The 72,089-nt window shown below is 43.4% G+C and overlaps 2 protein-coding genes across 5 annotated transcripts; both read left to right on the top strand.

The window, feature by feature from the left end:
- Positions 1–11,956: 11,956 nt before the first annotated feature.
- LOC110533214 (zinc finger protein 638) lies at positions 11,957–55,014 on the top strand. Of its 4 annotated transcripts, none has more exons than XM_036953854.1 (22): positions 11,957–12,063; positions 31,536–33,105; positions 34,973–35,034; positions 37,432–37,461; positions 37,668–37,921; positions 38,594–38,844; positions 39,062–39,277; positions 41,164–41,259; positions 41,427–41,473; positions 41,585–41,652; positions 41,868–41,899; positions 42,517–42,612; positions 42,868–42,987; positions 43,387–43,521; positions 43,739–43,783; positions 44,073–44,216; positions 44,411–45,595; positions 46,270–46,653; positions 46,837–47,009; positions 53,308–53,438; positions 53,712–53,833; positions 54,255–55,014. In XM_036953854.1, the coding sequence occupies exons 1-22, from the start codon at positions 11,972–11,974 to the stop codon at positions 54,288–54,290; spliced, it is 5,289 nt and encodes a 1,762-aa protein (XP_036809749.1). In that variant the 5' UTR covers positions 11,957–11,971; the 3' UTR covers positions 54,291–55,014. The 4 variants fall into 4 exon arrangements, with proteins under 4 accessions (XP_036809749.1, XP_036809748.1, XP_036809750.1 ...); XM_036953853.1 differs by having other exon boundaries at positions 46,837–47,026; positions 53,310–53,438; XM_036953856.1 differs by lacking the exon at positions 11,957–12,063 and adding an exon at positions 26,887–27,032 and having other exon boundaries at positions 46,837–47,026; positions 53,310–53,438.
- Positions 55,015–58,519: 3,505 nt separating this feature from the next.
- On the top strand, positions 58,520–62,587 carry LOC118941382 (proteinase-activated receptor 3-like). Its single transcript, XM_036953875.1, has 2 exons — positions 58,520–60,523; positions 61,006–62,587. The coding sequence occupies exons 1-2, from the start codon at positions 60,479–60,481 to the stop codon at positions 61,876–61,878; spliced, it is 918 nt and encodes a 305-aa protein (XP_036809770.1). The 5' UTR covers positions 58,520–60,478; the 3' UTR covers positions 61,879–62,587.
- The last annotated feature ends 9,502 nt before the right edge of the window (positions 62,588–72,089 follow it).

Genomic DNA, 72,089 nt, shown 5'->3' with positions numbered 1-72,089 from the left:
ACCAGCCATACTCCTCGTTCTGTGCTTGATTTCCTGCAAGACAGGAATGTCAGTGTTCTGCCATGGCCAGCGAAGAGCCCGGATCGCAATCCCATTAAGCACGTCTGGGACCTGTTGGATCGGAGGGTGAGGGCTAGGGCCATTCCCCCCAGAAATGTCCGGGACCTTGCAGGTGCCTTGGTGGAAGAGTAGGGTAACATCTCTCAGCAAGAACTGGCAAATCTGGTGCAGTCCATGAGGAGGAGATGCACTGCAGTACTTAATGCAGCTGGTCCCCCTTTGTTCAGGGACACATTATTCCATTTCTGTTCGTCACGTCTGTGGAACTTGTTCAGTTTATGTCTCAGTTGTCTCAGTTGTTGAATCTTGTTATGTTCATACAAATATTTACACATGTTAAGTTTGCTGAAAATAAACACAGTTGACAGTGAGAGGAGGTTTCTTTTTTTGCTTAGTTTATATTTTTGTTATTGTTTAACATAAAGTAATACAATCTCCAGTAAATCAAATCAAAATCATTTTATTTGAGGAAATCTGTTAGCAAGTATTGCCACACATAAATAGAGAAGCATATGTGATCGTATTCCAGTGTATTCACGGTTTGAAATGATTGGCTCCATACCTGCGAAATGTTTTGAGACATCTGTCTCAAAATCTGCATAAGCCAATTAAAATCATTGATATAGCTACACGTTATAGAACACTACATCTTAGCTGTTCCCATAAAACTACCTGGCACAATTAGGCCTATGATAAAGAGCGACGTGTGTGGAAGGACCACCAGAGGGCAGGCTGGGCTCACAACTAAAAGCCCAGCCAGCCATGAGATTCAAGGTGATCAGAGGCAATTAAGCACAACTGACGGTACTAATGAGCTATGTTTGAATGGAAAGAAATCCCACAATAGAGAACTTTGTTCAATTAAGGAAACCTACTCCTGACTCGTTTATTCCACCTTTCCACTTTAGAGTAACACCAAATTACTTGGTCTGCTCACACACGATTATTTCATTTCAAGTGAATTATAAATATTCACGTAGTTGGATGTAATTCATCTTTTTTTCTGAAACGGCACCACCTGGTAATCAAAGTTACTAAATCACAAGTAACATTTCAACTGGACGAGTGCTGGACGAGTGCCTGCTCTTGCAAATCTTAGCAGTTTGCTGTAGATGCGATTTCCAGGTGAGATATGTTTTTTTCCTTTGAAACATGTATTGTGTTAGAACAGTATGTTGTAAAGGGAAGTGCAGTGCAAAGCTCTGGCTACTGGTGGTCTAGTCAGCAACATAGGCTCACTACCGCATGGAGTTGCTGCTGGAATCGCATAGGCCACCCGAGCCGGGGAGGGGGTCCCCCAGATTCCACAGTAGTGGAACGGGAATCAGGAATGACATCTGGTGTGGGCTCAGTCTCCATAGCAGACAACTGCTGAGGTCCAGTGAGGGCCGAGGTCTCAGTCGCAACCGTCCCCGACAAAGGTGCCGTGGCTGGAGCGGCAATATAGTCACACCGAATGGTCACAGTAACACCTAGCAACAGTGTCGGTGTCCAAAAGACAACTTATTGCTGCTTTTTCTCCATATGACTGTCCCATGTTTTCCACGCAACCTGTGAGGGAACCCTCACTGACAGGAGGAAGCCCAGGATCTGGACTTCTGCTGCATAATGCACCTAAGGCTCTGTATATTCTGCACAATACGTACTCCAGTGGAGTATGCTGCATATGTGATATATGCAGCGATGTTCACGGTGCTGCAACTCCCTGGTACACTAATGTAGAAGAATAATCCACACGCTGGGATGTTGGGGATGCGTTACCACCAGGTGCTGAGTAGTATCCCAAAAGTGTAGCAGAGGGACCCTAGGGTCCATCCTGCATCGTCTGCAGCCCATAGTTTACTGGGCCACAGGTGGGTAGTGTTGAAAGCAGTAGCGGTGAATGGGTAATTGGGTAATTTAGAAAAACAGAAATATCTTATATACATAAATATACAGACATTTTGCTATGAGACTCGAAATTGTTTCTACAACTTGATTGGAGGCCACCTGTGGTAAATTCAATTGATTGGCCATGATTTGGAAAGTCACACACCTTTCTATTTAATGTCCCACAGTTGGCAGTGCATGTCAGAGCAAAAGCCAAGCCATGAGGTCAAAGGATTTGTCCGTAGAGCTCCAAGAAAGGATTGTGTCAAGGCACAGATCATGGGAAGGGTACCAAAACATTTCTGCAGCATTGGAGGTCACTGAGAACACAGTGGCCTCCATAATTCTTAAATGGAAGAAGATTGGAACCACCAAGAGTCTTCCTAGAGCTGGCCACCCGGCCAAACTGAGCAAGGACAACCATCTCTGCAGCACTCCACCAATCAGCATCTTGCTGTGGGGATGTTTTCAGGAACTGGGAGACTAGTCAGGATCAAGGGAAAGATAAACAGAGCAAAGTAGAGAGAGAGATCATTGATAAAAACCTGTTCCAGAGCACTCAGGACCTCAGACTGGGTTGAAGGTTCACCTTCCAACAGGACAAGGACCCTAAGCACACAAACAACACAACGCAAAATTGGATTCGGGACAGGTCTCTGAATGTCCTTGAGTGGCCCAGTCAGAGCCCGGACTTGAACCCAATCGAACATCTCTGGAGAGACCGGAAAATAGCTGTACTCGCGGCGATCCAACATGACATGACATGACAGAGTTTGAGAGTATCTGCAGAAAAGAATGGGAGAAACTCCCCAAATACAGGTGTGCCAAACTTGTAGTGTCATACCCAATTAGATTCAAGGCTGTAATCGCTGCCAAAGGTTCTTCAAAAAAGCTGAGTAAAGGGTCTGAATACTTATATAAATGTGATATTTCAATTTTATTTTTGCAGAATTGTATAAAAACATGTTATTTATTCGTCATTATGGTGGATTGTGTGTAGAATGATTATGTGGGGAAAATATTTAATCCATTTTAGAATAAGGCCGGAACGTAACAAAATGTGGAAAAAGTCAAGGGATATGAATACTTTCCTAATGTACTGTATGTACAATGACAGACAGTTCCATGTCCTACAGCATAGTCAAGCAAGTACATTTTCCCCCCATTTTCAGACCACTAAACAACTGTTGATTTAGAACCACAGAGAGTAGTCACACGTGGCATAGAAAACAGGAGCTGCCTCCACTATTCAACCACCATTTCGACTTCACCATTTCAACACCATCAAATCACCTCTGCTTAGTCTAATACGGTGACAACTAAAAGATTTGAAAATAGTTTAGTCCAATCCACATAAGCCTAATATGATGTGGCTGTCCATGGTTCTGGTTTCTGTGTGTGTCTGGAGGGGTGCGTGCTCATTCGTGCAAGTAGAAAAACATGTTGACTCACCCTACTTGTAGAGAAACACCAATGCCATCCTCCTCTCTTGCATGTTGACGAAATGATCTATCAATCTGCCATACAGTACATGCTTTTATTTATTTTTTTGTCCTAGGCTACCTGGCTAGAATGCTTGCTCGCTAGCCTAACTTCCACTCTTGGACAACGTTAACTTGTTAACATTAGCCTATTACATTGAACTACATATTGAACTTCCATCCTCTCAGGCACAACAATGGGGCACAACAATGTATGAATTAAAGGTTGGATCAGAATCGCTCTTGTAATCATTGGCCAGTACGGAGAATTAAGTAAAACCACAAGTACATTCTCTGTTAAAATATATTACATTTCTTAACCCTTGTGTGGTGTTCGGGTCTTTGGACCCATTTTTTATAATTACTAATAGAAACATTATACAATTAATCATTTTTTCAACCTGAAAATCATTAGTCTTGGCTCATTTTCTGTGAAGAACATGTAAAAGAACACATTTTCATTGAGTGCACACTGTGCACCCTCCTACACATTTATATTACATATGTTGTGTTCGGGTCCAATGGACCTGAGGGTAATACAAGTGTGGAAAAGTGTGTAGGTGAAAACAAGCAAAAAATGAAACGAAAAGGTTTGCTGTGTGCATTCACTCTGTCTTCCTCCTCCCTGGGCCTGCTGTTTCAACATAGCACCAATAATCTGTCTGTCTCCCTGCCTTTCTCCAACTTTCCTCGCAGTCTTTACCTTTTGTAGGATGTGAAACTACACAATGTTATTACAATACATTATTTTGATACATTGTAAAAAATGTAGTATATTCCAAGTGTCACGCCCTGACCTGAGTATTCTTTGTTTTCTTTATTGTTTTGGTTAGGTCAGGGTGTGACATGGGTGATGTATGTGTTTTTTGTACTGTCTAGGGGTTTTGTAAGTTTATGGGGTTGTTTACCATCTAGGTGTTTATATATGTCTATGGTTGCCTAGATTGGTTCTCAATTAGAGGCAGGAGTTTATCGTTGTCTCTGATTGGGAACCATATTTAGGCAGCCTTCGTCTTTGGGTATTTTGTGGGTTATTGTCTATGTTATGTTGCATGTTTGCACTGAGTTTCTATAGCGGTCATGTTTGTCTTATTAGTTTGTTTGTTTTGTTTACTGTACTTCGTGTTTTTTTTCGTCAATCATTAAAGAATGGATTCACATCACGCTGCACGCTGCACGTCTGACAGTGAGTTGGAAGAAGAGGATGAGATTAACCCTCATCCAGCTCCAGGACCAGCCCGTCAACAGCCAGCCCCAGGACCAGCCCGTCAGCAGCCAGCCCCAGGACCAGCCCTTCAGCAGCCAGCCTCAGGACCAGCCCGTCAGCAGCCAGCCCCAGGACCAGCCTGTCAGCAGCCAGCCCCAGGACCAGCCCATCAGCTACCAAACTCATTTACATGAATGCTTTGGGGTTCTTATCCTTGCTGGTGTTTCCAGATCCAATGGGGAATCCACAGAATCTATGTAAGATACAGAAACTAGCAGAGAACTTTTCCACAATATTACTAGGATTATGCGCTTCGATAACCGAGACACCAGACCAGCTCGGTGGCAGAGAGACACGCTAGCTGCAATCAGGTCAGTGGGACAAGTAGAGGCAGTAGAGAAGCTCCATAACAGACTGGTTGATGGTGAAGATCTCCTGGTTCACCAGGACAGAAGGGCCGTCCTCCACCAGCCACAGATACAAGGTGTTGGTGACCATAACCAGGAGGCAGTTTAACACCTCTGTTCCCAGGTAGACTGGCAGACATCTGGGCCACACCCAGCACCAAGAGTCAAAATAGTCAAACCCCCAGTGTGGTTAAACCTGACGGGATGGGGTAAAGAGGAGTCTGGTTCCTACATTTCTACACATCCTCTGTTACTTTAGATTCTGAAGAATAGAGAGAGAGAGAGAGCGAGAGAGAGAGAGAGAGAGAGAGAGAGAGAGAGAGAGAGAGAGAGAGAGAGAGAGAGAGAGAGAGAGAGAGAGAGAGAGAGAGAGAGAGAGAGAGAGAGAGAGAGAGAGAGAGAGAGAGAGAGAGAGAGAGAGAGAGAGAGAGAGAGAGAGAGAGAGAGAGAGAGAGAGAGAGAGAGAGATAATTAGTGGATCTGGAGAGGTTTAACACTTAGTGTAAAACAAGTTTTAACATCACAGGAAGTAAGCATGGATAGACAATGTTATTATTACAAATTGATTGAAGTTATTGTGTTTTTTCATGACAAGGTAAGAAATGTAGCTGTAGTTCATTGTACCATCTGTGGTTTCTTCTAATTGGGGAAGAATGTGTGTCTATACCTCTGTCCAGGGGTTAGAATGTGGCATCCACAGTATGATTTGAAGAGTTCTCAAAACAAGATGACACTCATTTAGACTAGCATGTATTGACTTTTGAATTGACGTGCATCCGTCATTAAAATAGCTGATGCTAAAGAGAGAGTTCAGGAGGCTCTTTTTCTACTTCCTGAACATTTGTATGTTTCCTCCATCCTATTTGAAAATTGGTAGAGGTAGTTTCGCAATCCAACGCTAAGTCCTAAGTCTTTGTGGACAGCTCTCAAGCTACCTACCTACAAATTCCTTCATACTGGATGCAGATACATAACAATTGGTATCCACGGGTTCCTTTGACTCTCGATAAGTATATAAAAGGGCATCATTACCAAAATCCTGAACCATCCCTTTAACGTCGAGTGTGTCCACATTTTATTCCAGTGTGGATGGAGTCTAATGACTTTGTAGGAGTGTGCACTGTCAGGTCAAGGACCAGGTATTGCAGTGAAGCCTATTGCACTGAGATGCAGTGTCTTCGACCAGATCAACAAAATGCAGATGCTTGCACACACACACACACAGAGATGGAATTTCAACCTGCTCAGGGATTAGCATTTTGGCCTGAGCAGAAATGGAGGCATCACCACTCATATCACTCATTGTCCAAATCCTATGCCTTCCCATAGCATAACCCTACAGCCACCATGGGACACTTGTTCACAACATTGACATCAGCAAAACGCCATACACTTGGTCTGCGGTTGTGAGGTCGGTTGGACCTATTACCAAATTCTCAAAAATGACGTTAAAGGCTTATGGTATAGAAATTAGCATTAAATTATGTGGCAACAGTTCTGGTGGACATTCCTGCAGTCAGCATGCCAATTGCACTCTCCCTCAACTTGAGACGTCTTTGGCATTGTGTTGTGTTATAAAGCTGTACATTATAGAGTGGTCTTGTATTGTCCCCAGCATCACGCTGTTTAATCAGCTACTTGACCTGCCACACCTCTCAGGTGGATGGATTATCTTGATAAAGGATGCTCACTAACAGAGATGTAAACAAATGTGTGCACAACATTTGAGAGAAATAAACATTTTGTGTGTATGGAAACATGGTACCAACAATTGACATGTTGCATTTGCCTTTTTATTCAGTTGATATAGAACATCACATAGAAGTAGAGGAGCAACTGCTATACAGGATGTAATACCAGCTCAAATATGACCAAGCAAAGTGAAAATAGTAGTATATGTTATTGGGGTTACATTTTGTCAAACCAAGCAAAACAGTCAGGAATAAGTTGGAATGGTGAACATGAGTTGATAGTAAAATCTCACAATGTAACTCCCTAATTTCACCTACATTAACGGCTATACAATGACAAATACAATGAACATTTCACACCAATCAACCCCTTAGTCCTCTTCCCCACTTCTCACACTGTTTAGTTTAACCAGAAACCACTTACAACAAATGTCAAGACCTCAAAATAGCATGATTAAAAGGAATGGAACAGAGTGATAACCTGAGAAATGAAAGACAACCATGCCCCCACAGTGGCTATGCTTCTCTTTAACCCCCGATAAAGGGCAGTTTCCCAGCCCTGTGGAGGTAGAGGAGGGGCTGAGTAAAGCTACCCAACACCCTGAAGGAGAAAGTAATGGGGGTCAGAATACACCTGAATGATCTCAAATAAATATGATCCTGAAGAATAGCCCTGATGATCGTAGGAGCGTAGTTCAGCATCAAGGTCAGCAGGATGATCTAGATGGTACGGGAGGCTCTTCTCTTCATCAGGTTCCCTCCCTCCTCTTTTTTACTCTTTCTCTCCATCCCTCCATCCTCTGGACCAGTAATAATGCTAAATGAATAGGCCTAATCTCTTGTCTAACCACCCCGTCCTGATACTAATTGTATAACGAATCAAACAAACAAACATTCACAAGTGATGATGCTTTAGTTAAAGGGGCAATCTGCCTTTGGGACATCCATTCTTGGACTTTCAAATGAATGATATATTCCCATTGGATCTTGAAATATATTACTTAGAAATGCCTCATGAGCTTAGTTCAACTGTCATACCCCATCAGAACCTAAAATAAGAGCTTGTGTAACTCCTTTGTTTGTAAAATAAAAAACAACATCAATGTAAACCAACATCTAAAAACCTGATGAAAACGATCATTTTGATATCATGGCTGGTCAGTCCTGGCATCCATAGCTCTGTCTATGAATTAAAAGTTGCTTTTTACAAAAACAATGGTAGGGACTCTGACACTTTGTCGTTTGATTGCCCATTTAACAACAATTGTTAAGCTTATGCTATGTATCAAACAACACTCTATTGCTACAGGTCACCACATTAAAACAATCAAAACTATTTATCAAATGAAATAGTACACAAATCCTTCTACATCTTTGCCATGTCTTTGTATGTTTAAACTACAGTTGCAGGCACTAAGAAGTTAGGCTGCGCCACGGTATTGACAGAAGAATTTTAATTCAATGCGTATTTAACTAAATTATTTATCATCTCCTAGCAATAGTGCCCACACCTGTAAGTCTAATGTGTCTCTGTCCCTCTTCGGCATGGCAGCTTTCCCTCTCTGTAGAGGTGCATCAGGGGTGAGACCAGGACACTGAAGATGTTAACAATCACCAAAATGTTGATGACATTGCAGTCGTAGTCAAGACTGGATGAAAAGGTGGCCAAACCAACAACCACCGGGATGGAGCTCGCCAAGATGATCACCAGGTTGGTTAAGATGATCTCAAAAGCTCTCATCTTAAGTGGATCTGTTGTCCTTTGTTTCTTCTGTCCCCCTCTGCCCCCCTCTACCTCTCCTGGACCAGGCTGCTTCAGCACACGCAGGATGAAGAAGCAGCAGAGAGAAATGACGGCCACCCCAAGACAATAGACACCACTGATCACATAACCTGAGGTTTCTTCATAACCAAATAAAGAGATGATAGAACATGAAAAAGTGAGTGACATCACCCAGACCAGGGTTGAACACGCCACCCTGTACCTCCGGAGTCTGTATTTGAGGAAAGCCACAGGTTGGGCCACCGCCAGGTATCTCTCCACACAGATGCAGCTCTGGATCAGGGGCCTGCAGGTCCAGGAGAGGCCATAGAGGAAATAACCAGCCTTCTGCAACATGATGTTCTGGGTGAGGTTGTTGACCACCTCAAAGAAACCCTCCACACAGAATACCAGCTCCACTGCAAACAGGTTAATAGGGAAGACCTGGGTGGGTTTGAGACCTCCAGAGAGACTTCCACTCAGAGAGAGCCAGAGGCACCAGAGCAGGGCTGGTGTCCCCAGGAGGAAGCACATGGACTGGACAGCACCAGTAAGCACAGGCCCAACATAGCCCTTGTTAAGGCAAACATTCCAGCTGAAGTGTGTGTGGTTTCCTGAAGAGGCATTCATCCCTGTGGAACAATATCTGAGCCCACTGAGATATGAGAGAGGGGGGAGATGACAAGTTTCATGACTTTATGTTTTAATATGTTGTTGGCAATGTACTGATACAATATACTGATGTCAACATACATAAAAAATACTTAGATATACGTAGGTCTACTGTTGTTATGTCAGTCAAAGTTTTGTGCATTGTCTCAGAAAGTCTGAATGACAAAATGAGATGTAAAACGGTTAGCCGAAGGTAACATGTTATAATGCATTATAACCTACCTTAGTTGTGTAAGTAAATCAGAGCTTTCCTTGTGATATTTGTGGTTCTCTCTCCTGCAGAAGGCTGAGTCCAACCTGATGGAAGAAAAAATGCATGAGTGATTTTTGCCTAAGCCACTTGTCCTGTGTTCTTCTTAACAAGACACGTGTTATTTAAATACACACCTGTGGGCGTTCATGTATTGAGCACCGTTGAATGATTAGTTGACAGCAGGTCATTTTATTTGACTAGAAATCCTATCAAAACATATAATGAACAAAACACAGATGAACCAAAAGCCATAAGATGCACGCACCAACACACACACACACACACACACAAACACACACACACAGAGATGCAATTTCAACTCACTCAGTGATTTGCATTTCGCGGCCTGAGCAGAAATGGAAGCATCATCACTCATATCACTCAGCACCTGTCTGTTCCAGCCACAGGTTAACCCAGCCACCTGCAAGGGCTGACTCTTTCACTTTACATAATCAAATCATATGGACTTCAGACATACACAGTACTAGTCTGTTTGGATTCTGGATCGCTCTGTGATTGCATAGCGAATACAGTGTAGGTTTGTACTTACAGGTAAACCACATGTGATATATTCAATAAAAATACATACATTCTACGTTTTAACACACATCATTTCTGAAACAAGTGAAATATTTTTATGTCATGTATTTATCATTAAAAAAAGACTCTTTAAAGATAATAGTACAGTGTTAGTACTATGTAGCCTATATAGAAAGTGTTAGTACTATGTAGCCTATATAGAAAGTGTTAGTACTATGTAACATATATAGAAAGTGTTAATACTATGTAACATATATAGAAAGTGTTAATACTATGTAACATATATAGAAAGTGTTAATACTATGTAACCTATATAGAAAGTGTTAATACTATGTAGCCTATATAGAAAGTGTTAATACTATGTAACATATATAGAAAGTGTTAATACTATGTAACATATATAGAAAGTGTTAATACTATGTAGCCTATATAGAAAGTGTTAATACTATGTAGCCTATATAGAAAGTGTTAGTACTATGTAGCCTATATAGAAAGTGTTAGTACTATGTAGCCTATATAGAAAGTGTTAGTACTATGTAGCCTATATAGAAAGTGTTAGTACTATGTAGCCTATATAGAAAGTGTTAGTACTATGTAGCCTATGTAGAAAGTGTTAATGTGTGTTGGTAATAGCTTCTACACAGTGAGTGAGGGGAAGACCTTAGCTAGGACATCCATCTCCCTTTCACCCCCTCCCTGTCTCTCAACCCAACACTGTGACAGCTGACTACCCTGAAGAAGCCCCCCATAGCCCCACCTTTCTTCCTCCACATGCCCCTTCCTCCCAATGCCCCGCATCCCACCATCCCACCCCCAGACCAAGGAAGTGCATCAGGGCATTCCTCCCCTGACTGGTATGAGGCCCCCTCTTCCTCCATGCTCTGTCAGCCTGGCCCTGACTGATGCACTTGTACCTCTTACTCAGCTGTCTGGCTGGAAGACGATACTTCACTTTCACATGGTTAAGGTCCCCTAGCCCTCTGCTTGACCTGGAATCCCCTCAACATATCCACATTGGCTGCCCCTTTGTAGCCACCAGTCCAGCAGCGTTTTGTCACATGAGGACATAAAGTGATGGCTATGTGTCTGTGATTATAGAATGAGGATGCAGTAGAGGGTCTGGATTGGTCTGGGTAGGTTCCCTGTACTAAGCTTACACACGGGGTCAGCATTGGGTCTTTATTAGGTTCCATCGAGCTCTGTATCGTATGTATGGTTGTGTCAACAGAGCTACGTAAAACAGCTGGGGGCTGAGAGTGTGAACAGGAGGGAGGGAGGGAGGGAGGGAGGGACTGGAGAGAGAAACAGAGTGGAGACAGTTGTGGGTGAGGAAACATGGGGCAGAAAGAAGGACTGACAGAAGATGAGCAAACTGAGTGACATAGTGAGGAATGAGAGAGAGGGGGAGAAAGAGGGAGAGGGAGTGAATGAGTGCCAGTGAGAGAGGGACATTAACAAAGAGAGCGAGAGAGCTCAAGCAAGGAAGCGGGACGAACAGCGAACCATGGTCACTTCATCATGAACTGCTTTGGTTGCACATGGGTTTTTCTCAACGGAAATGTTGCAGACGGAAATCTCTGTTCTCCAACCATGAACTAACGTTGTTTGTTCTCATTTTACCTATTTTGTTCTAAATGTCCTCAGAGGCTGGACAATTCAACTACAACAAGATGAACATGTGTTCCCGAATATTCTAATTCTGTCTGAAGACTCTGAAGACTCAAGATTCTGGACTCAAGATTCTGAAGACTCAGGATTCTGAAGACTCAAGATTCTGAAGACTCAAGATTCTGAAGACTCAAGATTCTGAAGACTCAAGATTCTGAAGACGCTGTCCTGGATCAGCCTGTAGTCATTATAGACCCGTGTTAACTGGACCTGTCCTGGATCGGCCTGTAGTCAATGTAGACCAGTGTTAACTGGACCTGTCCTGGATCGGCCTGTAGTCATTATAGACAAGTATTAACTGCAGCTTTTCACTGGGATCTGGACCCATTGGTCTGTGAGTCCCAGCCAGTCCGGCCAGGAGATGCAGAAGAACAATAAGAAGAACCTGGTCCAGAACATGGGCCAGCAGCAGAGAGCTCTAGCTTGCACAGCCTTGACAAAACCAGGCAACAAGTGAGTCAGGTCAGGGTTCAGGGGTCAGAGGGTATAGTACAGGGGGTGAAGGGTAAGGGGACTCAGGGTCAAATGGGTGAAGTGCATTGTAAAGGGATCTGGGGGGGATGCTGTTTTGGTGCGCTCTGTAAATAACGCAGGCATCCGTTTGCTTTAGGTGTGTGTACACGTGTTTGTTGTGGGATGGCATTTGTGCTGAATACCAGCACAGCTTTTTAGATGGTCTTCTATCGTGTTTGTTTGTGGTCTAGAATGAAACACTACCAGTACTACTCTACCTTTATTGCTACCTTTACTACCAATCACAACTGGTACTTGATTAATTTCTGATCCTTGAAAGAATTAAGTTTGCACAGTCGCTAATTCAGCCACAAAATAATTGAGTACAGTGACTTGGCTGACAGCGCCGGGTCGGCATACTGTGACTCAGCTAGTAATTCTATACTCAATGACTGTGGTAGTGCAACGCTTTAACTCAACTACTAGAGTAATACTTTGTGGAATTCCTGCTGAATCTTCTATCAAAGTGATCAGGTCAAATTTAGCCCAAACCTTTTGCCATAAAGTGGTGTAAAGTGTTGACGGGGTGGTTTATTACCAACTTTTTAAGTCATTTTTTAATGTACTGCTTTTCTTTTATTTAAGTATTTTATTGTTTCTGTTTAGAAATGACAAATACTGTATACAGTGCCTTGCGAAAGTATTCGGCCCCCTTGGACTTTGCGACCTTTTGCCACATTTCAGGCTTCAAACATAAAGATATAAAACTGTATTTTTTTGTGAAGAATCAACAACAAGTGGGACACAATCATGAAGTGGAACGACATTTATTGGAATGAATAATTTTGCACGCCCAATTTTTCAGTTTTTGATTTGTTAAAAAAGTTTGAAATATCCAATAAATGTCGTTCCACTTCATGATTGTGTCCCACTTGTTGTTTATTCTTCACAAAAAAATACAGTTTTATATCTTTATGTTTGAAGCCTGAAATGTGGCAAAAGGTCGCAAAGTTCAAGGGGGCCGAATTCTTTCGCAAGGCACTGTATATATATTTATATATAACATTTAGCATGGCCATGGCTGTCGTAATTGTAATACAAACATTGGGCCGTTTGGAACAGTTGTAGGGTGGTATGTCGTGAACTAGATGTTTTTATTTACTGCAGACAGCTGCGAGCCGAGGAGCAGTCCCCATAGGCTCCAACTTGTCGTCACCCTTTTATTGTCAGTCCGACAGACAGTAAGTTCTTAATGTTGCCCCATCCAACGGCTTAAGTCAGTAAATGCTTAGTGCACAGTCAGAGGCGCATCACACAACAGTAAATGAGACCACTGACAGCCAACCCAGTCAGTCGGTGATGAAGGACAGGGGGGGGGGGGGTAAATAAGTAAACAGAAAAACAGTTTTAGTACCGTGACCACATTTAATAAAATATCCAGATGTGGGACAACAGGAGGATTTTGCAGGACATTCACAGTTTTGGCCACGTATGATATTTTCTTTTTTTTGACTATTCAGCTAACCGTCCTAAAGTCTCATAAGACATATGGTGGTGTGTTTGGTGTGACAGTAACGTTGTACTATGGTTGTGTTATGTAGAATGCTAACTGATCATTATGTGATCTTCCAAGACATTGATTCAGCTTTGATCTAACTTGACTAAATGAGCACCATTGTGAGAAGTGGCTGAGCGACACTCCGGTGTACTCAGGCAGCACTACAGCCCTGGTGTACTCAGGCAGCACTACAGCCCCGGTGTACTCAGGCAGCACTACAGCCCTGCACCGAATGAGCTAATTGAAGCAAAGCTACTCTTTTGCCTCGTGCAACATGTAGTGATGCAGAAACAAGAAACCACATGTGTTTTATGAAAATCTTTCAATATGCGGCCAAGGAAACAATTCTGGTTGGTCTCAGGGAATGTAAAACGGGATTGAGTGAAGTAGCAGTGAATATGAAAGCAACACAAATGTGAAATGACCTTATATCCTATCTTGCAGTCTGATACAGCTATTTGCTTACTTTTGTAGCTCTTCATCGGTAGCACACTTTTTGTAAGTAGCATAACTGTCCTCTCCAAGTTTAGCTGGAATTTAGCCCCAAATCGTTTGAGAATTAGTTGATGTTAGGTCTATGACATTGGCCCAACGTCTGGTCTTGCGCAGAATATCAGATCTCAACAATGACTGGAGAAGTGTTTTACGTCACCAGTACCACATCCATATCATATACAGTGCATTCGGAAAGTATTCAGACCCCTTGAATTTTCTATATTTTATTATGTTACTATGTTATTCTAAAATTGATTAAATTGCTCCCCATTAAACCTGACAGAGCTTGAGAGGGTCTGCCGAGAAAAATCGGAGAAACTCCCGAAATATAGGTGTGGCAAGCTTGTAGCGTCATACCCAAGGATGGGGAGTGTCGCTGCACAGCTATTTTCAAGTCTCTCCAGAGCAGTTTGATTGGGTTCATGTCCGGGCTGGGCCACTCAAGGACATTCAGAGACTTCTCTCAAAGCCACTCCTGCGTTGTCTTGGCTGTGTGCTTAGGGCCGTTGTCCTGTTGGAAGGTGAACCTTCTGTGCTTTGCTCCGTTCATCTTTCCCTTGATCCTGAGTAGTGTCCCATTTCCTGCCATTAAAAAACATCCCCACAGCATGATGCTGCCCACACTACGCTTCACCATAGGAAGGGTGCCAGGTTTCCTCCAGATGTGACGCTTGGCATTCAGGCCAAAGAGTTAAATCTTGGTTTCATCAGACCAGATAATCTTGTTTCTCATGGTCTGAGAGTCCTTTACCTGCCTTTTGGCAAACTCCAAGCGGGCTGTCATGTGCATTTTACTGAGGAGTGGCTTCCATCTGGCCACTCTATCATAAACACCTGATTGGTGGAGTGCTGCAGAGATGGTTGTCCTTCTGGAAGGTTTTCCCATCTCCACACAGGAACTCTGGAGCTCTGTCAGAGTGACCATCAGGTTCTTGGTCACTTCCCTGACCAAGGCCTTTATCCCCCTATTGCTCAGTTTGGAAGGGTGGCCAGCTCTAGGAAGTCTTGGTGATTCCAAACTTCTTCCATTTAAGAATACTGGAGGCCACTGTGTTCATGGGGACCTTCAATGCTGCAGAAATGTTTTGGTACCCTTCCCCAGATTGGTGCTTCGACACAAATCTGTCTCGGATGTCTACGGACAATTCTTTTGAACTCATGGCTTAGTTTCTGCTCTTACGTGGGACATTATAGAGACAGGTGTGAGCCTTTCCAAATCATGTCCAATCAAATGCATTTACCACAGATGGATTCCAATCAAGTTGTAGAAACATCTCAAGTATGATCAATGGATTCAGGATGCACTTGAGCTAATTTCGAGTCTAATAGCAAAGGGTCTGAATACTTATGTAAATAATGTTTTTCAGTTTTATGTATATATATATATATATATAGATATATAATGTCTAATACCTGTTTTCGCTTTTTCATTATGGGGTATTGTGTGTAGATTGATGAGGAAAGAGAATAATTTAACACATTTTAGAATCAGGCTGTAATGTAACAAAATTTGCAAAAGGGGAAGGGGTGTGAATATTTTCTGAATCTTTACATAAGCACAAAGTGACTGCAAGTGACTGACTGAAATTCTGGAGAAATCTATAAAAAAAAATCTAAATGAGTGACGTTTGAATTTGTTGATCAAATGCTGGACATGATTGCTTGGTTAGGGGACGTGGGACAAAATATGGGACTGTCCCGCACAACTAGGACAACATGTGGTCACTCTATAGTGTCAAGTCTAATTGAGGACGGACCATTTACTATTGTGTTCAAGTCAAAAGTGTTTTACTTTATTTTTTACTATTTTCTACATTGTAGAATAATAATGAAGACATCAAAACTATGAAATAACACATATGTATAGTAGTCACTAAATACCATGTAAACATTAGCAGCATTAGCGAGGTATTAGGGATTGATTCTGGTGTAATAGTCTCTAAGGACCGCGAGCACAATACTGTAACTCAATAAGACAAAGACTCATGACATCCAATGTATCATCCCATCATCATGGGGTTGAACACTAACGAAGGTTTAAGCTTAAGTAAATCAGCTGTTTAATGTTCTTGGTCCTGTGGGAGGTGGGAGTTGAGTATGCTTAGTTGGAAACGTATGATGCTTTGTCTTGTTCTGGTAGACTCTCTGAGGGGGATATGGGGGGTTAAAGGTTTTACGACTGGCAGCCGCGGGTTTGGTGATTGGCAGCCGCGTTAGCTGCCTGAGTCACTCACAGACACTTGTCAGAGAGCAGTCTCACCTGTCGCATTCCTTTTTTTAAAACCCCTGTCTGGTCTTATTGCTTTGGCCTTGGATTTGTTTGCTACATAAGTACAATAACATATTCAAGTTTGTAGAGGCCTGTAAGAACAAAGTAGAGTTGATAGGGATTGTCCATGGCTGTGATAGTGACTGTTCTGGCTTGACACGGGTTGGCACTTGACACGTGTTTGCTCTTGACACAACTTGGTGCATGACACAAGTTGGAGCTTGCTGAGCGCTACAATCCACTGTTTTCCCTGCTAACACCCCCTGGGTTTCCACTGTTTTCCCTGCTAACACCCCCTGGGTTTCCACTGTTTTCCCTGCTAACACTGTTTTCCCTAATTGCACTGTCTCACTTCCCTACTGTCTGTGGGTGACCCTTTAACCTTCACATTAACCTAGTTCTAGGGCTGTTTCCCTCCTCTCTGTGTGTGACCCTTTAACCCTCACATTAACCTAGTTCTAGGGCTGTTTCCTTCCTCTCTGTGTGTGACCCTTTAACCCTCACATTAACCTAGTTCTAGGACTGTTTCCCTCCTCTCTGTGTGTGACCCTTTAATTATCTAATTAACCTAGTTCTAGGACTGTTTCCCTCCTCTCTGTGTGTGACCCTTTAACCCTCACATTAACCTAGTTATAGGTCTGTTTCCTTCCTCTCTGTGTGTGACCCTTTAACCCTCACATTAACCTAGTTATAGGTCTGTTTCCCTCCTCTCTGTGTGTGACCCTTTAACCCTCACATTAACCTAGTTATAGGTCTGTTTCCCTCCTCTCTGTGGGTGACCCTTTAATTATCTCATTAACCTAGTTATAGGTCTGTTTCCCTCCTCTCTGTGTGTGACCCTTTAACCCTCACATTAACCTAGTTATAGGTCTGTTTCCCTCCTCTCTGTGGGTGACCCTTTAATTATCTCATTAACCTAGTTATAGGTCTGTTTCCTTCCTCTCTGTGTGTGACCCTTTAACCCTCACATTAACCTAGTTATAGGTCTGTTTCCCTCCTCTCTGTGTGTGACCCTTTAACCCTCACATTAACCTAGTTATAGGTCTGTTTCCCTCCTCTCTGTGGGTGACCCTTTAATTATCTCATTAACCTAGTTATAGGTCTGTTTCCCTCCTCTCTGTGTGTGACCCTTTAACCCTCACATTAACCTAGTTATAGGTCTGTTTCCCTCCTCTCTGTGGGTGACCCTTTAACCCTCACATTAACCTAGTTCTAGGTCTGTTTCCCTCCTCTCTGTGGGTGACCCTTTAATTATCTCATTAACCTAGTTCTAGGGCTGTTTCCTTCCTCTCTGTGTGTGACCCTTTAACCCTCACATTAACCTAGTTATAGGTCTGTTTCCTTCCTCTCTGTGTGTGGCCCTTTAATTATCTCATTAACCTAGTTATAGGTCTGTTTCCTTCCTCTCTGTGTGTGACCCTTTAACCCTCACATTAACCTAGTTATAGATCTGTTTCCTTCCTCTCTGTGTGTGACCCTTTAACCCTCACATTAACCTAGTTATAGATCTGTTTCCTTCCTCTCTGTGTGTGACCCTTTAACCCTCACATTAACCTAGTTATAGGTCTGTTTCCTTCCTCTCTGTGTGTGACCCTTTAACCCTCACATTAACCTAGTTATAGATCTGTTTCCTTCCTCTCTGTGTGTGACCCTTTAACCCTCACATTAACCTAGTTATAGGTCTGTTTCCCTCCTCTCTGTGGGTGACCCTTTAATTATCTCATTAACCTAGTTCTAGGACTGTTTCCCTCCTCTCTGTGTGTGACCCTTTAACCCTCACATTAACCTAGTTCTAGGGCTGTTTCCCTCCTCTCTGTGTGTGACCCTTTAACCCTCACATTAACCTAGTTATAGGACTGTTTCCCTCCTCTCTGTGTGTGGCCCTTTAACCCTCACATTAACCTAGTTCTAGGACTGTTTCCCTCCTCTCTGTGGGTGACCCTTTAATTATCTCATTAACCTAGTTATAGGTCTGTTTCCCTCCTCTCTGTGTGTGACCCTTTAACCCTCACATTAACCTAGTTATAGGTCTGTTTCCTTCCTCTCTGTGTGTGACCCTTTAATTATCTCATTAACCTAGTTCTAGGACTGTTTCCCTCCTCTCTGTGTGTGACCCTTTAATTATCTCATTAACCTAGTTCTAGGACTGTTTCCCTCCTCTCTGTGGGTGACCCTTTAACCCTCACATTAACCTAGTTCTAGGACTGTTTCCCTCCTCTCTGTGGGTGACCCTTTAATTATCTCATTAACCTAGTTCTAGGTCTGTTTCCCTCCTCTCTGTGGGTGACCCTTTAACCCTCACATTAACCTAGTTATAGGACTGTTTCCTTCCTCTCTGTGTGTGACCCTTTAACCCTCACATTAACCTAGTTCTAGGACTGTTTCCTTCCTCTCTGTGTGTGACCCTTTAACCCTCACATTAACCTAGTTATAGATCTGTTTCCTTCCTCTCTGTGTGTGACCCTTTAACCCTCACATTAACCTAGTTATAGATCTGTTTCCTTCCTCTCTGTGGGTGACCCTTTAACCCTCACATTAACCTAGTTCTAGGTCTGTTTCCCTCCTCTCTGTGGGTGACCCTTTAATTATCTCATTAACCTAGTTATAGATCTGTTTCCCTCCTCTCTGTGGGTGACCCTTTAATTATCTCATTAACCTAGTTCTAGGACTGTTTCCTTCCTCTCTGTGGGTGACCCTTTAACCCTCACATTAACCTAGTTCTAGGTCTGTTTCCCTCCTCTCTGTGTGTGACCCTTTAACCCTCTCATTAACCTAGTTCTAGGTCTGTTTCCCTCCTCTCTGTGGGTGACCCTTTAACCCTCACATTAACCTAGTTCTAGGGCTGTTTCCCTCCTCTCTGTGTGTGGCCCTTTAACCCTCACATTAACCTAGTTCTAGGTCTGTTTCCTTCCTCTCTGTGGGTGACCCTTTAATTATCTCATTAACCTAGTTATAGGGCTGTTTCCCTCCTCTCTGTGTGTGACCCTTTAACCCTCACATTAACCTAGTTCTAGGTCTGTTTCCCTCCTCTCTGTGTGTGACCCTTTAACCCTCACATTAACCTAGTTATAGGTCTGTTTCCCTCCTCTCTGTGGGTGACCCTTTAACCCTCTCATTAACCTAGTTATAGGTCTGTTTCCCTCCTCTCTGTGTGTGACCCTTTAACCCTCACATTAACCTAGTTCTAGGTCTGTTTCCCTCCTCTCTGTGTGTGACCCTTTAATTATCTCATTAACCTAGTTCTAGGTCTGTTTCCCTCCTCTCTGTGGGTGACCCTTTAATTCTCTCATTAACCTAGTTCTAGGGCTGTTTCCCTCCTCTCTGTGTGTGACCCTTTAACCCTCACATTAACCTAGTTCTAGGGCTGTTTCCTTCCTCTCTGTGTGTGACCCTTTAACCCTCACATTAACCTAGTTATAGGTCTGTTTCCCTCCTCTCTGTGTGTGACCCTTTAATTATCTCATTAACCTAGTTCTAGGACTGTTTCCCTCCTCTCTGTGTGTGACCCTTTAACCCTCACATTAACCTAGTTCTAGGTCTGTTTCCCTCCTCTCTGTGTGTGACCCTTTAACCCTCACATTAACCTAGTTCTAGGGCTGTTTCCCTCCTCTCTGTGTGTGACCCTTTAACCCTCACATTAACCTAGTTCTAGGGCTGTTTCCCTCCTCTCTGTGTGTGACCCTTTAACCCTCACATTAACCTAGTTCTAGGACTGTTTCCCTCCTCTCTGTGGGTGACCCTTTTACCCTCACATTAACCTAGTTCTAGGTCTGTTTCCCTCCTCTCTGTGTGTGACTCTTTAACCCTCACATTAACCTAGTTCTAGGGCTGTTTCCCTCCTCTCTGTGTGTGACCCTTTAACCCTCACATTAACCTAGTTATAGGTCTGTTTCCCTCCTCTCTGTGTGTGACCCTTTAACCCTCACATTAACCTAGTTATAGGTCTGTTTCCCTCCTCTCTGTGGGTGACCCTTTAATTATCTCATTAACCTAGTTCTAGGACTGTTTCCCTCCTCTCTGTGTGTGACCCTTTAACCCTCACATGAACCTAGTTCTAGGGCTGTTTCCCTCCTCTCTGTGTGTGACCCTTTAACCCTCACATTAACCTAGTTATAGGACTGTTTCCTTCCTCTCTGTGGGTGACCCTTTAACCCTCACATTAACCTAGTTCTAGGTCTGTTTCCCTCCTCTCTGTGGGTGACCCTTTAACCCTCACATTAACCTAGTTCTAGGTCTGTTTCCCTCCTCTCTGTGGGTGACCCTTTAATTATCTCATTAACCTAGTTCTAGGTCTGTTTCCCTCCTCTCTGTGGGTGACCCTTTAACCCTCACATTAACCTAGTTCTAGGACTTGTAACAAACAGTCTTTAAAACCTGCTTGATTAGAGGTTCAAACAGGGTCTTAAATAAGACAAATGATCAGATCATGGTGTCTGGGTGTGATCTTCTCCTAATTTGGCCAATTGTCTATTTCACCGCAGTCAGAATGATCTCTCAGAATGATCTCTCAGAATGATCTCTCAGAAAGATTGTGAAAACACCACAGTAAGTATGTGCATAACCTATACCTCATCAAACTGTGTGGCATTCCACTGACACATCGTGCCACGGGTTGCCGAGGATCTAAAATAAACACTCTAAAAAGGTTGGCCATGTCAGAACTACGCAAGAGAAAACAGTAAAATACATTTATACACATGCAATGTGACAGTCACAGGTGGCCACTGTGGGTCATGGGGGCCATATAAATGTACTTTAACTGTCCACGGCGCTAGAACCCGGCCTGCAGCTTTTCACAACGTTGGGCTTGTGAACTAAAGGTGTAAATCAAAGTGTTTAATACAGTGGCAACACTGTCTTTCAGGCTCGTGGTTTGACTGCTTTGTGAGTCAGGGAATCAATTAATAAATGCCCGACAAACACTCGTGCCCCACAAAACATCACAAGGCATTGCCCTTGTTAAAAGGTCAAGACTGGTGACTTTTCTGCCAGGACAAAAGTCACCAGATTAAGAGTGAAATATCCAGATAAACCTTAATTATGGGTGGCCACAGCTGGAATTGAATCCACGACCCATGGCGTTGCAAGTGCCATGCTCTACCGACTGAGCCACAACACCAAACATCTCTTCATTGTTATTACACGTGTGCTGTTGTGCTGCATCCATTGCCTTTGTGCGTAGTTTTACCTAACTGAGACTATTTCAGCCTTCAGTCACTTGAGGAGATTCATATCACACCTCACGATAACTGATCTCATCTGTTGGAAGCAGTTTGAAGGGTCAGTTTATGCCAAGGGGGATCTGAGTGGGGCACTCTAAGTCTGAGTAAGGGTTCTGGGGTCTGCCAAGTAACAGAGGCCGAGAGGACGTCCCTCCTCCCCTATTCCTCTCATTATTCACACAGCAAGACACACTGGACTCATGCTCTGTAGGACAGGGATGGGCAATTCCAGTCCTCGCGGGACGGAGTGGTGTTACACTTTTTCCCCATCCCTAGCAAACACAGCTGATTAAACTAATTGCATTCTAAACTGAAGATCATGATTAGTTGATTATTGAAGTCAGGTGTGTTAGCTGGGGCTGGGGCAAAAGTGTGACACCAATCAGGCCCTGAAGACTGGAGTTGGCCATCCCTGCTCTAGGACATCGCTTTGAATGTGTCACGCTCAGAGGAAACACAAATATCTGTGTGACTGAAATTAGATGTAACTGAATCTGAATACATCATAAGATGCTTGTCAATGAAACACAGTCTGCATGGCCTTTACGATGCCTACATCCGATGGGACGGCACGTAGGACGGTGTAACTAAATCACATTGTAGATACAGCAGAGAATAAAGTGTCAAAATATGTGATGGTCTATAACAGTGGTTCTTGACTCCTCGAGTCAAGGTTCTTGAGTCCTCGAATACCCCCAATAGTAGATGTTTTTCTTGTTGTCCCGGACAAGCACACCTGATTCAACTTGTCAACTAATCATCAGGCCCTCAAGGAGTTGAATCAGGTATGTTTGTCCACAGCGACAACTAAAATGGGTGCTGTTGGGGTTACTCGAGGACCGGAGTTGGGAACCACTGGTCTATAATGTTGTCCCTTAGTAACGGCTTAGCCTATTTTGAGGTGCTTATTAAACACAAGTTACCTATATCCCATTGCCTGTAGGAACATAAAGTCATCAGGTTCTTCTGGGTTTATTTTTATTTGGTGGTGCGCCCCTCTGCACAGAAATGTCACGCCGTGTACCTGACTAGCACAAATTAGCGATGTGCTAGATGGACATGATGGCCACCGTTCATTACCAATGCTCTAGTAGATTGGTTAAAGGGGGAAGGCGATATCATAAATCATTGTATTTGTAAATCACTTGGAACTGGCCGCTGCCCAACAGGCACTACGTAACCTAGTTATTAGCATTGCATACCATCCATTTATAAAGCCTTAGCTCAGGCACATTTAGCTTAAGGGACACATTGTTTGGGCGTAACAGAATGTTTTTACACAACTGGGAAACTTTGTGTTTCTGTAGGTAGGTTCTGACTGTAGCAGTCTCAGCAGTGACCTCCTTCACCCTTGGGAGCGAGAGGAGTCTTAGGCTGCATCACGAATAGCACCCTATTCCTTAAATAGTGTACTACTTTTGTCCAGAACCCTGTGGTCATCCCTGTGGGCCCTGGTCAAAAGTAATGCACTGTGTGCAAAAGGCTGCCATTTGCGACGTTGCCTTAGAGTGATCGCCACTAGCCTATGTCCACCACTCTTGCGTCTAAAAATAAGAGGAGTCCTAAAAAAGATTTATGTCCTAAGCACTCGTGATGGACACTTGAGAGAGATGGTGTCAGAGAGAGAGGAAGAGTGTGAGCTAAATTAACTGCTAGTGAACGAGAGAGGGAGAGAGGAGAGAGAAAATATGTTTTTTCGGTCTCCTCCTTACTACTGGATTTCTGCAGCCAAATTCATTACTTAAACCCCATGATCCATTTTAATTGCTACAGTGAGACATTCTCTCATTGAATCTCCATTCTGCATTTCTATTGCCCAGTGATTTGCATGGAGCTGTTGATGGCTCAGCCACTCTGGGATGTTTGAGGTCGGGGAACGGAACGGCTGGCGACGCTGTTAATTTACACCCCCGACTACTGCGTTCTGCTCAAAGTCATGAAGACTACACCTGTCATGCATTACTGCCACACTGCAGAGAGGGGTCGGGGTGGGGGACCAACAGGGCAGTTCAGGGGTGTTTCATCCGAACAGTTCAGGGGTGATTCATCCAATCCAATCCCCTTGGGTGTAATAGATATGTTAGCGGTCCTCTAGGCAACAGTGTGGGCAGATTCAGTTAATCTACTGAGGAATATTCATGATGTGCAAACAAAGCTACATTTCCCTATTGATTGTGTTGTTACTTGGTTTAACTACAGTATGTTCTGTTGTAGGAGTTGATAGGAGTTGACCTTAACCGCTGGTTCCAGGGTCAGATATGTTCTATCCTAATGAGGATTTAGGCTGAGGACATCTGATCCTAGGTCTGTGTTTAGGGGCCAGTTCAATCTCAAGGTTAGGGGCCAGTTCAAACTCAAGGGTAGGGGCCAGTTCAACCTCAAGGTAGATTGCTGAGATACCTCTCTAGCACAAAGGTTTTCAAACCTCTCCTCTGGGACCCCAGTAGTTTCACAATTTAGTTGTACCCCTGAACTCGTTCACCTGATTCACCTATCAAAGGGCTTGATAATTATATAGTTGACAAGTTGAATCATGTGTGTTAGCTTTGGAATACATCAAATACATGGAGCGGCTGGGGGTCCGGAGGAGAGATTTTCTCTAGCATGGAAGTCTGACTTCTGAATTCAGTCGGACTAAATCCTCTCCAGTCCAACACCTGCTCTTAATTAGTCCCACACTGTAGTACTGTATTACACATTAATGATATCACAAGCCAGACTGGAATTCAATCCATTATGCAGCACTGTTAACACCCAGGCTGTCTTCCGCTGGCTTTGACTGCTGATGATGCAAACCCCATGGGGGGAAGTAAGAAACACCCCATACCACTGTTTGTCCCACCTGGGGCATCTGTATCATCCCGTCGGCACCAAATCACTTCAGTGTCTCCTCTCATCGTTCCGAGGTTGATTTTAAACACCATGCACGTGCTTTCACAACCCGACTCCCCCCTCAACCCGACACCTTTGTCCCAGCACCTAGGGTAGGCTTACGACAACAACGACAACCACACACCATGCATCAGCAGTAGTAGTTGGGGCTCTGTAATCTGAGGACGCGTGCGGCTGATATAAGAGAGTGCTGGGTCTACGGAACAAGATGGGCAGTGAGAGTGTACTTGTTAGAGATATTCTGGTAGCAAGAGCACATGACCATCTTATTAAGTTGAGACTGGCGAAATAGAGATATGTTATTTTCTCAGTGTGGTCAGTCATGAGGTTTGATTAACAATTTGATATGATTATTATATAAATGCACCACGCCACAGAAATAGCCTGGACATAAAAAAAAGGTCCCTATTTTATTTGAAATCGTAGTCACACGGTTTATGGAATGCCTGGAGGATTTACAGACATGTTCTGTCCCCCCCCCCCCCCCCCCCCCCAACAATAACCATATTATTACCTGTGACAGTAACATGTCACATGCATCACCATCATCATCTTCTACTTTTCCCTTAGAATGGGAAAGTAACTGAACACACCATCCACTGTCATGGACAGACAGTAGTCACTGGCTTGTCTTCACATGCTCATGCAACACGCCTAGCAACAGCATACATCTTGTCATCTGTGATATGGTTGGTATTTGTTTTGTACACATACAAGATGGCATACGTACATCTCCATGAGCTAATGCTGCCTGCCCATGATCCGCCTATCTCCCTGCCTACGTTTGCTAGCCGTCCCGTCCATTCCTTACCCTATCCTGTCAACATTGTAAGCACTTGTTTATCCATTCAGACAGGTGTTTGAATAATGTGCATCTCTGTCCAATAAAAAATGATTGTCATGAGGCTGAGGGGTGAGGCGCGGGGCTAAGGGGTAAATTTACGACAGCCAAATGTATCTTCACCTCATTGATCATGAAACATGAGTGACTCCAAAGAAATCTGCGAACAGGTGTGGTGGCGAGGGGTAGGGGCCCTGGGGCGGTGGCGAGGGATAGGGGGGAGATAAGAGAGAAAGAAAGGGAGGAGTGGAGTAAGAGAGAGAGAGAGAGAGAGAGATGGAACACAGCAAGGGAGTCAGGCAGGTTGGGTGATGGGAATTTGCATGATGAAGAAAAAATATATATAATCTGACTCACATTAAGTTCAGAGGTGAGGTGGATTCCAATGGCAGGGGTTGTGTGTTTTTCATCCCCACGACATGTCTCCAAATCTAGCATCGGCCGCCGTGGGGTACGGGGGACAATGCCCACAGGTGCACTTTGGTGACGCAAACAGCAACCAGTTATGACAGGAAATATGATTGAGAGGCAAGTCATTCGGACCCCCACCACCACCAAACCCACTGAGAGAGATAGCGCATACAGTACATAATGTTGTCAGATAGTTCATCCCCATATCGATTACCAGGCCGGCATGGATGGATCATGTGTTACTGTGTCTGTTTTTAAATGTTTCTGGTATCGAATACATCGCTTGGATCAGATGTCTGTGGCATGTTTAAATACACCGGCACGCTGTCTCTCATTCCTTCTCTCTCTCGTCCCCCCTTCTCTCCATCATTCCCTCTGTCTCTCAAACGTACAGCTTCTGTCTCTCATAAACACATGCACACACACACACAAAACGCCCATTCTGTCGGACCTAGGCCTATATCTCACAAACACACTATTTCTCTTTCTCACACGTACACAGCCTCTGTCTATCAGTGTGTGGATGACAGCAGTTTAATATGACCCAGGAGGAATGAAGGCAGCTGCCGTTACAAGCCTGATAATTTGTCAAGTGACGAGCTAATGAGAGGGTCATGGGAGCTTTGGCCACAGACACACCGGAATGTTGGGAACAGCCATTCACAGGACACAGTCAATTCCATACAACTTTATTTAGTCTCATCAGTAGTGACTTTAAAAATATATTTAGACATGTTTGCATTGTTAAGAGAAAGAGAGTGTTGAGGTTGATGCAGTCTCAAATCCTAATTTAGCCTCATCCCAAATGTATGTACTGTTTTGAAAAATTTTTAAGTGTACAGTACATGACACTAACATAACAGTAGGTATCTAATAGCAAAAGTTTCCCATAACAAATGTCTGATATCTCAATATTGACCAAATATGCAATCTGTCATAATTTCACAAAACAATTGCAAATAGGAGCACTAAATAACTTATGCTGGTAGAGTGGTAGAAACGTTGTTTGTAGTTTACATAAATTATAGCGATGAATAAACTATAATTTACACATTTTGACAGAAAAGAAGATACTGTATGTGTGCCGTTCGAATTTTCTAAACAGAAAAGTCGCAATAAGATTCGATTTAATCATTGGTTCTGCTCTCAATTAGTCAGCCTGTTTTCATTGTAGGGCTTTTTGCGCAAGCGGTTATATCCTTCTTCACAGGGAAGAGAAGAGCCGATTTCAGCAGGTCCCACGAAGACAAAGAAAGAACCACACCCGGTATTGTATGACAGGTAGCTATGTCTAAACAGATTATTTTCAAAAATAGCATCTTCACGGATATTAATCACCGTTCGTTCGGGGATAAAATACCATTCATGCTTCCTCCTTCTGCTACTGGCATCGCAGCAAAAAACAAAATGGCTTTACAATGCAGCTAGCTAGCTAACCTAACGATAGGCCTGGAAAGCTGCATTTATTCGGACACTGCAGCTAGTCAATGTGGGACGTGTTTATCCGCAAACATGTTATAAAACGACAGGAATGTATTTGAACGAGTGCACAGCTGGTTGGTACTATCCGATAAAATGGGCATTACAGGAGCTTGCTGATTAGGTTAGCTAGCTAACTAACTTAGCATTGTAACTAACTGTCCTCATTTCAACTGGTTAGCATCAGAGCGAATCAATGCGTTTGTAATTAAGCGGCATTTGACATCTTGTGCAGTATGTATATAATGTATATGCTAACTTTACAGTACAGTTAGAGAAAGTCGTGTTGATATTAGCGATCTAACTCATGTAAATGAATAACCGTCCACCTACAGCTATGTTGCTAGTAGCCCAATAATGGACTAGAAGCTAATAGTGCAAGGGCCTTACCGTTACATGTTCTATTTAGAGGCGAATTGGCTGTCAGACAAATAATCAATCTAAATGTGAATCGATTTTAAATTGCGGTATGGTTCTAGAAATATAAAGCTTTCTACTTTCATATCACATCAAAACAATTTCACAAATGGAAAATATAAAGTTACTGTTTTAAAGATCGCCTTTGGGCAAAAATAACGTAATTCAAACGGTATAACTGATCAATGCACCATCATACCAGGTCATTTAATGCTTAAAAATAAAATAGGATTAATACGATATTTGACCAAAGTGCCATTTCTCCAAAAACAAATCTTTTGAAATGACGTCAACACATGTAGTTACTGGCCAACGAACAAGCTACGTTGGTTTCGGCGCGCATGACCAGAATGACGCATAACTAACCACCAAAGGCACACCCCGTTTCTCTTTTGAAAATGGAGAAAGGGGCGGAGTTGGACCGGGTTCACGCAGTTGCAGTTGATAGTATCTTTATGTGACAACAGGTTTGTGGCGTCCGTCTTCTGTTAATACTCAGGTGTTCGGAGATGCAGATAGCTAATTAGCACAGAGTTGACTCTGGCGGTTTCTGTAAACAAACACTGTAATATGGCAGACTCTGATGATAGTCTATCTTGTAATTGAGAAGTCCATCATCATCCTGCACAGATTTAGTTCACCGGTCAAGCAAGCTTGTGTGGATATTAGGGATAGGTTAGTTAGAAGCTAATCTGGGTTGGCATCATACATCAGTCTCAAAGAGCAGAATATATACATAAGAAAGGACAAGTGTATATAGGATTCTGTTCAAATTACAATGAGTGCAGTAACTAGGAACATACTCCATTGATAGAGGCTAATGACCATTAAGGACTATTGATGACAGCAATGGAGGATGGTGGGTTGAGCTATAGGAGGACGGGTTCATAGTAATGGCGGGAATGGAATAAATGCAACAATATCAAGCACAAACAAATGGAAACCACGTTTGACTGTTCCATTTAATTCCAGCCATTACAATGAGTGTCCTCCTATAGCTCCTCCCACCAGCCTCTACTGGATGATCATATGTCTGGCTATACTAGCCCAGTATCTTCCATATCAAGAGAAATAATAAAAAAAAAACAGAAGGTTAAATTACTACACAGCTTTATAGGGTTAAGGCCTCAGCATGCTTCAGTTCGACTGGCGCCTATGCGAACCGAACGAGTGTTCTCACATACTCCCTTAAAATACCTCCTCTTTAAAAATTTGAAAAGGGCAGCAATAGCACTTTGAAACTCCGGAGCCAGTATACACTTCCTCTAAATAGTAAGAATTAATCTAAGATAATTCAAGAAATCGGTCATTAAATGTCATGTTTTTGCAGAGGAGATCTTAGTTGCCCAATTTTTACATCTAACTAAGATGTGGTGCAGTATTTCTTAATGAAAAAATGTGTGTGAAAATGAGCAGTCTCTCATTGAATGACAACAAAGACTTTATTGAAAAATCCCTGCTGTTGACCAGGCACAGATGAAAGGGGCGTAGACTCTGGCTACTACTGACTTCGGCTTGCCTCGAAAGAAAAATGTCTGTGCCCGAACAACCGAAGAAAACTTTACTGAAGTTCAAAACTAACCAAACGTCACAATGTCATCGTAATACATGCACAAACCCTTCTGAACAGTTTCGGCTGAGAAGCATGCGGACGCCATTATAATTGAATTGGTCTGTCATCTGAAAACGTTGTTATAAAATACTGCTGTTTGGGCTTCTATTGAATTTATGTATAATCAGTTTTCCCTTAATATTGTTGTTTCAGGTCAACATCATAGCAAATTATACATATATTTGAATACAAGCAAGAATCAAGATTACATAAAACATTACATAAGCAACAGAAAACAAAAGTGACAGGGCTGGTTGGTATACCGTATTTTACATTATAAACTGAGTGGTTCCAGCCCTGAATGTTGATTGGTTGACCGCTGTGGTATATCACACTGTATACAACGAGTATGGCAAAACATTTATTTTTACTGCTCTAATTATTTTGGTAACCAGTTTATAATTGCAATAAGGCACGTCTGGGGTTTGTGGTATATGGCCAATATACCATGGCTAAGGCCTGTATCCAGTCACTCCGCATTATGTCGTGATTAAGGACAGTCGTTAGCTGTGGTATATTGGCCATATACCACACCTCCTCTTCCCTTATTGCTCAACTATACCGGTATTTGGTGTACGGACCGGTTTGGGTTTTTACTTTACCTTCTATAACGGTATTTGAATGTTTGGTTTGTTAAATCTGATATGCCATGTGTAATGTCCATTTTTATAGTTTACTCTACTACTTGAGTCATCTCTTTCCACTCTCTTTCTGTGCTGCTTTCCACACATACCTAGCCCCGTTAGATAATAAATGTTCTGATTCAGAGAAAATTTAACTAGCTATACAGCCTGATAATACCAGTGATGGTGTAGACCTAAATCAGAATGTTTGTGCAACATTATCTTCTAAATCAGGGGGATACGTGAAGCCTGAGTATGTTCGCTACATGCAGTAGCTAAGAGAACATTACATGGAGCCAAAGATTATAGGGTCCCCTAAGAAACACTTATCAACACTTTGGTTGCTACCCTGTCTCTATGGCATTTTTGTTCATTTTCATGTCAACCAGCACTGTATTCAAAGTGTCTGCTATTATATTCTAACTATGGAATTAGAATAATACATTTCCATGATTCCAACAGTTCACCGAAGTGAACATTTGGTTTAGGTCCACTCAGTCCCTTAAGGGGGGGGCAAGGTAAATGCCAAGAAATACACAGCCATTCTGAGTGAGTGATCACCGTCAACCTATGGTGAAGAATTTCTATCCTGATGGGAGTGGTCTCTTCCAAGATGACTATGTCCCCATGTACATGGCACGAGTGGTCACTAAATGGTTTGTTGAATGAACATGATTTAAACCATATGCTATGGCCCTCTGTCACCAGATCTTAACCCAGTTCTACACCACCATCAACAAATCACCAAATTATGGAATTTATTGTGTTAGAATGGTGTTGCATCCCTCCAGTAGAGTTCCAGACACTTGTAAAATCTGCCAAGGCGCATTGAAGCTGTTCTGATGGCTCGTGGTGGTCCAACGCCCTATTAAGACACTTTATGTTGGCGTTTACTTTACTTTGACAGTTACCTGTACATTACATAATTACTTTTTTTTTTTTACATTAACAAAAATAAACATTATTTCTTATTACCCATGATATTTCTCAGGGTATCTGCAAGATTAGGGGAAAGATATCATGAAGGGGTCCCATATTTCCCTCACCTTTGTTCTGAAATATGGAATTTGTTTTCTCCAGTGGCAGCCTTTCAAATATCTCACAATACCACTGATTTTTATAGTAGGTTGCTGGTCTTTTATCCAACTCAGATTGAGTTGTGCTAGTGTAAGTAAGTAATGGTCTGTTTTCTGTGACACCTGATGCAAGTAGCAATGGGTCCATTCTTCTAGGACATCTTAACATGCCCATTAGCTCAGTTTAGTTTTTCTCCCAGAAAATTGTTAATGTGGTGGGTAGGTCCAAAACAAGTGCCATTGGGTACGTTTCATTGTTGTACTTATTTTTGTACTTTAACATGTTATTCTTTTTTTGGCCTTTGTATCAAATTGATGGTAAGTCTAATGGTGTTGAATAGTTAACATTTCTTTGCTTTTCCACCCTGTAAAAGAGCATGACTGCAAGATGTTTAAGAGAAGATGATGGAATTTTCCCTCCCCTCAATTTAAAAGGAAACAAAAACGGTGAAATCATAGACATTTCTCACTACATAGGGACCCCCTCCTGTAAGAATACCAATAAGAAGAAATAATTCAAGCAAATCAAAATTGAGGCCCAGCATCTGTAATCCTGTTTCTGCTTTCCACCTCTCAGCTTCGCGTTGCTCACAGAAAGTCCATCCCAGCTCTACCCTCTATCAGCTTGGGCAGATAGGGCAGCCAGTGCCTTCGGTACCATAGGCCGGGGAACCCCGTTCCTCTTCGGACCGTCCGCGGCTATCCGCCTGGCCCAGATCGAAGCCCAGCTAGCCCTGCACCAACTGAGCATCATCGCCGCTGCCAGTAACCACGGCAACCAGCAACGGGCCCTGCTCAACCTTCTCCAGCAAGCAGCTGCCAACAACATCGCTCAGCCGCTTGCCCCCGTCATGTACCAGCCTCAGCAACAGGGGGCACCCTTCAACAGGCCCAGGAACATGCCATACCATCAACAACAACCGGGTCACTCTACGGGCAGCAACAACATGGCCCAGATGAACAGCTACCAGGCGGGTCAGTTCCCGCCGCAAACACGGCTACCCGAGGAGCTGGAGTCAGCGATCTCTGTCCGTGTTCAGGGTGGGAGGGACGAGGACCACCGACTACTCAACCAGAATACCCAGATCTCCCGGCAGCACTGTGTAGATCCCCGCCTGCTCGGGGACGGTCGGGGTGGGAGTTCAGAGACTGCCTATTCTAACAGCAACAACCTTGTTTCGCTCTCCTGCGATGACCAGCAGAATCAGATGCAAGATGTGGACTGGTCCAACTACCAGACTCCCAGTAAACTCTTTGGTCTCAATCAGCAGCAGCACCTCCAGCAATCCTCCCACTCTCATGCTAACCCCAATAGCGGGCATTCAGGAGGGGGCATGCAAAGCTGGAATGCTCCTGTTCCTCCACCGGCTCGTCCACAGGGTGGAAACATGCAGGGTCTGTACGTACCCGAGAGCGCAGGCAGTATCCTGGCCGGCTTCGGTTTGTCAAACGATGACCTGGAGGTTCTCAGCCACTACCCTGATGACCAACTAACTCCAGACACTCTGCCCTTCATCCTACGTGACATACAGATACACAAAACAAACAGAAACACAGGCCCTCCTGCGTTCTCTCAAACTCTCCCTGCTATTCCTAACCTGCCGCCACCGCTGCGTCTTTCTCCCCCACAGCGGCATCCTGCACATTCATGTACGACCAACATCCCAACTTTTCTGAGTGTGACGCAAACGGCGGGCAAAGTTATCGACTACGGCCATGCGAGTAGGGCGGCGGAAGAGGGTAGGGACTCTTACAAACGCGAGAGAGCGACTAAACCAGAGTCCACCGGTTCGTCTTTGAAACGTAAAGCTGAATCCCCAAGGCGGCACGACGACTCTTCCGACTCAAAGAAAGACAAAGACTACAGGAGGCGTGCTCCAATCCCCGACACTCACAAGCACAAAAGAACGCCCGTCAGAGAGCCGCCATCGAGATCTCGGTCAGAGCGCGAAGGGTCCAGATCAAGGCCACAGTTCGAAGCCAGGAGTGAGTCGTCAAAATCAACCAGACCCTCCGGTGCCAAACGCAGCTCTAGCGCAACCATGAGGCTCCCAACACCCACCATGATAGGTGATTTCTCGGCGGACCCTCCGAAGGTGTACCCCCACACCTGCTCCCTGTGCGACATGCAATGTGAACGGGCTAAGGTGAGTACCGTACCTGTACCGCACACGTTGTTCGCCAAGCAGAGATTTTGTTTTTGTTAAACGGATACTTCAGGATTTTGGAGTCTGATGAACTCGTGGATACCATTTGTTGTCTCTGCGTCCAGTTAGGACATTGCTAATTAGCGTCAGCGCAATAACTGGAAGTCTTTGGCAACTGCTAGCATGCTAGTAGATATCATAGACTTCCAGTTGTTGTGCTGATGCTAGTTGGCTTTGGCTTGCAAATCTACTTCTAACTTCCATCATTCTGGATACAGAGAAATGGTATCAATGAGTCCCTCTGGTTCTGGGGAAGTAGATAAAGGGCTTCATTGCCAAAATCACAAAGTATCCCTTTAAGCTTTTATAAAGGCCCAATGCAGTTAAAGGAAAAATCCACTCAAACAATATTTTGGAATTTGTTTCCATTAGTCCACTGTTGATACAGTACCACAGCGTTTTGAATGTCAGCGTCAAGTTTTCAAGATATTGGACTTTCAAGAAGCAAAGTGTCACTTGCCACATTGTCATGATGATGCAAAACCTTTTGGGACTATCAACAATGGACTAATGAAGAAAGGAGAAAAAAAAAAAAGAGTTGTGGGTTGGATTTTTCCTTTATACACCATAAACACTTTTGCATAAAACACAGTGAAATACATCACATATTTGATTCTACTTACAAAAGTAAACATATTTTAAGCAATGGTTTAACAGTTCAGATTCACATAAACAGTTTGTACGTTTGGTGAGCTTACGCCGATTGAAGCACCAGGTTTTCTGTACAATCTTTCATTTTATTTGGACATATAAATACCTTAATTGGCATTCCAGCAGTGATCTGTTGTTGTGCTAGCACCAGCTGAGCGAGCCTCTGTCTTTAGCGAGAGTGAAGTGAATTCAGAACAACAATGTATGCATCTTTAAAAATAGTTTTCACACACAAACTTTATATGTCCGAAATCAGAATCAAATATGCTTCCCAAAAATAACATGGTCGCTGTGGGAGAATGTATATTTTGATTGGCAATTTTCTGCATTTGTCAGTGCATCAGGTAGCCTGATTCCAGATGTGCCCATGTAAACAGCACTATTAAGGAAATCGTTCTTCTTGCAAAGCATGGAAACGTTTTTATCAAACTACTTTATTGATCTGACTATCCACAATAATCGCATTATTGTGTGCATCTAACCGTACACGGTGTCTTCTCCTTTCAAACCGTTCTTTTGTAAATCCATATATGGTTGGTGTTACTGTTGAGTTGTTCAACAATTAAAACAACTAAACACTAAAGGATAAAAAAAACACAAAAAAAACATTTGCTCCTGAAAAAGTAGCCTGACCCTTACTCTGCTAATGACGAAGATGAAGAAGAAGAAGATTACAGAAGACATGGATATAACTGCAAAAGCTGAATCGTATTTGTGTTGAAGAGGACTAACTTTACCCAGTATTCACTCTTCTGCAGTGTACAAAAAACATTATCAATGCTGTTTTAATACAAGAAACACCATTATTGCAATTTACATTTTTTTTACAGGTTGTTGCCAAATTGTCTCTAACTTCAAATGTTGATGCTTTCTTTAGTACTTTTCCATTTAATTTGATGCCTCAAACTTGAACAAGTAGTTTCAATACATTTATTTTGATAACTTGTTGAGGAATGCATTCAAGATATGGAAGACCTATGCATATCAACAATACCCCTAAATATACATAATACATTTCCACCACTCTCCTTAATGCATACACAAGCATAGGCACTATGGTGGTGTAAATGTGATCCTACCAATCACATCTCTCTGCTGGACTGTTAGATATCTAACCATTATTTATTTTTATTTTCTTCTTTTTTTTTCCTCACAGGACTGGATCGATCACGTAAACACAGTCAACCACACAGCTAGCTGCAGAGATCTGCGCAACAAGTGGGTGTTTACATATTTTTTGATAACACTATGCTGGCAGTTAAAATCCTTATGTCTATTGAAGCACCCATCAGTCTTAAGTAAAACAAATTAATAAATCCCATCAAAATCCATGATATCAGATATCATTTTTTTCTTGTTGTATGGGCTGTCTCAATCCATCACATCCGCCTATGTCAGCCTTCCGCGTCCGTGATAGTTGGCCGAGCTACAGAGGTGTTTATCAGACCATGAGACATCCCGAAAAATCAGTCTTCTCCCGAAGATGTCTGTAGGGTCCGAGCGGTTTGAGAAGTGTCGTGACTCGTCTGACGTCGGTAACGCTGATGTGCCAACTAGAGGTCGACCGATTATGATTTTTCAACGCCGATACCGATAATTGGAGGACCAAAATAAGCCGATGCCGATTAAGAGGCCAATTTTATTTGTAATAATGACACTTACAACAATACTGAATGAACACATATTTTAACTTAATATAACATCAATAAAATCAATTTAGCCTCAAATAAAATGAAACATGTTCAATTTGGTTTAAATAATGCAAAAACAAAGTGTTGGAGAAGAAAGTCAAAGTGCAATATGTGCCATGTAAGAAAGCTAACGTTTCAGTTCCGTGCTCAGAACATGAGAACATATGAAAGCTGGTGGTTCCTTTTAACATGAGTCTTCAATATTCCCAGGTAAGAAGTTTTAGGTTGTAGTTATTATAGGACAATTTCTCTATACGATTTGTATTTCATATACCTTTGACTATTGGATGTTCTTATAGGCACTTTAGTATTGCCAGTGTAACAGTATAGCTTCTGTCTCTCTCCTCGCCCCTACCTGGGCTCAAACCAGGAACACATCGACAACAGCCACCCTCGAAGCAGCGTTACCCATCGCTCCACAAAAGCTGCGGCCCTTGCCGAGCAAGGGGAACAACCACGCCAAGTCTCAGAGCGAGTGACGTTTGAAACGCTATTAGCGCGCACCCCACTAACTAGCTAGCCATTTCACATCGGTTACACCAGCCTAATCTCGGGAGTTTATAGGCTTGAAGTCATAAACGGCTCAATGCTTGAAGCACAGCGACGAGCTGCTGGCAAAACGCACGAAAGTGCTGTTTGAATGAATTCTTACGAGCCTGCTGGGGCCTACCATCGCTCAGTCAGACTGCTCTATCAAATTATAGACTTAATTATAATCTAATAACACACAGAAATACGAGCCTTAGGTCATTAATCTGGTCAAAACTATCATCTCGAAAACAAGTAGTTTATTCTTTCATTGAAATGTGGAACCGTTCCGTATTTTATCTAACGGTTGGCATCCATAAGTCTAAATATTCCTGTTACATTGCACAACCTTCAATGTTACGTCATAATAAGGTAAAATTATGGCAAATTAGGCGGCCCGAACTGTTGCATTTACACTGTCTCTGCGTGCAATGAACGCAAGAGAAGTGACACAATTTCACCTGGTTAATATCGCCTGCTAACCTGGATTTATTTTAGCTAAATATGCAGGTTTAAAAATACATACTTCTGTGTATTGATTTTAAGAAAGGCATTGATGTTTGTGGTTAGGTACACATTGGAGCAAGGACAGTCCTTTTTCGCGAATACGCACCGCATCGATTATCTGCAACGCAGGACACGCTAGATAAACTAGTAATATCATCAACCATGTGTAGTTAACTAGTGATTATGATTGATTGTTTTTTATAAAAATAAGTTTAATGCTAGCTAGCAACTTACCTTGGCTTACTGCATTCGCGTAACAGGTGGGCTCCTCGTGAGGCAGGTGGTTAGAGCGTTGGACTAGTTAACTGTAAGGTTGCAAGATTATATTAGCCCAAATCTGTGTCCAAAAATACCAATTTCCGATTGTTATGAAAACTTGAAATCGGCCCTAATTAATCGGTCGACCTCTAGTGCCAACTACTGTCTGTAGCGTCCGAACCATTTGAGCTACATACTATGACCCCACTATGGAAAGGGGTGACTCACAAACACGATGAGCTTTCTTATATCCTAGATATAGGACAGACTCTTCAAAACCTTAGTCTTTATGATACATTTTTTTACTGCCTTTTTTGTTGCCATTTATGAATGTGTTATTCAATGCATTTCTATGGGCTATAGGAGGCCAAATTCAATATTTCCTAAAATATATATCTATATATTTGTTTTAGCTTTTTGGGATTCTTAAATGTGTACTAGAAATTTGAAATCAAATAGCTAAATGATCCATGGTATGACCATCTTAAAACAATTCCATATGTTAGCTTTGTACCCCTCCCCTGCAACGTCTTAGACTTTTAGAGTTCACTAACCCATCAATACGCAACAATAACCCATGGATGATGTACTCATGTCTCTTCTTCCCCCCCCCCCCCCCCCCCCCCCAAAGGTATCCAGACTGGAATCCAAATGTCCCAAGGTGAGAGATGTTCCTAAAATGTAGGATTACCTATTTTTCACCCTGATTATCCAATCGTACCTTTTTTTTTTAGATTACAACTGTGCAACTGACAAACCACCTATCATTTTCCTCTGGTGGTGTTGTATGTCACTGGGTCTTTGAATCACATATAATGTCATATTGTTCTTCTGACTCCTCTCTCTCCCCTCTTTGGCCCAAACCAGGAGGGACCCGTCTCAAGGTCAGGATGCCTGTGCCACCTGGCAGTCCCTAGAACGCTCTCCCTCCCGCTCAGTCTCCCGTTCCTTGTCCTGGTCCCCCTCCCCCACCCCCCCTCTGGACCGAAGCAGAAGGATCTCTCCGCCCACCTCCCATGGACACGCCCACCACACCTCTGGTCGGCACAGCCCCTCCCAGTCCCATCGGGGTTCTGCCTCCAGCGCTCACAGGCCGGAGAAGAGAACAAGCGAATCCTCAGGTAAGCCACTTTGTCTAGATGCTAATCTGGGCTAGTGGTTGACACGGTTTCCCAGACCCAGATGAAGTGTATTCCTGGAGTAATAGTCTGTTGGCACTGTAATATATCTGCCCTGTGCTACATCGTCATAACCCAGACGTCATTTGTTACCCCTATCTACTGTAATATATCAAATCAAACTTTATTTGTCACGTGCGCAGACCTTACCGTAAAATGCTTACTTACAAGCCCTTCTTATTCTTATGTGTCAGATAAAAAATTCAAAAAACTTTACGGAAAAAGCACACCATGCAATAATCTGAGTACGGCGCTCAGACACAAAAACAAGCCATACAGGTAACCGCCATGCTTTGGGGTCAACAGAAGTCAGAAATAGCATGATAAATATTCACTTACCTTTGATCTTCATCAGAATGCACTCCCAGGAATCCCAGTTCCACAATAAATGTTTGTTTTGTTCGATGTCCATGATTTATGTCCAAATACCTTCCTTTTTGTCGTAATATATCTGTCATTGTAACCCAGACATGTGTCACCCCTACATCCAGGGATATCTACTGTAATATATTTACGTCATTATAGCCCAGACATCTGTCGCCCCTACATCCAGGGTTATCTACTGTAATATATTTACGTCATTATAGCCCAGACATCTGTCACCCCTACATCCAGGGTTATCTACTGGGAGCTCCTCTCGAGAAGGCCTGAAGCGTTCCAGAAATGACCCCGCCAAGTGTGCGACTGGCCACGGCAACAGAGCAGGGGTTTCTGGGAAACACGAGTCCGGGAAACGTGAGTCCTATTTGTCGTCCACCAGCAAGTTTCCGGCGTCCATGTCTGAGAAGCCACATCGCCCATCTTCCTCTAAGCCAGGCGCCAAGCCAGCGGCCGGGAAGGAGACCGCCTTAGGACAGGACTCAGAGGTGTGCCCTTCGCAGAGCTTTTGGTTCAATCTTTTGTTTGCTATGCACAGTGTCATTAGGGCTCTTAAGATTAACCTCATTATCAGTAATAATTACTTTCAGTAGTAATATCATTAGGGAAATTTCGCAAATTGAATTAGAACTAACTTATAAGCTGCTTCTTCACACTCCCATCCAACCCAAGCAGTGCTTGTAAACCTTCCTTCCTTGATTTTAGCTCCAGTCCTCCAACGCGCCACAGAAGAAGCCAAATCCAACGCAGCAGAAGAAGAATCCTCCAGGTTCCTACTTGCTCTATCTGTCAGGCCTCCCTGTAGATGCCAAGTACCAGGAAGTGGTGTCACTGGTGCAGTCCTTTGGCAAGGTCACCAATGTCCTCATCATCAGGAACGAGGAGGGGGATGAGAACCAGGGGCAGCCGCAATACAGTAAAGTGAGTATAAATAACTGTGTGGGAGTGTCAAGTTAGGCATCATACCCTTTAATGCTAAGTGGTGTCTTTTTGATAAGTATGAAGACATCTTGTTTACCCCCTGGAGTCGATTTCCCCGGCCCTGCATAATTAAAAAAATCCCCATCAAAATCCCTCAGTTTAAGCATTGTTGTGGACTTAACATCCAATTTGTTTGTTTTCCTGTTTATAAGTGTGATTTTTCAGAGAGAAAACGGAAACCTGGGAAAACTAAACAGAGAAAATGGAATTTGGGGGAAAAACTGAAACGGATTTTATAGGGCTCAATAAATAGGCTGAAGCATGGGGTTGCCCCTCTGCATTTATTATAATAACTGGTTAGCTTCCAAAAAGTAAATGTGGACTGTTGTAACATCTTCAAAGTGTGCCATATTAGTAAAGTCTTCCTGAAATCGTCCATATTGTTTTGTTGTGGGGGGAATGATTTTGCCGTGGCACAGCACTACATATAAATGACTGCTGCGGAAACACTGATACTTTTGTATATATAGTGTGTGAACACGCCGTCAGATGAGTAGATTCGGCTATTGCTGCCACCCGTTGCTGACAGGTGTATAAAATCGAGCACACAGCCATGCAATCTCCATAGACAAACTTTGTCAGTAGAATGGCCTTACTGAAGAGCTTATTGACGACCAACATGGCACCGTTATAGGATGCCACCTTTCCAACAATCTAATTGGTGAAATTTCTACCCTGCTAGAGCTGCCCCGGTCAACTGTAAGTGCTGTTATTGTGAAGTGGAAACGTCTAGGAGCAACAACGGCTCAGCCGCGACATGGTAGGCCACACAAGCTCACAGAACGGCACCGCCAAGTGCTGAAGCACGTAGCGCGTAAAAATAGTCTGTCCTCGGTTGCAACGCACTACTGATTTTCAAACTGCCTCTAGATGCAACGTCAGTACAAGTACTCTTCTTCTGGAGCTTCATGAAATGGGTTTCCATGCCCGACAGCCGCACACACAAGCCTAAGAACACCATGCGCAATGCCAAGCTTCGGCTGAGGTGGTGTATAGCTTGCCACCATTGGACTCTGGAGCAGTGGAAACGCGTTCTCTGCAGTGATTAATCACTTTTTACCATCTGGCAGTCTGACGGATAAGTCTTGGTTTGGCGGATGCCAGGAGAACGCTACCTGCCCCAATGCATAGTGCGAACTGTAAAATTTGGTTGCAGAGGTATGTTCTGGGGCTGTTTTTCATGGTTCGGGCTAGGCCCGTTCTAGTGAAGGGACATCTTAACGCTATAGCATACAATGACATTCTAGACTATTCTGTGTTTCCAACTTTGTGGCAACAGTTTGGGGAAGGACCTTTACTGTTTCAGCATTACAATGCCCCCATGCACAAAGCAAGGTCCTTACAGAAATGGTTTGTCAAGATCTGTGTGGATGAACTTGACTGGCCTGCACAGAGACCTGACCTTAACCCTATCCAACACCTTTGGTATGAATTGGAACACCCCCTGTTGAGCCAGGCCTAATCGGCCAACATCAGTTTCTGACCTCACTAATGCTCTTGTGCCAGGGACCTCACGATATGTATTGCATTCAATACTGTTATTTTGTTGCGATTCAATGTTCCAAACATAATGCTCAAAGGTACAAGAGAGAGCCATGATAAAACAAGTTTTGATTTGTCATGGAATTAAAAGTGCAAAAAAATGGCTTCCTATTCAGAAAAAAGAAACAAGCTATGAAGCCAGAGTAATGGTGCAGGTACACCCACTGGCACAAAAATGATATTCAGATATGTAACTGTACCCACCCCCCCACCCCCACCCCCCATCACTAGTTTTGTATCCATCTGTCTAACATCTGCCCCTCTTGGTGTCTCTGTTCCTCCAGGCCACTGTTTGCATGCAGAAAGAGCAGGATGCGAAAGCACTGGCTGAGTGCCTCACTCTCACCATACGGGAACACCCCATCTCTGTCTCCGACCAGGTTTGTCCCTTCCTGCTTACCGTACCAAAGCCACCTCAGCTCCCAGCTGGGTGTTCGTCCACTGGATTGAATATCATAGAATTGGCTCATGACAGAAAGAGGAGAAAATTAAATATAAAGAAAGGTGATGATTGATCAAATTTAATGTTTTTTGCTTTGTTTTACAGAATGGTGAGGAGGAGCTTACTTCCTCCATACCTGTCATTATAAAGGGGTAAGTATTATGCATTACCTGTGTATACTAGGGTTATCTTTGACCCCTGAACTTTGCCACTTGTGTGTTATTACGGAGGCAGTTGTTCACACATTTCACTACTCTCCATAGAGAAGTGATCGGTGCTCCCAAGACACCTGCAGCCCCCAACGAGGCCAACTTGACCGTCAAAGTCCCAGGTAATAAAAAACATACACTTAATGTTCTTTTGGAATGCATCCCAAATGGCACCCTATTCCCTATATAGTGCATTGTGTTCTGCTCAAAAGTATTGCACTAAATAGCAAATAGGGTGCCAGCCTTAATGTCTTGTATATTAATCAACTAATGATGTTTGATAGACCTGATCAATAAGAGTTGTGAAATGTAACATTATACTTTTTTCCCCCCACAGAAACCAGCGTTGGTCAGAAGAATTCAAATGAGGTGCTTTATTTTTGTTCATCTGTCTCTTATTTGCCAGTATGTCTATTACAATTTTATTAAGTATTTCGATCTTATATATCACATCTACAGAAATACAAGTAAGTGACGGCTGTCCCGTGCCGAACGCAGCAGGTGTAGACTTTACTGTGAAAGCTCTTATCCAGCAATGGAGTTAAGAAAAGATTTACTACAAAAACAAAAGTAAAAAAATTACGTAACAGATCATAAACATCGAGTGGCAGCAGTGTAAAAATGAGAGGGGGGGGGGGGGTTCAATGTAAATAGTCTGGGTGGCCATTTGATTAATTGTTCAACAGTCTTGTGGCTTGGGGGTAGAAGCTGTTAGGAGCCTTTTATTCCTTGACTTGGCGCTTCAGTACCACTTGCTGTGCGGTAGCAGAGAGAACAGTATTACTTGGGAGATTTTTTGGGGGGGTGATGGGGGGCTTCCTCTGACACCACCTAGTATATAGGTCCTGGGTGTTGGGAATTTTAGTGTTCCAGCATATAGTGTTTCAGTTCATCTTTAACACTTTTAAAACAATAAAAAACAGCTAGTCAGCCAGCCAGCCAGTCAGCAGTGTCTGAGCTGTAAGATTAAATGGGTTTCCCAACAGATACACAGGGAGCAGGTGAAGCCACAGAGGAAGAGGAAGAGGGGCTGTAGAGCGGGACAGCTCGAGAGACTCAAAAGACTACAGAGGGAAAACAAGGTGCAGAACTGAGCTGATATCTCATAGACCCAGGCAGGGGATGCTACATTATGGAACGTTTAGATAGAAATCTATCATGTAGATTAGACTTGATTTGGCTCCGTCAGGACAGGTAGAATAGGAAATTGTGTGACTGTCAGCTCTATTCATGATATCTCTGTATACAACGTTCTGACCGTTTTCTTTTGTTACCTCACTAAATACTCCACGTCTTGATTATGACGGTCTTTGTCTCCTGTGGTTTGACCTTTTTAGAGGGGCATGGTCAAGATTACTGGACTTCCTGAAAGCGGCTGCTCCGAGATTGATATCGCAAAGCTGGCCCAGCCCTTCGGTACACCTGTCAAGATCCTCCTCATCACCAAGCCCAGTGAGGTAGGCACGCTATCCGCAATAAATCACTCACTTTCACATTATGTCGCTTAGGGCAGTGTTTCCCAACCCTGGTTCTCCAGTACCCCAACAATACACCCTGTACAAGCACACCTGATTCAACTTGTCAACTAATCATCAGGCCGTCAATGAGTTGAACTAGGTGTGTTTGTCCAGGGCTACAACACAAATGTGTGCTGTTGGGTGTACTGGAGGACCAGGGTTGGGAATTTGATTCCAACGTAGGACCTGCTGAATATATTGGCGGGGTCAATGTTCTGTCAGATGCTTTGGGTAAAATAGTCAGTATAATGGCAATATCATATGATTTTCACATCGATTTTTAAACAATATAACTTGTGTGCCCAATATGACTGACTGTCTGTTTGTGGTCCTCGCCAGGCTCTGGTCACCATGCAGGATGTGGAGACAGCCCAGGAGATGGTGAAAGTTTACACCGACATGCCTGTCTGCATCAACGACTCTGTTCTGAACATGAGCCTGCTTCCAAACCTCCTGGTGGACTTCAACAGACCGGTAAGATGCTGTGTCTTGACTGACGGATCCCTATTGGGGCCTCAACCGTGCATCTCCAGCGTCCTCTGTTCTGGGCAGTTTTCTTCACTTAATTCCAGCTGGTTGCTGCAAAGTATGATAAATGTCCACTATGAAAAGAGTGTTTATGCACATTCAACTTATTCTTCTCTGATCAGGGATGACATGAAGAACTTTTCATTCCATTTTATTACCACAGGTGGCACTTTTCCATTCATTGATGGGACCCAGGAATCCTGTTAGTGTGAGTATTTTACCGTTGCTTCAGCTAACCTAAAAGGCTCTTAATAATAGCATTGTTGCCATCTCAAGGAAAAGGTAGAAAAACACAGACAATCCCAACAGATTTAAGACCTGTATGTTAAAACATGATTTAACCTAATGAAATGAATCACACCCAAGAGCATATATTATTGCAGAGTCCCTTTACCATTTCGAACAACTATTTATGAAGTTGAGCTTCTAATAATTGATACAAGTAAAGGTTTTTGTAATTGATGAATACATTTCAATGTTTCCAATACGTCCTGCAGAAGGCGGAGGTGGGAGGTGATGATGACTGGAACCGTCTCCTGGTTGTCAGTAACATCCCGGCCACGCCCTCCGGCCCAACAGAGATCCAGAAACTGGTCCAGCGCTTCGGCACAGTCCAACAGACTCTGGCACTCAAGGACAAAGTGAGGGACCTGTGGGTGGGGAGGGGTGTGTGTTGGGGGACGGGACGGGTCTTTGTGTGCATAAGTGTCTGTCAAAGGGAGGGACATCTTAGTGAGGAACGTTTAACTGTTTGTGTGTTCAAGTGTCTTGCATCTACCCTGCCTACAGTAATTCTACGCCATCCATCCAATCCTGTTTTCTTTACCCCATGCAGATCATCTTTGAGATGGGAACAGCAGACATGGCCAAGAGTGTCTTCAACCGCTTCCAGAAGTTTCCCTGCATAGTTCAGAACAACAAGCTTGCCTTCTCCTGGAAACCTGATCCCAAGACTGATCTACCTAAAGTCGACATCTCCTCTGCCGGCTCAACAGCTTCAACTGATGGCAATGACTCCCAGACTGCAGAGACCACTATGCCCCCTGGTGGCCAGGAGGACTCACTGTCTCAGTCAGGATTAAAGGTGGAGTCAGGAACCGGGGTTGATACTAAGGTTGAAGGACAGGAGGTTCAGCCAGGGAATGAAGGGATAAACGTTGAAAAAGGGGTTCAAGCCACAAAGTCTCCAGCATTAGGAGGAAAGGATCAAGAGAAGGAGCCTGATGCATCTTCCTTACAGCCAGCAGGAGTGAACCAGAGAGAACCTGGAGGTCAGGGTGGAGAGGTCGTCACAGAGAAAGTTGTAGACGTTTCAACAACGGAGTCCGAAGAACCAGTCTCCTCAGATGCTACCTCCGCTCCTCAAGCTGCTAAACCAGAGACAGAGAAAATGTATGTTTCCAGTTCCACAACAGCCACCCCAGCCCCAAAAGTGATGGCAGCCATCATAGAGGCCTTACGACAGGAGAGCAGGAACAGATCCTCTACCAGGATTACCACCGACCAGGCTGCAGCTGAGAATCCTCCCGGTAAACAACCAAAAGATAAGGAGACTCCAGATGTTCAGGCTGCCCCCGCTCTACCCAGAGTGACCCCAGAGATCCTGAAGGTGCTGCTGGAGGAGTGCAGGGTCCGGTCCACCAGTAGGGCCGGCGCTGAGCAGGCCAGGAAGGAGCAGGCTCAGGCGCCCCCTGCAGGCCAAAAGCCATCCACTGGAAACCGAAGAGACCACAGTGGAGACAGGGAGCCCGGAAGAGAGCAGGCCACCAAGAGGAAGACCCGTGAGGAGGAAAGGGAGGAGAGGGAGAGGGAGAGAGCGAGGAGGGAGAGGAGGCTGAAGACCCAAGAGGAGGAGAAGGAGAAAGGAAGGTGGGAGAGAGAGAAGAGGCGGTCCTACAGGGAACGGTCATCAGGATCACCGGGGTCCCGGTCCTCTATGAGGTATGAGGGGAACCGGCACAGTGGGAAGAGCGGCGCCAGGTCTGAGTCCAGGAGAGGAAACGGAGAGGAGAAACAGCAGGTATGAGAGAGGCCAGTGTGTTGGTATTCACTCTATATACAGAGAGGACAAAACATTAACAATGCTTTCCATGATAGGCTTTCACCTGGACAGTCTATGATCCCTTATTGAAGCCACTTTTTAAATCCACTTCAATCAGTGTAGATGAAGAGGGGGAGACGGTTTAAATAATGATTTTCAAGCCTTGAGACAATTGAGCCATGGATTGTGTGTTTGTGCCATTGGGCAAGACCAAATATTTGTGCCTTTTGAACAGGGTGTGGTAGTAGGTGCCAGGCACACCAGTTTGTGTCAAACCCAGCAGCGTTGCAGTTCTTTCCATGCTCAACAGTTTCCCGTTGTGTATCAAGAATGGTCCACCACTCAAATGACATCCAGCCAACTTGACACAACTGTGGGAAGCATTGGAGTCAACATGGACCAGCATCCCTGTGCAACGCTTTCAACACCTTGTAGAGTGGGGGGGGCAACTCAATATTAGGAAAGTGATCCTAATGTTTGGTGTACTCTGTGCATGTATGTATGGATGGAGAGAGAATCTCCAGTGAACCAGAGTGTCATATACCCATCATGAATACAGAATGCCAATATCAACTTTCCAATCATTTTGGGGAATGACTTGCCATTTTGAAGACAACGGTGGTTTTAAAGTTCCCTGTCCTGTGTTCTTTCAGGAAGAGGAGGAGTTAAGTGAGAAGCACGTCCCCTTCGACATGGAAGACTTTGTGACTGTGGACGAGGTGGGGGAAGCAGCTGCGGTGCCCCGTCCTCTCTCCGAGACAACCACAGACGTGACTGAGGTTACAGAGGTGACCGTCAACGACCCTGTGACCACAGCCTCTGAGGCGGAGCAGCAGGCACCAGCTGACACTACATCAATGGAGTTGGAGGGTGAGCCTGGGACAGGTACGGGAGGACGGGAGGAAGCGCTGGACAAACGAGAACAGAAGGAGGAGGGGTTGTCCCCAGCAACCACAGAGGGGCCGGTGAAGACTGCAGAGGGACCTGGGGACGTGACAGAGGAGACGTTTCCAGACTGTCAGGATGACGTCAAAGAGGTCAGTGTGTCCAGTCACATTCCTATTTGAGTAATCCCTTTCCTATAAGAAAGGCTTCAACTCTATAGGATTCAACAACGAGCAGGTCGGTGATAAGACTACTTCAACCGAGCAAGGGAAAAAATGAAGAGTTTTTAAAGTGTGAACACGACCCCAATCTTATCTAACATTCCTCTCCTTCAGCCTGTGGTCACTGTGCCGAAGACAAGCTGCGACGAGGTCACTGAGGAGTCCACAACCACAGACGCACCTGACGCCGCTGGAGAAGAGGAACGGGATGGACGAGTGGAGGGCCTCAACATGGGGACGTTTCTGACGGTGGACGAGGTGGGACAGGTGGAGGAGGACGGGGAGAAGAGGTCTGCTGAGAACGGTAAGAAACATACTGTATATCACTGCTTGTCTCGTGAAAGCCCGTCATTGTAAATAAAATCTGGTCTGCTGTGCTTACCTATATAAATAAACATGTTTTTTTTTGTGAAGATATGGTAGGAAACTGGCCAGTGGAGATGAGAAACAAACTTTATGTTAAGTCAATCTACAACATATTTGTCTGAGGAGACTGGATTTGTGTTCACTAGCGAAATGTTCTGAAATGGAAAATAAATTAGTGGTTTGGTCAAGTTTAGTTAGTTAGTTAGTTAGTTAGTTTAGTTACCTGATATTTTTTTCTGAGGTATCTATTGTCTTGTTTGCCACAGGAGGAAAAAGACTACAGGGAGAATGTTGTTTTGAGATATGGTAGCCAGCCTACTGTATGCATAGTAGTGGTTGAGTTGGCCACCTGCCTTTTTGTTAAGTGGTCAATGAATGGTAACCTGGTTTACATAGATTAGTGGTTGTGGTCATTGTAGAGGATTGGTGGTGGCGAGGTCAGATAACCAACTGTATGTTGTTGAGGTGTAATGGTACAAGCATTAGTACTGAACCGTTCGGTATGGGGACCTCAGATCGGTCTGCACTGTGAACCCAAATGAATAGATAAATAAAACATCTGTGTACCAGTCAAGTTTACACACCTACTCATTCCAGGGTTTTTCTTTATTTGTATTAGTTTTTACATTGTAGAATATTAGTTAAGTCATCAAAACAATTAGATAACACATATAGAATCATGTAGTAACCAAAAAAGTGTTAAACAAATCTACGTTTATTTGAGATTCTTCAAAGTATCCAACCTTGACAGCTTTGCACATTCTTGGCATTCTCTCAACCAGCGTCATACCTGGAATGCATTTCAATTAACAAGTGTGCCTTAAGTTAATTTGTAGAATGTGTTTCGTTATTGCTTTTGAGCCAGTCAGTTGTGTTGTGACAAGGTAGGGTTGTGTCATAACGTATTGATTAATGTGACGACTGCTGTTTATAATTACGTGATTTAATGAGTCAGGTATTATTAACTTGTTAACCTGGGGGCACCATGGGAAAGTTTTGGCTGAGTTTCTATTTCCCCAAATAACTCAAATAATGTCAGAATATCGATTTCACAACAGTCGCTAATTAATTTCCTCTACAGTCTCATTCTGAATGTTGCATAATCTGCACAAACCCGATTCCCACTAAAAAAAAAGTCCGTACCACACCAATTGAGTTGATAATTTTAGGTTGTTAGTAAATAAATATTAATATAAGATACGGTCTAAGCTATTGATTAGAACTTAGTTCAATGAAACAGGTCCCTAGCGTGCCAACACAATATGACACGTGTTGCAGAAAATGAGGATTTCAAAAGAGAAAGAGTGCACGAGAGAAAAGCACACTTGGGTACATTTGTAAACTATGCTTAGTTTAACCCTAACCTTGCCCCGAACTGCCGCTGTTATGGGTCAGAATACAATGATGTAATTACTTGTCGAAGGTCTCTGAAGGGGTGTCTCCTCGTGGCTCGATTTCCGACTTCTCCTCTGATGGCGACACTTCTGTTGTAATCGGGTGTAACCCTCTGATTGTCCACACAATGTCGGTGTCCTTTCTCTTAATGGTCTGTTTCCTCGCCCTTGTTCTGAAAGAGGGGTCTTCTGAGGACGGCTAATCAGCCATATAGGGGGTTCCAGCATGAGAATGAAAGCAGTGTAGTCACACGATTCCTTGGAGAGAATAACCGTGTGGTCCTGCTTGAATTTCACTCAGTCACAGCTCCTCATCCGTAGCATAGGTTGTTAAAAGGTTCCTTTGTCGTCTTCAACCTCATGTTGCGTTTTGGTGTTACAACTAATCGCACCTTGGCTGCAGCTCGTGGTCACTTAGTTAAAATGTTAATTCTTAACTCGCATGTTTTATACCCTCGGGTCAGAAATGGGCCTTTCCGCCTTTAGGGCAAGTTCTCTGGGCGTAACTAGTTACGAGGCAAGGACAACTTCACATTTCATCTTTAAAAAATAAAAAACATTCCCTTTGATCTGGACACACAATATGCCAACATCAAGTACTTGTTGTGAAAACTCGTCAAGTTACAATGTTTTCGATTATAATGTCGTCATTTAACTTATAACAAAAACATTCATTTTCATATTCCGTCTGTTGTCATGACTACCATTTTTTGTCTAATGAAACATATTGTTCAAAAGTCCATTTATTGCATGTTAGGTAGGTTCTCCAAAGGCCCATCATACATTCCATTCCTCCATACTGAGAGGACAAATACATTTGTCTGCTGCTTTAAGATTTACAATGGGCGTGAGGTGTCAAAAATCCCCCACCTCCATACCTCTCCATCTCTCCCCCACTGGTGGAGACCCGAACAGGCCAGCCATGACAGGTGGTATACAGAAGAGAGCCCTATTTGGTAAAAGACCAAATCCATAATATGGCAAAAACAGCTCAAATGAGCAATCCAGATAATGTCAAGAACTTTGAAAGTTTCTTCAAGTGCAGTCGCAAAAACCAAGCGCTATGATGAAACTGTCTCTCATAAGGACACAGGAAAGGAAGACCCAAAGTTACCTTTGCTGCAGAGGATAAGTTCAAAGCAAAGAAACCACTACTAATGGACACCAATAAGAAGAGACTTGCTTAGGCCAAGAAACACGAGCAATGGACATTACACCGGTGGAAATCTGTCCTTTGATTTGAGTCCAAATTTGTGATTTTTTTGTTGGTGTTGTTCCAACCTCCGTGTCTTTGTGAGATGCTGAGTAGGTGAACTGATGATCTCTGCATGTGTGGTTCCCACCGTGAAGCATGGAGGAGTAGATGTGATGGTGTGTGGGTGCTTTTTTATTTTTATTTTACCTTTATTTAACTAGGCAAGTCAGTTAAGAACAAATTCTTATTTTCAATGACGGCCTAGGAACAGTGGGTTAACTGCCTGTTCAGGGGCAGAACGACAGATTTGTACCTTGTCAGCTGGGGGGTTTGAACTTGCAACCTTCCGGTTACTAGTCCAACGCTCTAACCACTAGGCTACCCTGCCGCCCCAAGCTTTGCTGGTGACAGTGATTTATTTAGAATTCAACGTGCACTTTTTATTTAAACTTTTATTTAACTATGCAAGTCAGTTAAGAACAAATTATTATTTACGATGATGGCCTACCCCGGACGACGCTGGGCCAATTGTGCACCGCCCTATGGGACTCCCAATTACGGCCAGATGTGACCCCAAATCACCCGACCCCAATTGAGATGGTTTGGGATGAGTTGGACCCTGGAGTGAAGGAAAAGCAGCCAACAAGTGCTCAGCATGTGTGAGAACTCCTTCAAGACTGTTGATAAAAGCATTCCAGGTGAAGATGGTTGAGAGAATGCCAAGTGTGTGCAAAGCTGTCATCAAGGCAAAGGGTGTCAACTTTGAAGAATGTAAAATATTTTGATTTGTTTAACACATTGTTGGTTACTACATGATTCCATATGTGTTATTTCATTGTTTTGATGTCTTCACTATTATTCTACAATGTAGAAAATAGTAAAATTTAAGGAAAACCCTTGAATGAGAAGGTGTCCAAACTGTTGATTGGTACTGTGTGTATCCATTTAAATGCCTACGCAGCATCAGTAAATCTAATCTGGGAAAAAAAACATTCAGGCTGTTTGGTTAAAACAACTAGTCTATGTGAATGTTGTAATAAAAATTATTTAATTTTCACATTTCACTGTCCTTTTGTGAGGCGCAGCAGGGAACTAGTTCTGTACGATGGCGAGTGGTGGGATGGATAAACCCAAGAGGATTTGCCATCGATATTTAAATCTCCAGTTTGGGAAAATGTTGGTTTCCCAGTAGATAACGGTGTTGTCGCCACTGCTGAACCAGAATAGCCTATGCAGCTGCCAACACCTCAAACATGTTGACATGTTTACTTAGAAAACACCCCAGTATTCCTACCATCGGAGCTTCAAAAACACAACTTTGCCTCCCCTCTGCATTCAAGTAGCTTCAGCTGATTCTAAATGGGCCAAAGAAATTACCAGAGTGATAGGTATGTTTATAGCAGTGGATATGCGCTGCTTCTCGGTGGTTGAGAAGAATAAGGGGTTTCGGCACCTCTTCAAAGTGTTCCAGACACGTTTCGAACTTCGCCCTCTCGCACCCATTTTCACCAAACGCGCTTCCATATAAGCAAGCCAAAGCTGAAGTAGTCCATGTATTGGCCAATGCACCCATTTGTTGCACTTACTACAGATAGACAGAGAGCTACTTAGCAGTGACAACACATCACACTACCCAGGAGTGGGAAATGAGAAGTACGGTGCTACAGATACGCCCCTCTTTGTTCAAAACATAACATGAGCCATGTTTACACATTGATTTTTGACTGACTGAGTGTTGAGTAATCCTGTGTTTTCAATCACGAAAATCCGAAGTGTTATTCCTGATTGTGCATTATGACTCATTATTCAACGGGTGGGTCTAATGCTGATTGGTTAAAATCGCGTTCCAGACAGTTTCTGTTCCAGCAGTTAACACTGGCTAAATCTATGACATTAAAATGCCAATTTCTTTTGGTTACACCTGACTGCGCAATCCAGTCTCATCAGCCAGAAAATGTATAAACTTGATCTGCACTATTAAAAAGCACCTAGACATTATCTCATGTTTCTTTTAGACTAACATTTTTTTTTTAACAGCAGAGATTTGTTTAAATGTTGCTGTCTCTGACATTTGCAACATTGTTTCAACATTCAAATCCGATCTCCAGCTTTCCCATAGTAATGAACGTCAGGAAACAGGGACGATAGAGGCAGGCAGTGTTTCTCAGCCAGTCGAATTCATGAATCAGCTGGCATCTCTTTTATAGATATAAGCTTGGGGGGAAAAGAAAAGACCCCTTTTTCAGGAACATGTTTGAGATAAAAATCCAAATAACTTCACAGATTTTCATTGTAAAGGGTTTAAAACACTGTTTCCCATGCTTGTTCATTGAACCATAAACAATTCATGGACCTGCACCTGTGGAATGGTCATTAAGATACTATCAGTTTACAGACAGTAGGCAATTAAGGTCACAGTTATGACAATTTTAGGACACTGAAGAGGCTTTTCTACTGACTTTGAAAAAAGCCGAAAGAAAGATGCCCAGGGTCCCTGCTCATCTGCGTGAATGTGCCTTAGTCATGCTGCAAGGAGACATGAGGACTGCAGATGTTGCCAGGGCAATACATTGCAATGTACTGTGAGACACCTAAGACAGCGCTACAGGGAGACAGGACGGACAGTTAGGTCTGTGTCAAACACCGGCTCGAGGGCATTATAACCTTTATAAAACAGGTTACCAACATATTCAAATAATGATTTACAAATTTTAATTACTGTTATTTTGGTGAATTTATTCATACTAATTTTCATTCTTCCACAACATATAGTCCCAACACAAATCTGGGGTTTCTACCCAAGCCGGCTGGTCGTTCATTCTATCAGTTCAGTTGCCAGAGATGCGATCCAGTCCTTCAGTCTATTTGTTCTATGGACACAACCCAGTTGTTCTCTCTAAAATGTTCCATTGCCATACTGGCTGGCAACGTTCTTCGCCATAGGTGGCTAGCTAGCAAGCACGGAAAAACTTAGACACATCAAAAAGTGCAACCAGAAAAACAGCTGCAGTGAGTAGCTGCATTTGCATAAACTGATTTCTAGTGACATTGATTTGGATACATTGATAACAATGAGCTAATGAGGCGCAATTTCACCTGGCATAGAAAATATGTTACAGTAACGTTTGTCATTTCATTTTCCCACTCTACCAAAACTGAACCGTGGCCCCAACACCGCAATACGTACCTAACCGTGGGTTTGGTGAACCGTTACAGCCCTAGTATGTAGATCAATGGTGGCTATGGTAACCACTATACGGCTAGATGATAAAATGTGTCAAGAGATGAAATCAATGGTGGTAGCAAGCTCATGTTAACCTGGTTACCAGTCTGTTTTGTGTTATGCCACTCCTCGTCATCGCAAACATGGCAGGATGGCACGAAAAGCTGGGTTCTTTGAGAAGTTGTAGAAAAATATGGTTGGTTGACAGACTGAAACCACGTCAGTTGGATTGTTTTTAAGGTGTCTGATTTTTATTTTTGATTCATGCTTTAAAGACTTGAATTATAATTTTTTTCCTTCCTTGTAAGGACATTCTGGTGACCTGTCAGGTCTAGGAAAACTCACAAACAGAACAGTTAAGGTCTCAGTGATGACCCTGCTCCTTCCTCCATCTTCTCTTTCATCTCAGTGGAGTCGAAGCGAAGGAGGACATCTCAGGAGGAGAGAGAGGAGGAGACAGCGAGGAGGAAGATGAAGATGGAACCCCTCTTTTATAAAGACTACAGCATCCCTCCCTTCAACCCTGACAGCCCTGTCGGTAAGACCCAAATGATGCTGCGTTTGACAATTCACTAATTGTTGAAATTGTCGGAACTAGAAGCACAAGCATTTCGCTACACTCGCATTAACATCTGCTAACCATGTGTAATGTGACAAATAAAATTTGATTTGATTAGGATGGCTCTAATGATACATTTGTCAAGCTTATCTATTGTCAGAATAGTGTGTGTTTACATAGGTCCCATAGTATAATCACATGTTTGTATATGTTAAAATAGGTTTTGTTTCTGGTCTGTATGATCACTATCAGGCATGGAGTTTCTGGTCCCCAAGTCAGGCTTCTTCTGCAAGGTGTGTTCTAAGTTCTACAGCGGAACTGACGAGGCTGAGAAGAACCACTGCAAGACCCTCAAACACCATCAGAACCTGGAGGTGAGAACCCAAAACAACCAATCAGCAACAACACTGACAAATCAACCACCAATCAGAAATAACATTTTGACAATCAGGGATGGGGTCAATTCCATTGAGTAAATTCCTATGGCAAAACAAATTTGGAATATCAGTTTGCTTCCTGAATTGAAACTGTTTTATTGCTTTTATTGTCCAGGTGTTACGTGTTTGATAATTAATACATTGATAGGAGATGAAGGAATGTGTCCGGGTGTTACGTGTTTGATAATTAATACATTGATACTCAGGAGTGGGGAGGAGATGAAGGAATGTGTCCGGTCATGGAAACCATCAGTTTAAGATTGGCAGCAGTGACGGTCTCTCGTGGAACCCATATGTTCCACATAAAATCAACATTATCTAGTAAGATACTCATGATTTTCTTTTTATTCTTCTACAGAAATCCCTGGAGAAGTGGAGAGTGAAGAAAGACTGACTCCGTGATGAGCTGAAGGGTTAAATATTGACTGTCTGTGTCCCAACCACTGACTGATTCATTCCTCTCTTAACTCTTTTCCCACTTCCTTGTTTTTGCTTTCCTTCCCCATGGGTCCAAACTCTCTCACTCACTCTCTCACTCACTCACTCACTCACTCACACAACTATAACTGTTTATTTGTGTTAGTTATTTTCCCATGATATAGAAGAGAAGTGACTCAATAGAGAGAAATTAAAGTAGAAACCAGTGTACAATGAAAATAAAGTGTTTTATTCAATCGCTGTGTCTTTGTTTTGAAATTGAAACTATCCTTTGAAGACATGTTTACCAGAGTCACCTTTTACCCTTATTCAATACAACTTTATTCATCCCCACCAGGGCAATTCTGTCTATCTACTTACGCATTATCCTGATTTGAATACTGTTAATTCAGCAGTGTGGTGTCCATGCACACGAAGGGAAATGTACTGATTTCCATGTTCAACTCATGCATGGACCATTAGCTTCCCCTAGCCATAGCACAGCTAGCCACTGTGCTAAAACAGCTAACCTCATGTTAACATGGAAATATATTAGACTTGGCTTTAGTTAAGGTATCGTGCTCTTTTATATACTGTAGCTATTTCAAATCCATACATTCCAATGGCTCACTACTTCACTGCAACAGTTGATTTCTGTAAAAGAGAATTGTGTCAACATAAATAAATTAAAACAAACAAAACATGTTTTTTTTATCGTTTCTGATCACTGACAATGATGAGACAGCCGATTGGGAGGAGATCGGAGAACTGGCAGTGTGGTGCCAGGACAACAACCTCTCTCTCAATGTGAGCAAGACAAAGGAGCTGATAGTGGACCATAAGAAAAGGAGGGACGAACAGGCACCCATTAACATCGACGGGTCTGAAGTGGAGCGGGTCGAGAGTTTCAAATTCCTTGGTGTCCACGTCACCAACAAACTAACATGGTCCAAACACACCATGACAGTTGTGAAGAGGACAGGACAACACCTTTAACTCCTCAGGGAACTGAAAAGATTTGGCATGGGTCCCCAGATCCACAGAAAGTAATACAGCTGCACCATCGAGAGCATCCAGACAGGTTGCATTGCCTGATAGTGATCAGACAGACCAGTACATCACTGGGACCAAGCTTCCTGCCATCCAGGACCTATATACAGTTGAAGTCGGAAGTTTACATACACCTTAGCCAAATACATTTAAACTCAGTTTTTCACAATACCTGACATTTATTTCTAGTAAAAATTCCCTGTCTTAGTTCAGTTATGATCACCACTTTATTTTAAGTATGTGAGATGTCAGAATAATAGTAGAACGATTATTTCTGCTTTTATTTCTTTCATCACATTCCCAGTGGGTCAGAAGTTTACATACACTCAATTAGTATTTGGTAGCATTGCCTTTATATTGTTTAATTTGGGTCAAATGTTTCGGGTATTCTTCCACAAGCTTCCCACATTAAGTTGTGTGAATTTTGACCCACTCCTGACAGAGCTGGTGTAACTGAGTCAGGTTATAGGCCTCCTTGATCGCACACGCTTTTTCATTTTCCACACAAAGTAATTTAACTTTGTTGTCCTTAAGACATTTTGCCACAACTTTGGAAGTCTGCTTGGCGTCATTGTCCATTTGGAAGATCCATTTGTGACCAAGCTTCAACTTCCTGACTGATTGATGTCTTGAGATGTTGCTTCAATATATCCACATCATTTTCCCCAAAGCGCACACATCCCTGGGTCGCTTGTGTTTTCAGTTCGCTGCAGCTAGCGACTGGAACGAGCTGCAACAAACACTCAAACTGGACAGTTTTATCTCAATCTCTTCATTCAAAGACTCAATCATGGACACTTACTGACAGATGTGGCTGCTTTGCGTGATGTATTGTTGTCTCTACCTTCTTGCCCGTTGTGCTGTTGTCTGTGCCCAATAATGTTTGTACCATGTGTTGCTACCATGCTGTGTTGTCATGTGCTGCTGCCTTGCTATATTGTCTTAGGTTTATGTAGTGTTGTCTCTCTTGTTGTGATGTGTTTTGTCCTATATTTGTTATTTTAATCCCAGCCCCCGTCCCCGCAGGAGGTCTTAACTGACTTGACTAGTTAAATAGGTTAAATCATTTATTTTTTATTAGGTGACCTCTATCAAGACACCCATGTCGACCGTATCCCCACTGTGAAGAGGAGCAATGCTGCAGCAACATCCGTTTGATGTTTTGTCCTGTTCCCTATTTGAAAGGCGACATCCCTCAGTTATAGAAGATGGTTGTCACATACTGTGCTTTGATCAATCTGAATGATTCTGTTGTGCCATTTCAATAGAGAGCACCTTCAGCTTGTCATGGAAAAAGTGCCCCATTTAAACCTTATGAATATATTAAATATATACTGAACAACAATATTTCACTGAGTTACAGCTCATCAGGAAATTGGTCAATTGAAATGAATGCATTAGGCCCTAATCTGGGAATGCAGAGATACTGTATGTATCTGTTAGTCGTAGATACATTAAGTAAAAGGTAGGGGATCAGAAAACAAGTCAGTATCTGGTGTGACAACCATTTGCCTCATGCAGCGTGACACATCTCCTTCACATAGAGTTGATCAGGCTGTTGATTGGGGCCTGTGGAATGTTGTCCCACTCCACTTCAATGGCTATGAGTAGGAGTTGGGTATTGGTGCAAACACATGCTCAATGTTTTACATGTCTGGTGAGTTTGCAGGCCATGGAAGAACTGGGACATTTTCAGCTTCCAGGATTTGTGTACAGATCCTTGTGACATTGGTCTGTGCATTATAATGTATCAACATGAGGTGATTGCGGCAGATTAATGGCACGACAATGGGCCTCAGGATCTTATCACAGTATCTCTGTGCATTGAAATGGCCATCGATAAAATATAATTGTGTTCATTATCAGTAGCTTATGCCTGCCCATACCATAACCCCACGGCACTCTGTTCACAATGTTAGTCCCCAATTGGTAGTAGTTACAGTCTTGTCTCATCGCTGCAACTCCAGAACGGACTCGGGAGAGGCCAAGGTCGAGAGCCATACATCCTCCGAAACACAACCCAACCTAGCCGCAATGCTTCCTGACACAATGCACATCCAACCCGGAAGCCAGATGCACGAATGTGTTGGAGGAAACACCGTACACCCGGCGACCTGGCCCACCACAGGAGTCGCTAGTTCGCGATGAGACAAGGATATCCCTGCTGCCCAAACCCTCCCTAACCCAGACGACGTTGGGCCAATTTTGCGTTGCCCCATGGTCATGGCCGGCTGCGACAGAGCCTGTGCTCTAACCCAGAATCTCTGGTGGCACAGCTAGCACTGCGATGCAGTGCCTTAGACCACTGCGCAACCCAGGAGGCCTCTGTTCACAATGTTGACACCAGCAAACTGCGCAATACACGTGGTCTGCAGTTGTGAGTCCGGTTGGACATACCGCCAAATTCTCTAATATGACGTTGGAGGCGGCTTATGGTAGAGAAATAAACATTAAATTATCTGGAAACAGCTCTGGTGGACATTCCTGCAGTCAGCATGCCAGTTGCACACTCTCTCAAAACCTGAGACATATGTTTTTAGCATTGTGTTGTGTGACAAAACTGTGCATTTTAGAGTGGCCTTTTATTCTCCCCAGCACAAGGTGCACCTGTGTAATGATCATGCTGTTTAATCAACTTCTTGATATGCCAAAACTGTCAGGTGGATGGATTATCTTGGCAAATGGGAAATGCTCACTACCATGGATATAAACACATTTGTGCACAAATTTGAGAGAAAAGCACTGTGCATCGAACATTTCTGGGATGTTTCCTTTCAGCTCATGAAACATGGCACCAACACTTTAAATGTTGCATATATATTTTTGTTCAGCAACATGTAAAAAGACTATTGTTTAATAGTAAACATACTGTCATTTAATAATAGTCTATATTGTTTTGGGGTGAAATGAATGAAAAGATCTTTGTTTTATCTCTGCACTGAATGCAATGCATTGCTTATAGCACAACCATTTTTATTTTATTTTACAATTGAAACAAATTTAGTATAGACAATGTAGTACTTGTGGTAGTCTTACGCAAACCATCTTCATTATTACAGTGGCACCTCCCAAGTCAAACTCGGACCTTCCGGGAGAAAATCATCTGTAGTTGAACTTGGTGTTTGTGTGTATATTATAAGGTAAGGATCCCATCATCTCCTGCTTCCAGACATTTCACCATCTTGATTTACAAGGGATGGATTTGCACTAAACATTTTCATTTCAGCACAAGGCATGTACAAAATCTAGTATAATGATTAGCCTCAGATACATTGTCTACTAGTATTGTTTTAAAATTGAGAAAATATAACTAGTTGAACAATATATAAACAGTGTGTGAGTTAAGCTATTCTCTGCTTCAGATGTACAATGTCATTACGTTAGCAGCTCATTTGAGTTAGCCTGCACAAAAGTTAATGTAGCAAGCAAGTGTAACTGTTGTTAAAGTACTGTGTGAATTTCACCAGGTTTATATTTTAATATGGCATGTTGATTTGTTATTATGCATGCCTGCACCCAGGGAGTAGGGGAGTGTGTACTTACGTTTTGCCCTGCGTGCTCAAATCATGTTGATGCACTATGAGAGGGAGCCACGCTTTTTCTGTCGTCTTCGGAAAAGTTTGATTATTTTAAGCACACAGTGTTTTGTTCACGAATAATGTTGTATACTTAGAGGTTACTCGTAAGTGGATGGTATTGTTAAAATGCACTTGTAACTGTACTTTTTAGATATTAACATTCTGAATTCAACATGTGGTTAATAGCTAGCTAAGGTATTAGCAGGTTATTGTATGTGTGAACGATGGCTGGCTCCTCGAATGATCCCAGTCCCTTGTATTGTGCATCTGTTGTAGAAAGAGGCGACGATTCACAGAACATATGTGATCTACAAATGTTTTCTTTTCTTTTGGATGCAGATGCAGAGTGAATTCGGCTTAATTAAAACAACCTGATCTCCAAAGTCCACGTCTATAGTCTCAATCAACCACACATAACGCAGAGTTACAGCGGTGCAGTACACCACCGGTTACAGTCTTGCTAATTATAGCTACATAGTTTATCATTTACTTACTTGAATAAGTTATCCCCCCGATGTTTCCGGTGGTAGCAAAACGCAGCCAACCATGTGGAAGATTGGATGGCTTCCACCAACCAGACTGACTCTGGTCTTCCAACTGGTACGGTTGCTATGCTAGGTGCATAGGGTGCTGTCACTTAGGCCTTGTTTTCATTGGCAGTTTGAAGTGATTCAAATCTGTTATTTTTACTGCAGTCTGAACCGCCAAAATGAAAATGTAATCAGATGTTTCAAGACACATTTCAAACAACTTTTGTAGGTGGTTTAAAATCGGATACAATTCTGATTCCTGGCCTTGGAACTTCTGATTTTTTTGCCTATGAACCGTGGTATCTAACTGGCTTGATAATTGTTTACAAACAAATTAATGAATATGCAAGAAAAGTGACTGTTGTGTCAAGCCCCCCCAAAAGTTTTTCAAGTTGGATCATCCTATCCTTTGATCATTTAAAAGTGTTCTTACACTATGATTTTGAACCTTCAAAGCAACTGGGAAAAGTCCATGGAAGGCATTGTTGTCACCTTAGTTTACTACATAACTTCTGAGATATAGGAAGCACATGCACCAATCAACCTACACCACTGCGCACACATCAGTCATTATGACAACAAGTGTAGCCATGTCAGGAAATGATTGCTCTCTGAACACACACAAATCCAACTTGGTCACTTACAACTTGCTATTTGGACAGTCAGTAAAAACAAAACTGATTTGAGCATCAAGGCATGCAGTGTGAACATGGATTTACAAAACATCCTCAATCAATCTCAAACTGTGTATCATTAGGACCCGTCAAACACAATCATTTGCATAGGTGTAATGACCTGCTGCACCTGTTTGTGACTCAACAGGTATACAAACTGGGACTAATAGACTTGACTTGTAATCAGGTCAAACCAAATGGAAATTGTTTTGAATGAGGTTAAAAACAAAGATGAGCATTCTCATTGGATAAGGGTAGGCACATCCTCCCTTTCCATCCGTTTTGCCACTGTTATGTTGTGTCTGTTGTGTATCACCCAACATTCACTTCTTGATGGACACAGACTTTCCAATACAAAGAAGAACTCCATCAGTCAAGGTTTGAAATTGTTATTTTTCCTCTTTAATATCAGTATTATTGCTGTAGAAGAAGTATTCAGTTCACTTCTGAGGTTTTCCCCTTTGTTTTCTGTTCAATATCTGGAATTCTTAGACATTCTGCATGGGATAGTTTATGCATGTTTGTTATGAATATCTTACAGTAATTAGTATTTTCAGTTGGTATTTAAAAAACACATTAAACGCTATTTAAATGTACTTGTATATTGCATGAGATTTATACATGTATCCCTCTGTCTCTCTCTCTCTCTCTCTCTCTGTCTCTCTCTCTCTCTGTCTGTCTCTCTCTGTCTGTCTCTGTCTGTCTGTCTCTCTCTCTCTCTCTCTCTCTCTCTCTGTTTCTCTCTGTCTCTCTCTCTGTCTCTCTCTCTGTCTCTCTCTCTCTCCCTCTCTCTCTCTGTCTCTCTCTGTCTGTCTCTCTCTCTCTCTCTCTCTCTCTCTCTCTCTCTCTCTCTTCCACAGTGGTACTTGGAACATCAAAGCTGGTACTTACAAACTGAGATTGGTCAAAATAAAAAGATGAACTCTTCTAACCATTCTTCTGTCCTCTCTGGCTATGCGGAAATCGATTCCTCTATCGGCACTGCCTGCTATGCAGTCAATCTCATCCTCAGTCTCCCCACCAATGTCTACGTCCTGTGGCTGATAGTGACCGGAGCGGGAGAAACGATGACCTCAGAGTTCTTCGCTCTCAACCTGGCCATCTCTGAGATCCTCTGCTGCCTGTGTTCTGTCTTCTTCTTTGTCTACATACACCTCCCTATTCCCCCTCTCCAAGCTCTAGTGTCATTCTGTGGTGGTTTTCCCATCTTTGGTCGGACCCTGTTCCAGTGCTGTATATGTTTTGAACGCTACCTGGCGGTGGTCCACCCTGTTGTCTTCCTGAAGTACAAACTCCTCAGATACAAGGTGGCATGTTCTGGGTTAATCTGGTTGGTTGTGACCGTGTTCTGTCTTACTTTTATGCTGGCGAAGAGCCTAAATGTTATATATTTTGTGTCTTTGAGTGAAATTCTGTTCTTCATTTCATTCATGTTATTCTGCTGCCTCTCAGTTCTCAGGGCTCTGAAACGTCCAGGGCCGGGGGAAGGGGAGAGGGAGGGGACAAATAACATGAAGATAAGGGCGTTTAATATCATTTTGATTATTATGGTGGCTATGATGGTGAACTGCCTCCCATGGGTAATGATTTTACCTTTCATTGGAATCTTAGATTTGAGGAAGTTCATATCAGCCATATATGTTTGTGTCTTCATCGGTGTGGTCTGTGGGATTGTGCAGCCCCTCCTCTACCTCCACAGGGCTGGGAAACTGCCCTGTATCAGAGGTCTTTAAGAGAGTTGATACTCAAAGTTTCACCTTATACAGATGGCCAGTTGTAACCTGTTTGTTTCCACCTGTTAATTGATAGCTTGTAAAGAGGTTGATAGTTGTTGATTCTCTGGCAAAAATGTGTACGTGTTTTGATAAGGGTTGCAAAAGTACGGAAATGTCCCCTAAATTCCCAAGTTTTCCCGAAATCCTGTTCAGAAGATTCCTGGCATGAGGAAAGAATAAGCAGGAAATCTGGAATTTTACAAGTCTTGGTTTGATTTATTCCCTCGTATATGGGAAGATTACCTATCAATCTTCTTGCTTCACATTGCACCTTTATGTATGAAAGCTATTTATTAGTGACATGGAATGATAAGACTTACTTTGTTTGGTTAAAACTTGTTTTCATGTTCACTACATCTTTTTGAATTTTTTGAATCCTTCACAGTTAATAAATATGTGTGCAGAACTACTCATGTAGCTGTCGTTTTCTTTGTGTAGAGCAGAGAAATTCAGCCAGTGATACAGACAGGAAATGTAAAAACAAATGTCTCTTAGCTGTCTCTGGGTCCAGTCAGAGAGGAAACAGGCTATGTACATGCAGTAGGGGTGCGTGGATAAAATCACTGGGGATGACAAGTTAAAAAACAAAAAGACATTTTACAACCTGTGTGTTGTGATAATTGTGTTGTTTGCTCTATAACCTGTTAGTTCATATGCTTTGTGACTGTGATATGTAGGCCTAAGGCCGAGACAATAAGAAGACGCAGTTGCAGAATAAATTCAACCACACCTTTGATTCATCACAAAACCGGAGAGCAACCTCTGTCTGGTGAAGTCCACAAAGCATAATGCATGTAACAAACAGTTACATGACCTAGAACATGGTCAAGCAAGTTTATGTTTCCAACATTTTTTCGGACTACTAAATCATCTATTGATTTAGAACCACGGAGAGTTACCACAAGTCAAAAAATAAAACGGGAGCTGCTTACACTGTCCCAGCACCATTTCAACTTCAGCATGTCAACATCATCAAAGCACCTCTGCTTAGTCTAATACAGTGATAACTAAACAAGACTAAAAACAATTTAGTCCAATCAACGTAAGCTAAATATGATGTGGCTGTCCATGGTTCTGATTTCGGTGTGTGTGTGTGTGTGTGTGTGTGTGTGTGTGTGTGTGTGTGTGTGTGTGTGTGTGTGTGTGTGTGTGTGTGTGTGTGTGTGTGCGTGTTCATGCAAGTAGAATAAACATGTTGACTGACTCTACTTGTAGAGAAACGCAGTACACTTTTAGTTTTTGTTGTCCTGGGCTACCTGGCTAAAATGCTTGCCCTGTAGCTTAACTTTCTTTAATGGGAAATGATGACCTAGCTTTTTAACATTAGCCCACTACATCTAGCTACAGCACATATTGAACTTCCATCCTCTCAGGCCAGGGGAACCAAGTTTGAATTTATGGTTGGATCAGAATCGCCATTATGATCATTGGCCAGTACGGAGAATTAAATAAACCCACAAGTACCAATCGCTATATCCATTGCTAATGTATGAATGGGCCAATGTTAGCTAGCTAGCTAGCCAATGGAGGACAACAACTCAACGCACTAATTCAAGATGTTTCTGTCAATTGACTTTTTGCTCGAGATGTGTTGTGATTGGTTCGAAGCCAAATCCAAACTGGCTTCCCGTGACACTTTTTTTAATGCGCCAGAACCATTCACAGTTGAGCTTATTTAGTTTAGCTTAATGCTGGTGATGGGCTATTATTTAACCATTTGTTTTTATCAAGGGAGGCCAAATGCTCGCTGGCTTCCCTTGCATTCAATGCTACGGGCTGCGCTGCGCTGTTTCGCTTGCTCGGATGCTTTTCCGGTGAGACACATTCAGCCTCTTGTGAATTGAAGGTAATATATAAAACAGAAGAGAACAAAAGATTCATTATATTAGGTTTTTATTTTTATTGGTTAGTCTTTTGGGGAAGCCTGGCTTCTCTTGACATGAATACACGTCACTGTTTGAATGTCAGGTCAAAGGAAATCTGTTACAGCACACAGATGTGCAGGCAGTGGGACAGGCAGGGGGACAGTTAGGGGGACAGAGAGGGTAGCAGGCAGGGGGACAGAAGGGGGACAGGCAGTGGGACAGGCAGAGGCACAGTTAGGGGGACAGGCAGTGGGACAGGCAGGGGGACAGGCAGTGGGACAGGCAGGGGGACAGGCAGAGGCACAGTTAGGGGGACAGGGAGGGGGACAGTTAGGGGGACAGGCAGGGGGACAGTTAGGGGGACAGGCGGGGGGACAGGCAGGGGGACAGGCAGAGGCACAGTTAGGGGGACAGGGAGGGTAGCAGGCAGGGGGACAGGCAGGGGACAGAGAGGGTAGCAGGCAGGGGGACAGGCAGGGCGACAGGGAGGGGGACAGGCAGAGGCACAGTTAGCGGGACAGCGAGGGTAGCAGGCAGGGGGACAGGCAGGGGGACAGGCAGGGGGACAGGCAGTGGGACAGAGAGGGTAGCAGGCAGGGGGACAGGCAGAGGCACAGTTAGGGGGACAGGCAGAGGCACAGTTAGGGGGACAGGTGGGGGGACAGAGAGGGTAGCAGGCAGGGGGACAGAAGGGGGACAGGCAGTGGGACAGACAGGGGGACAGGCAGTGGGACAGAGAGGGTAGCAGGCAGGGGGACAGGCAGTGGGATAGGCAGGGAGACAGGCAGGGGGACAGGCAGTGGGACAGAGAGGGGGACAGAAGGGGGACAGGCAGTGGAACAGACAGGGTAGCAGGCAGGGGGACAGGCAGTGGGACAGACAGGGGGACAGGCAGTGGGACAGACAGGGGGACAGGCATAGGGACAGGCAGTGGGACAGACAGGGGGACAGGCAGGGGGACAGGCAGTGGGACAGAGAGGGGGACAGGCAGGGGGACAGAAGGGGGACAGGCAGTGGGACAGACAGGGGGACAGGCAGGGGGACAGGCAGTGGGACAGAGAGGGTAGCAGGCAGGGGGACAGGCAGGGGGACAGGCAGTGGGACAGAGAGGGTAGCAGGCAGGGGGACAGGCAGAGGCACAGTTAGGGGGACAGGCAGAGGCACAGTTAGGGGGACAGGTGGGGGGACAGAGAGGGTAGCAGGCAGGGGGACAGAAGGGGGACAGGCAGTGGGACAGACAGGGGTACAGGCAGTGGGACAGAGAGGGTAGCAGGCAGGGGGACAGGCAGTGGGACAGGCAGGGGGACAGGCAGGGGGACAGGCAGTGGGACAGAGAGGGGGACAGAAGGGGGACAGGCAGTGGAACAGACAGGGTAGCAGGCAGGGGGACAGGCAGTGGTACAGACAGGGGGACAGGCAGTGGGACAGACAGGGGGACAGGCAGGGGGACAGGCAGTGGGACAGACAGGGGGACAGGCAGGGGGACAGGCAGTGGGACAGAGAGGGGGACAGGCAGGGGGACAGAAGGGGGACAGGCAGTGCGACAGAAGGGGGACAGGCAGTGGGACAGACAGGGGGACAGGCAGGGGGACAGGCAGTGGGACAGAGAGGGTAGCAGGCAGGGGGACAGAGAGGGTAGAAGGCAGGGGGACAGAAGGGGGACAGGCAGTGGGACAGACAGGGGGACAGGCAGGGGGACAGGCAGTGGGACAGAGACGGTAGCAGGCAGGGGGACAGAAGGGGGACAGGCAGGGGGACAGGCAGTGGGACAGAGAGGGTAGCAGGCAGGGGGACAGAAGGGGGACAGGCAGTGGGACAGAGGGGGACAGGCAGGGGGACAGAGAGGGTAGCAGGCAGGGGGACAGAAGGGGGACAGGCAGGGGGATATGCAGGGGGATAGGCAGGGGGCAGGCAGGGGGACAGGCAGGGGGACAGGCAGGGGTGGTGTACCATTATTGAAACACGCGGGAAACTGTAGGATATCTCCTGTCCCTAGATGCAGTCCCTTACAAAACCTTGTCAATCAATCATAAACTGTGTATGCCCATTAGGTCCTGACAAACACAATGTTTTGCATAGGTGTAATGACCTGATGCACCTGTTTCTGACTCACATGTGTACAAGCTGGGCCCAATAGACCTGACTTGAGTTCAGGATACACCAAATGGAAAACATTTTGAATAGGGAAACAACTAAGATGAGCATTCTCATTGGATAAGGTTAGGAAGTACCTCCTCAATATCCATGTTTTGGCCGTGTTATGTTGTGTCTGTTGTGTATGAACCAACATTCACTTCTTGTAACAGACACAGACTTTCTCAGGAGGCTGAAGAAATTTGGCTTGTCACCTATAAAACCCTCACAAACTTCTACAAATTGAGAGCATCCTGTTGGGCTGTATCACCGCTTGGTATGGCAACTGCCCCACCTGCAACCGCAGGGCTCTCCAGAGGGTGGTTCACCAGGCTATCAACCTGAAGGTGAGGTCAAGACAGGTGCATCAAAGCTGGCACCGAGAGACTGAAAAACAGCTTCTATCTAAAAGGCCATCAGAATCTTAAATAGCCATTTCTGGCACATGGAGGCTGCTGCCTATATACATAGACTTGAAATCACTAGCCACTTTAATAAATGGAACACTAGTCAACTTTAATAATGTCTACATATCTTGCATTACCCATCTCATATATATATACAGTGGGGCAAAAAAGTATTTAGTCAGCCACCAATTGTGCAAGTACTCCCACTCAAAAAGATGAGAGAGGCCTGTCATTTTCATCATAGGTACACTTCAACTATGACAGACACAATGAGAAAAAATTCCAGAATATCACACTGTAGGATGTTTTATGAATTTATTTGCAAATTATGATGGCCAAAAACCAAAAACCAATACCATTTATTTGCAAATTTCCACCATAATTTGAAAACAAATTCATAAAAAATCCTACACTGTGATTTTCTGGATATTTTTTCTCATTTTGTCTGACATAGTTGAAGTGTACCTGTGATGAAAATTACAAGCCTCTCTCATCTTTTTAAGTGGGAGAACTTGCACAATTGGTGGCTGACTAAATACTTTTCTGCCCCACTGTATATGTATTGTATCCTATACTATTCTGCTGTATCTTATTCTATGCCGCTTTGACGTTGCATATATTTTTATATATTCTAATTTACATTCCTTTACTTAGCTGTGTGTGTATTGGGTATATGTTGTGTAATTGTTAGATTTTTTACTGCCACGTCACACGGCTAGTACGTCTCCTGTCTCTAGCTACTGTTTAGATGCAGTCACTTACAAAACCCCCTCAATCAGTCATAGACTGTGTATGGCCATTAGGTCCTGTTAAACAAAAGCATTTGCATATGTGTAATGACCTGCTGCGCCTGTTTGTGACTCACATGTGTACAAGCTGGGCCCAATAGACCAGGCTTGAGTTCAGGACACACCAAATGGAAAATGTTTTGAATAGGGAAAAAACTAAGTTGTGCATTCTCATTGGACAAGGTTAGGAAGGACCTCCTCCATTTCCATATGTTTTGTCCCTGTTATGTTGTGTCTGTTGTGTATGAACCAACATTCAGTTCTTGTAACAGACACAAACTTTCTAGGAGAGAGAAGAGCTCCATCAGTCAAGGTTTGAAATGGTTATTTTTCCTCTTCAAAATCTGAATAAGAAGTATTAAGTTCATTTCTGAAGTTTTCCCATGTTGTATAACCTTTATTTAACTAGGCAAGACAGTTAAGAACAAATTCTTATTTACAATGACGGCCTACCCTGTCCAAATGCAAACGACGCTGAAGTGATTGAGCGCTGCACTATGGGACTCCCAATCACGGCTGTATGTGATACAGCCTGGATTTGAACCAGGGACTGTAGTGACGCCTCTTGCAATGAGATGCAGTGCCTAAGACCTCTGTGCCACTCGGGAGCCCAAATCAGAAATATTTCATAGCAGAAGAAATGTCTGCATGGTATAATTCATGCATGTTTGATAGGAATATTCTATAGGAATTTTATTTGAAATATTTCTTGATGAAACATGTTCTCGTGTTGACAGTTAATGCATTTATCTCATATCTTTATATGTCTCTTTTTTCTCTGTTTCTCTCTGTCTCTTCCTCCCTCTCTCTTTCTCTCAGCTTCCATCACACACCAGAACTACACCAAGTGAAGAGATGAATACTTCATCCTCAGCTACAAACTCCTCCCTACCTGGATATCCATTTGCTGCCTATTTGTCCCAAGACCAATCATTCAGCACTGCTTGCTATGCAATCAACTTTATCCTGGTTCTCCCCACCAATATCTACTTCCTGTGGCTGATACTGACTGAAGTGGGAGGGACAATGACTTCAGAGTTCTTCGCTCTCAATCTGGCTGTGTCTGAGATCCTCTTCTGCCTGTGTTCTATCATGTATTTTGTCTGGCTACACTACCCCACAATCGTTGCCTTGTACATCATGGTATTTTCTTACGGTTTTCTAATGACAGGCCGTCCCCTGTTCCAGTGCTGTATCTGTGTGGAGCGCTACCTGGCAGTGGTCCACCCTGTGGTCTACCTGAAGTACAAACCCCTGAGATACAGGGTGGGGTGTTGTGGTGTTGTCTGGCTGATGGTGCTTGGGTCCTGTCTGTTCCATATGTTTGGGAGTGAAACATATTTTTTCTTTTATGTTTACTGGGGTGAGTTTCTGATATTGTTTTTGTTGAATTTATTCTGCTGCCTCTCAGTTCTCAGGGCTCTGAAACGTCCCGGGCCGGGGGAAGGGGACAGGGAGGGGACAAATAACATGAAGATGAGGGCGTTTAAGATCATTTTGATTATCATGTTGTCTATGGTGGTGAATTATCTTCCATATGAGGTAACTCTACCTTTAAAAGCTTGTTTGAATGTTGGTGAGAGTTTGTTAGCCTTAAACATTTGTTTGACCATCAATGTGATTACTGGGTTGGTGCAGCCCCTCCTCTACCTCCACAGGGCTGGGAAACTGTCCTGTTTCAGAGCACCCTAAGAGATAATAGAGACTAGATAATAGGCTTGATGTAGTCCATCTGAATCCAAGGGTGAATTGTGTAATAAAGGTTAAATAAAAATGGAATTGTTAACTAGTTACAGCATGTATGTCGTTGACAGACCTTACATATATACAGAGGGTACCGTTACTGAGTCAATGTGCGGTGGTACAGGTTAGTCGAGGTCATTTGTACATAAAGTCTAAAGTAACTATGCATAGATAATAAGCAGCAAGTAGCAGTAGTGTAAAATCAAAGAGGGAGGGGCGGGGTCAATGTAAATTGTCGGGGTGGCCATTTGATAAATTCTTCAGCAGTCTTATAGCTTGGGGGTTGAAGCTATTAAGGAGCCTTTTGGATCTAGCCTTTGCGCTCCGGTACCGCTTGCCGTGCGGTAGCAGAGAGAACAGTCTATGACATGGGTGACTGGAGTCTTTGGCAATTTTTTGACACCGCCTAGTATATAGGTCCTGGATGGCAGGAAGCTTGGCCCCAGTGATGTACTGGACCTCACTCACTACACTCTGTAGCGCCTTGCGGTCAAATGCCGAGCAGTTGCCATACCAGGCGGTGATTCTCGATGGAGCAGTTGTATAACTTTTTGAGGATCTGGGGACCCATGACAAATCCTTTCAGTCTCCTGAGGGGGAAAAGTTGTGCCCTCTTCACAACTGTCTTGTTGTGTTTGGACTATGATAGTTTGTTTGTGATGTGAACACCAAGTAACTTGAAACTCTCGACCCGCTCCGCTACAGCCCCTCCGATGTTAATGGGGACCTGTTCGGCCCTCCTTTTTCAATAGTCCACAATCAGCTCCTTTTTCTTGCTCACATTGAGGGAAAGGTTGTTGTCATGGCACCACACTGCCAGGTCTCTGGCTTCCTCCCTATAGGATGTCTCATTGTTGGGCCATTAAGGTTTTTAATATAAGTGTGTATATTACATGTTTACTTTGTGTTTTTCTTCTTTGGATACTCAATAAATACTTGTGCTGAACTACACATGTATCCTTCTATTATTTGTTGTAAAACAGAGAACATTTCCAGACCTCATTACTATTGTTCTTACTATAACATGTGAGGAAGCTACCGCTAACAAAGTAGACCAAATGTCAGAAGACACTGTCATTAAAACCTCTTATCCAAATATCCATATCTAACTGAATGTAGCTGACCTGAAGCAGGAACATGTATATTCTTGACACCATTTGAAAGGAAATACCTTGAAGTTTTTGGAAATGTGAATTTGATGTTGGATAATATAACACATTAGATCTGGTATAAGATAATACAAAGAAAAAAAACATGTTTTTTTTCTTCTTCATCTTTGAAATGCAAGAGAAAGGCCTAAATGTAATATTGCAGTGTAGGTGCAATTTAGATTTTGACCACTAGATGGTGTACTTGCAAGGTTTAAGACTGATCCAATGAACCAGTACATTTCTGTTCAAAATCAAGTCTGCCCAAATGTGCCTAATTGGTTTATTGATACATTTTCAAGTACATAACTGTGCACTCTCCTCAAACAATAGCATGGTATTAGTTGTAATAGCTACTGTAAACTGGGCAGTGCAGTTCGATTAACAATAATTTATGCTTTCTGACCCTATCAGATATGTCTATGTCCTTGGAAATGTGCTTGTTACTTACAACGTCATCATAATCACATTAGAGCGTGTAAGCGCAACAGTCCTGTGGGGGACACACCGATCCCGTATCCCGAGGTTAACCTCTGCATACAAATGCTAGTCTCTTTACAATGTTTTGTCTACCGGTTAGCCTTTTATACTACTTGGTAAATTACTTACATTACTTCTAGCATTTGTGACCAATTTCAGGAAACTTGGCGCATTTTGCTGGTCACTACTTCAAAGGAGAGCCGTTTGAACGTAAACATTTTACAATTTTTTTGGGGGCAGAAATGCCTTCTCGAACATGTGAAATTTCATGTGCCTTAGTAATGAACTTGAATGGCATCTGTAAATACTTATAAAATTGTTAAAGTACGAGCCTAGTTGGTTAAGCCAAAGAAAAAGTCAGCAACCATACCGCTAGCCATGATTGGCTGAGATAATGAGTGGGCTTGACATGCCGGGAGATGAGTTTGTTTTGGTCTGCCATACAGAATGCTTCTGCCTATTTGACCTGTATATCTAGGTAATCCAGTCAGTATATCTAGGTAATCCTGTCTAACACAGTTTTTTTGAGAAACGTATTGTGTTTTAAAACTGCATAAGTGTTGCTCTCCACTTTCTGGAGTACTGAGTTTTGAAATCAGTGGAATTCGAGTATCATAGATAAGGAGATGGAGAAAACACCTGTCTCCGGTTTATATCTTCAAACTAAGAGCAACCAAGGCATCCGACAGGAGACACGTCCAACCATAAATTATGTATAAGGGTAAGATATTCTAGCTAGCTAAATATTTGGATATTACATGTTTCTAATTTTGACAGAGAGCCATTTGCTTGGCTTGCTATAGACAAATGTTAGCTAGCTAACATTGTACCTGTTTGGTTAGCTACTTGCAGATTCATGCAGGGTAGTAACATCATGAGTTGTGACTATTGTTCATAGTTTACTTAGCTAGCTAGCTAACGTTAGCTGGCTGGCTCGACCTTATTATTCGTATCTCAGAGCTAATGTTATTTGCTTGTCTACTATAACCTAATGTTAGCTAGCTAACATTGAACCTGATTGGTTAGCTACCTGCAGATTCATGCAGGATAAAAATGTCATCTAGCTAGCAAGCTAACGTTAGCTGGCTGGCTCACTAGCTAACATTACATGTACAACCTTTTTATTCATATCGCAGAGCCATTTGCTTAGCTAGCTATAGGCTAATGTTAGCTTGCGAACATTGAACCTGGCTGGCTAGCTACCTGCAGATTAATTCAGGGTACTAACATCATGAGTTGTGAATTACCTAACTAGCTAGATACATGTCTTAACCAAAGACTCCACTATGTGTAACGGATGTGAAACGGCTAGCTAGTTAGCGGTGGTGCGCGCTAAATAGCGTTTCAATCGGTGACGTCACTTGCTCTGAGACCTTGAAGTAGTGGTTCCCCTTGCTCTGCAAGGGCCGCGGCTTTTGTGGAGCGATGGCTAACGATGCTTCGTGGGGGACTGTTGTTAATCAATCAATCAATCAAATTTATTTTATATAGCCCTTCGTACATCAGCTGATATCTCAAAGTGCTGTACAGAAACCCAGCCTAAAACCCCAAACAGCAAGCAATGCAGGTGAAGAAGCACGGTGGCTAGGAAAAACTCCCTAGAAA

The sequence above is a fragment of the Oncorhynchus mykiss genome, chromosome 19, assembly GCF_013265735.2.
Source record: "Oncorhynchus mykiss isolate Arlee chromosome 19, USDA_OmykA_1.1, whole genome shotgun sequence".
NCBI classification, from domain to species: Eukaryota; Metazoa; Chordata; class Actinopteri; order Salmoniformes; family Salmonidae; genus Oncorhynchus; species Oncorhynchus mykiss.
The sequence above is the reverse complement of the archived record's forward strand: the minus strand, read 5'-3'. Positions and strand labels throughout refer to the sequence as shown.

Coding starts and splice junctions, on each gene's coding strand:
- LOC118941382 (XM_036953875.1), top strand. CDS start 60,479: ATGGACACAGACTTTCCAATACAAAGAAGAACTCCATCAGTCAAG. Junction 60,524..61,005: donor GAAGAACTCCATCAGTCAAG/GTTTGAAATTGT, acceptor TCTCTTCCACAG/TGGTACTTGGAACATCAAAG.
- LOC110533214 (XM_036953853.1), top strand. CDS start 11,972: ATGCAGAAGAACAATAAGAAGAACCTGGTCCAGAACATGGGCCAGCAG. Junction 39,278..41,163: donor GGCAGCCGCAATACAGTAAA/GTGAGTATAAAT, acceptor CTGTTCCTCCAG/GCCACTGTTTGCATGCAGAA. Junction 41,474..41,584: donor ATACCTGTCATTATAAAGGG/GTAAGTATTATG, acceptor TACTCTCCATAG/AGAAGTGATCGGTGCTCCCA.